Here is a 72,089-nt window from a genome sequence, read left to right on the forward strand (position 1 = left end):
AGGCTCCAAATCACTATGTAGCAGACAAATAACTATGTACAAGAATTGATCAACATAGTCTGTAAAATTAAACTCTGTGGAGTTTTTCCTAACCAGAGAGGTCCAAAGTATGATTGATTAAGCATTACCATGCTCATTCATCTTCTGCAAATTAAAGGGAAACATGTTCGCTTGATGATAAATAAACATGTAAACTAAGACAACAGAATATTTGAAAGCTCCCTTTGTAGGAAACTTCATGAATTGATCATTCATTGCATTTGCAATAAATTCACTGTAATTAAAAATAATTGGTTTCTCACCAGTGGTAAAAATTGACAAGAAGCCAACAATGGCCTGATCAACCCACTGATCAGAGTGATAACCAAGTAGGTATGAGATGATGTTGATTATTTGTTTGGTTACCTCAAGGAACATAGAAGATGAGTATGGAGGGTTTGTCTTAGGTAGTTGGGAGTCTTTTGGAAGAAAGATTTCAAATATCTTAGCTCTCTATGAGAGAGTCTACTAATAATGGCTTGGAAGACCCTGGAATTATTATTTGGAGCATTTGAGATCTGGTTTCGGCTGTGATGGTGATCAGAATTTCACCATTTCGACTCATAATTTCTCTTTGGGAGGACACATAGCTCAATTGACACTAGGAGACTAGCTCAACGAAATGATGGGTTTGTGGGAAGATGAATTAAGGGAGGGTAGACTCCCATAGATTCAATTCATCAATTTCATCTAAGAATTTCTACTTCAATCAACTGTGAAGTTCGAACAAGTCAAACTCACAGTTTATCTCAGTGATTTTATATTGTAAATCGACTAAGGGTAGATGATCCAGATCAATAGGAGGGGGTAACATGGGATTTTCCTCTGGTTTATTTCCCTTGTCCTTAGGCATTCTAATCTTAGGAGGAATTGTCAATATTTAAAGGAAAAAATAGAGGGACGATGACACTAAGATCACCAGGAACAAGAAGCTGACTGCAGAACGCTCGAGTGGGGTCTCTCATAGCGATTGGATCACTATCACCAAGTAATTTTCTAATTACTGTGACAACATGGAAGATTGAAAACATGAACAGGTCGTGTAAAACAACAAAAGAAAGGAATTTGCGGCTTAACAGTGCTTAATAAGGTAATTTTAAAGTTATCATTTCGTTTTTACCATTACCAGGAGCAGGTTCGTTGCAAAGGGAGCGTGAGATATTTAATTGGTGTAACAGTTTGATGACGTGGGCGAGGGAGTGCTTGATGGCATCCTTTGATTGGGATTGGGACGGATTCTTGAGACAGGTTAAACGGAAGGGAATGTTATGGGAGTGGGGTCTGCGAGGCTGAGTTGGTGGATGGTGAGTGGAGGGAAGGTCAGATGCGTTAGCAAGTGGTCATTGGCGCATAAGTATGTGGTCAACGTCGAATGACTTTTCACCGGGGGGGGGGCATGATGAGTGAAAGGAAAGGGGGGTGCGAAACAAGGTGAGGGTAACACGTAGCGGATCCTTTCGCTGCCCCCCCCCCGCCCACGGGTAAAGTGGGATGGAGCTCAGGGGAGGTTGAAAGCACTCCCCTATCGTTGATCCAAGCAGGGGAAACATCAACCTTTGATCCTTGTACGGTTTGATAATCACATGCCATCAACACTTTTTGTCGCATTCCAACTTTATTACAACTTTTGAAATGTTTATAAATAATATACGCTATTACAAATAATTAATCATGTTTAACCACATGATTAATTTATTTCAAATCAAATTAACTAATCTAAATCAAATTAACCAAATCTAGGGTGCATTTGACTTTGCAACCCTTTTATTCAATTTTCTAAGTTATTATTATTATTTTTCTTTTTCAGTTAACCACGATTAAATGGTGTGATTAACTACACTAATCTAACTCAATCACGATTAAACTGTTTGATTGATTTATTCATTTACCTAATTAAATTTATTTTCGGCCTAATCACATTTAAACAATGTGATTAGACTAACTATTTCTAATTCTCCTATTTACAATGTGGCATTTAAACAAGTTGCACACTTTATTTACAAAAATTACTGAAGTATGTTTTCATGCAATTTTGATTTTTCTTGGTGGCATTTAGACTTGCTCACCTAGGGGGGCATTTTCATATATTTTTCTCTCTCTCTCTCTTTTTTGTCCCCTAAAATTTATTTTTATTTTTCTTTATATATATATATATATATATATATATATATATATATATATATATATATATATATATATATATATAGATATATATATATTGCAAATAAATTTCAAACATGAAACATTATTTACATTTTTCAAATATAAATCATCAGGTAAAAACAACTCATCCTATGAAATATAGGACCCTAACAGTGGCTCCAACTGGGGATGGCATCCTCCCAGTGAGGTGCCAAAGAACACCGTAGACTAGTAGCCTGATTCCTTGGGCCTGTTTCAAAAATCTTCCAACTGAACTGTTATACCTGTGTATTATTCATACCTATGGTAACACACCATCAGAAGCTCAGGGCCTTCTTTGCGGGCTTCAACTTCTGCTGAGATTCACCTGCACTCTTGCAATATAAAAGTAAAATGATATTTTACAATGTTGATGAATGAATTGATCTAATTAGGTAGGAAATAATGCTTTAACTATCTTCCCTTAATTGGTCCACCTGGCGGACAGAAGGAATGCATTGTTACCTCTGAAAGCAACAATCTTAAAAGGTCCTTTCCATAAGTTGTCAAATTTACCATGTTTTCCTTTATCCTCATTTATGGAACCCCATTTGAAAACAAGATCATTGAGTTGAAAATCATCCACTTGTGTCCTTCTATATCTTGGATGACTTGAGTTTTATGATAGACTTCCTCCCTTGACTATTGTAACTGAATAGTCTGGTTTATCCTTCTTTGCATATCATTGGTCTCCACTTGTGTTTCCTGTAGAAGTTTGAGCACTGGAATTCCCAAAGAAGTTGGGAAAACTACATTTGTCCCATACACTATCTGGAATGGTGACATTCCAATGGACTTCTTGGTAGTAACTCGATCAACCCATAGTGCATTGATTAATTTTTTGTGCCATGACTTCTTGTTCTCCTGCAATAACTTCTTGATAATGTTAACCAAACTCTTGTTTGAGGACTCAGCTAACCCATTACCCTAGGGGTAATAAGCAGTAGAGTGCCCTAACTTAATCTGATATTTGTTACAAAAATCTATCATTTTCCTAGACTTGAAAGCAGCAACATTGTTAGTTATAATTTTATGGGGGTAGCCAAACCTAGATAGTATATTTCCTTCTAGAAATTGGATAATAATGGTATCAGTGGCTTGTCTAGTGGGAATGGCTTCTATCCATTTGGTAAAGTAGTTTGTTGCTGTCAAAATCCATTTGTGTTGGCCTGAGGAACTGGGGTGGATTTCACCAATGAAGTCTAAACCCCATTGTTGAAAAGGGAATTCTACTGAAATTGGTTTTAATGGTAAAGGTAGTAGCTTTCTTTTTCCTTCAAATATTTGGCACTGATGGAAGGAGGTGACATGTTTATGTACATCATAGAAAACAGCTAGCCAGTAAAACCCAGCTCTAAGGATTTTTTGGGTTGTAGATTTCCAATATAGATGGCCACCACAATCTCCTTAATGAAATTCCTTCAGGACCCTGTCCGATTCATCTTTCAACAAACACTTTAGTAACATCCCCACGACATCTTTCCAATACAAATTATTATCAAGAATGAAAAATTTCATATATTTGATTTTAAGAAACCTTGCTTTGGTTTTTGTTAAATTAGGAGGGGCATATAAGTTTTGTAAGACAAAAATTATGTCTACATACCATGGTGATGTGCTGAAAACTTCTGAGATCAGTGGAGTCACCTACTCTTCATGTTCATCTAATTCTGCAATAAAATTGATGTATAACACATTACAATTAGAATCTTCCATGAGTTTTTCTAACCCTTGACCCTTGATAAGATTTTTTGGTATGATTTCAATGTCATATTCCAGAATGATTGCAATCCATTTGCCCCTTCTTCCATTTGGATATGTTTGAGTGAGTATGTCCTTGACAACTGCGCTTGGGACAAAAGCAATAATATGTGAATGCATAATATAAACCCTGAAATCTTTAAGTGCTTTTACCAATGCAAATGCATGTTTTTCCATGATGTTGTATTTCAGCGATGCATCTCTTAATGCTCTGCTAAAAAAGGCAATTGGTTTTTCATGTCCTTCAACATTATTCTTCAACAACACAATCACTATTGTATGATCAGATACAAAAGAGAATATCATGAAATCTTTTGTAAAATGAAGACTTATTAGAATTGGTGCAGTAGTTAATGCCTTCTTGACCTTAGTGAAATAATCCTTTGCATCATTATGCCATTTGATTTTAGTATCCTTCTTTAACATGTCAATTATTTCTTTTAATATTTCAGCCAATTTTGGTATAAATCTCCGAAGGAAGCTTATTCTTCCAACAAAGGTTTGGACTTTTTTTTTTCCTATGGGGATATATTTTCAATATTGCTTCCAGTTTTCTAGGGTTAATTTTTATGAAATCCTTTGAGATGATGTGTCCTAGTAGTTTTCCCTCTTCTAAGCCAAATAGCGTTTTCTTAGGGTTAAGAGAGATACCAAATTTTCTACACTTTTCGAAAACTCTCCTTAAATGGAGCAAATTCTCCTCATCTGTCTTTGAGAAGACAATGATATCATCTAAATAAATGACTATAAACCTACCTAATTCATCTGCAAAGGCAATATCCATTGCTCTTTGGAATGTAGCACCAGCATTCATTAGACCAAAAGGCATTTTCACATACATGAAAGTGCCCCAGGGTGTTGTAAATGTTGTTTTCTCTTGGTCGTCTAGATGTACTAGAACCTGGTTGTAACCAGAAAATCCATCTAATAAGGAAATTCTTGCTGATCCAACTACCTTCTGCAGGATGTGGTCCATTTTGGGCAAAGGATAGTTGTCTTTCAGAGAAGCTTTATTGATATTTCTAAAATCAATACATAGTCTAATCTCCCCAGTCTTTTTTCTAGTAGGAACTAATTTTGATACCCATTTTGACTTTTTTCTCAACTAGGGGCAAAAGCATTGGGTTGATCCTTCTAAGTTTCTGTTTAAAAGGTTTATGGTCCTCTTTTATAGAAATTTTATGTTGTATAATGCTGGTGTCATAGGACTTTAAATCCTCATAACTTTAGGCAAATACATCTATGAATTATTTGAAAATCTCTATGTACTTTTGTTTTTTAGCAGAAGGCAAAGATTTGGACAATTTAACTATTTTAGGCTTTTCTTCGGTTCCTATGTTACATTCTTCCACATCGGCTCCAGTAGGTTCTATTTTAGGTTTTTTAGCCACATCATTAAAATCAAATAACTCTTCTAAGGGAACTAACCCTCTAGGCAAAACATTATCCTTCAATTGAAAAATTTCTAACTCTTCTTGATCTTTATCTAATTCATTCAATTCTACTTTATTCATCATCTTATCTACATTATTATCTACATCACAATCTATGTCTATATTGGCACACTCGAATTCATCCTTTGACTGCAATTTTTTTTCAATCTGTTCATCATTACCAAAGACTTGCCAGTACCTGATATTATCCGAGATAGCTGTTTGTTTTTAACTTCAACTATGTACTGGTGACTTGGCTGATAGGGCATTTTGAAAGTACTATGGCATTTTTCATTTTGCAAGTACCTCTTGGAACTACAAATAACTCATACTCAACAAAACGTTCAAGGAAATCTAGAACAACATTCCTATAAGCCCTTAACCTTGGATGTTTAGCTGAATATTCCCCTTTTATTTGTTTAATTATGAGTTCAGAATCTCCATGAACTAAAATTATTTTGGCACCTAATTTTTTCAAAAGCTGCAATCCTAGGATTAAGGCTTCATACTCAGCTATATTATTGCTACATTGAAAATTCAGTTTATATGAATGTCCTTCTGATTTTCTAGTTTGTGAATTGAAAACCCACACACTTGCTCCTGATCCTTCCTTGCTTACAACTCCATCAAAATCCATGTTCCATAAAGGCTCATTTTCTTCATCCAGTTTTACAATGTCTGTTTTGATTTCTTCCATCTCACACAAATCAATTTCTAGGTTAGGGATTTTTTCTTCTATACCTCCATCATTATACAAGATAAAAGAGTCTAGGTCTGAATGGACTAAATACAAGGGATGGTTGTTTGGTCTATCTTGACTGCTAACCATGTATTTCATTAGTGTTTCTCTGTAAAGTCTCCTAGGCTGACCAAAAACATGTATGGTAGCATAACTCATATCCATTTGTAGGGTGCCTTTCAGCTTCCCCCCCATGATCTAGAGAGTAGCATTCCATACTTTGGGGGTATGTCTGCCACTACGATATCCATAACTAGGCTTTTGGCAGGGATTTGAGCTAGGGTGACACAAAGGTCTTTGATGAGACCAAGGCATCTTACCTTGTTGGAATCAAATGAATACAAATATTTATATGGCCTAGTGATGTCAAGATTCAATTTCTCCATTATGGCTCGGGGCATTAAATTGTGTGAGGCACCAGAGTCGAGCATGGCATTGTGAAGGATTTTATCAAGGATATTGAGACTGACGTAGAAAGGGGGAACAATTCCATCTTGGGGTTTACCTTCTACCTCTGGAGAAAATAGCAATTCAGGCTTGTCATCAGCAAGGTTTACAGTATATGTTCCTTCTCCTACTTTTAAGGCTTTCATTACTTGTGTCCTGTATGCATTCTTATTCATCAGTTCAGTGAGGGGGATTGGAATTTTAACTTTAGGCAATTCATTTTCTATGCTGAAAAATGTTTGTGGTTTCTCTATTTCTTTGATGTTCTGATCCTGTTTTTTAAGGTTTTCTTTTTGAGCATCTTCTTTGGATTGACTGGAGGAAGGAACATCTTTAGTTTGACTAGAATAAAGGATATCAGTTTGAGTTTTCTTGGGTGGATTATCAGCAGTATTTTTGGAAGGAGTATAAGGGATTTTCTTCGGAGGAGTATCAATAGTTTTTCTACTCTTGAGGTTATATTGCCTATGCACTTCCATTATGGCATTCTAATAACCTTGTTTGTATTCTTCAGACTCTAATGGAATTGTTTCTGGTTGTGAAAGAAGAAATTGATCTTGCTCTTCTTTGGTCAAAAATATATGATCAATTTTTGTCTCCCCAAACAAATTAATTTGGTTTTCCTCTAAATATTCTTCTAGTTCCACTTCTTCTTCGACATATTTTTCCTGGAAAGGAGGCCTAAGTTGCTAATCATTAGGGCCCCTCTGTTCCGTTTATTTTATTAGAGGTGGATTTCTCCCGAGATTCCGGTTTCTATTTTGAGAATTTCCTTGGTTATCCCTAGGAGGGGTTCTATCAACCATTGTCATCCTCTCAATCATTCTTTCCACAGTTTTGACTAGGTTGTCTAGTTTTAAGTCTAATGAAGAGGAGGAAGGTTCCTCCTTGATGGTAACCCTTCTTTCAATTTTAAGCTTGGATTTTTTGGCTAATAAATTAGCCTCTACTTTGATAACGTTACTTTGCATTTCTTCAAGTGTGGTAGGGTCTCTTTCTCTTAATTGGTAGGCCATGTCAACATCAAATCCTTCAGGGAAATGAATGAGGGCTAACCCTAGTGGGGGATTTATAGCAGCTAGAATGGAATTATAGACTCGATTAAACCTATCACAGTATTCTTCAACAATTTCATTGGGCCCTCTTTTTAGATTTTTATATTCATTTAAAATCTGGAGGGGATTCTTTTTAGTTTCCCATCTATTGAGAAAAGATTGATGAAACACAGTAAGGTCATTTATGGTAGCTGTTGGTAAAGATTTAAACCATTTTCTTACCTCTCCATTAAGGCTTTGGGAAAAAATCCTCATCTTCACATCTTCTTCATCAACCTCCTAAAGGTCAAAGTAGTCATTCATTTTATCTACATGTTGTTGTGCAATGATGGACCCAGTGCCATCAAACTGAGGAATCCTACTTTGATAGTCTTGAGGCATGTTATGTAATTGGGCAGGTAAAACCAGGGGAGCATATCGAGCTGCCATGATTGGTATATGGGGATGAACAACAGATGAACCTATAAGAGGTGTATATGTGGAAGGGATTAAAACAATTTGAATTACGGTTTGTGACGTTGATGGGTAGTGGAAATTATTGAAGAGATGGAACTAGTGAAAACAAGATGTGAAGATTGTGTGATGGGAGAGGAAACAAAGAATGATAGAGATGAAAGTTCAACTGATTGCTGGATGTAAGCTTTATGGATAGCTTGGTCTAGGTCTGTCACTAGGTCTTCTAATTTTTCAAACTGCTAGAGAGCTTGTTTGTCAAAATCTTGGTCTACAGATTGATGTTCAGATATGTATGGTCTTAACACTGACTCATCAATGATAGTTTCAGTTGCAAAGATTTCAGATTTGGATCTAAATAAACTGAGTTCAAAGGGTAGATCAAATTGAATGTTTTATATGGTAAAAAAATTCTCTAGAAAAGAATTGGCTCTTGGCAGAGGACTGTTACTCCCTTGAATTTCAATCAATATTTTCTTCCTTATCAATTTCTCAGGATTATCTAGGATATTGGGAGGATTCATATCTGGATGAGCTCTGGTATGAATTCTTTTAGGAGCCAGATATATATAGTATTAAACACACAATTTCAAATATGCACAAATTTTACAACCTCAAAACATTTATTTCTGAAAAATAAATCTTAAATGTTGCTGAAATAAAGTTTTTGAACCAGGGAAATAAAATTTCAAACAAAGGTATGTTCGTTCTCTAGTATGGTCGTCAGGATGTTATCACTCCGTAATTTTTGAGGTTGTGGAAAAAATCACAGAGGTAACCACATAACCACTTTGGAAACTGGGAATCTAGCCCTTCCAGTTTCAGAGAGGGATCTCTCTTTATGATTTAGCTTTGTTTGACTGAAGGTATTAGGCTAGCTATTAAGTTCAGGTTTGGGTTTTTTGTGTTGTTGGGTTGAAACTGGGAAGAAAGGCCATTGGGAAAATGGAGTCACAAGTTTGAGGTGATCAAATACAGAGTTTATAGGCTAAACTTACAGGGCAGGTTAGGCAAATTCACTGGATCCTTTAAGATCTATGGTGTGAAGGAGAGGAAAAGATTTAGATATCCAATTAAAAAAACATAGCAGTTAAGAATTTTGATTTTAATCTTCAGTGGAAAACATAAAAAATATATTCTCAAGCCAGAGACAGAGTGTATTTTCAAATAAATTTTGCTCTTTATCTTCTTAGAATAGTTCAGATTTTAGAATCACATATGATAATAAAAAGAAAACAATTTGACAAAGAGAGATGCACCTCACCAATAAAAATGACACAAGAATCCTGTAATGATTGCATTGTATTACTAAAAATCTGATCAATGGTGGATCTATGAACTGATTTATAATACAAGTCATTTTCTTCAAAGCAAGTCCCAACCCTTCATACTTCGAATTATGAAGTACTTATATATCTTGATTCTAAAGATCAAGATAGGATACTAAAAATATCTAAAAATTGATTACAAAAGTAGTACAAAAAATTAGGAATTTTCGAAATACTAGCACTGCTGGCCCTATTGTTGAGGATGGTTGTTGATGACTGAGCCTCCAAATTTGCTGCGTTATTTGCCTTGCTGTCAAAGATAAAAATTACTCAAGTAATTCACACAACTTGTCCCATCTATCTTCACTTGGGATAGAAAATTTAACTAATTTTCTATAGGTCTCATCCACATCTGTGTACTTCTGGAAAGTTGGTTTGATGATGAACAAATTTCTGAGCTCATGACTAATGAACAAGTCGAAATCTAAGGCCTCTAGGAATTCTTTCCCTGTTATATGCCCCTTTATACCTACAAATATTGACTTGTCTTGGGAAATAGTGCATAGTTTCTCCTGGTACTCTGTCAAGCTCATGAGTTTATCTTCCCTACCAATCAATCTTGGTAGACCTTTCCTGTTTAGTACCTACATCTTCTTATGAAATCTTTGTATGTTGGTTTCTAAATTTTGACATTTATTGTCCAACTATAGCATAAGGTTTATTTTGGTGTGCATCCTCCTCACTTCTAGAATAGTCTTTGTCCTGTCTTGAATTCCTAGCTGCTCTAATTCTTCTCTATTTTTGGAATTCAAGAATTTGATAATTGTTGTTGCTTCCCCAGGTTTTTGTCCTAAGTCTATTTTGATTTTCCTTATTACCTCTTTAGACCTCTGTATTAATTCTTGTTTCTCAAAAATAATCTGTATGGAAGTCCATATTTCTATGATGGCTTCACTGATTTCTATCCATATGTTTTCTCTAGCTTGGGCTAGAGTTTGAGCCATAACTGATTCACTCTGCAATTGTTCAATTTTTAGATTAAGCTGATGGGTTTTCTGCAACTCTACCACATAAAAATTATCAATTTTTAATTTATGTTCTAACAGTGTCTTGAGCTGAGCTTTTAACTTAGCAATCTCTATTTCCTGAAGGGATATATTGTCCATGGCTTTAACAAGTTCACTTGCAGAATCTGATGTTTGTGCTAGTGCTGAAGTTGATGTAGATGCTCCTGGGGTTGTGGTCACTGAAATTGGGACTGTTGTAAGTGGAACTATGGCCAACTGTGATGCCTGCTCTTTTTCTTTGAGCAGTTTCTCTAGTTCTACTTCCATGTCCCGGATCTAGCTGTTTTGTTCAATCACTATTCAAAATATATCCTCTTTCTATTTTTCCATCTCTCAGACTTCCTTAGCCTGCAGATTTTTTGTGGTAGGCAATTTTAGTTTCTTCCTCAATGATGCGATGTCAACATCCTTTCTTTTCACAAGCTCTTTTTCCGCCTTTACATCTTTGGGATTATATCCCAGTTTGATCACCAAGTCTTCCAATGACTTGATCCTAGTATCCTTGGCTAAGGATGAAATCCTTTCCAACTTTAGTTGTGACTGTGTGTTGTTTAATGATACCTGCAATCTAGAAGCGGACATGGCAACATTAGTTAGTGTATAATACATCATTTCATTAGTTTGTTTGTGCATGTCCATTTGATCTATTGGACAAATTTGTTGTGTATCAAAACTAAACACAAGTTCTTTATAATCTTCTAGTGTATTTGGGGCTGGAACTTTAGCTTCAATGAATGTAATTTTTATTTTTCCCTTTTACGTGTCAAATGATGAAAGGAGCTTGTGCTGTGATGTAGCTGTCTGCTTCCAAAATTGTGTGTAGGTTGTGGCTTTCAGCATCTCATTCCTCTTTTTGATTTCCTTGTATTTAGCAAAAATATTAGGCTCAACATTGTCTTGAACTAAGTTGTTTGTGGTATTTCTAGAGGATCCATGGATGTTGATGAAGAGGGTGATCCTGTGAAGATGTCATCTTTCCTTGTACCTGCAAAAATGTCTTCTGATGTTGTTGAAACATGTTTACCTGTCATGACTATAGTAGTCTATCATTATTCATCCTACATAAAAATTGGTGGTGGATTCTTTTTGGGCTTCTTTGTATAGATTAAGAACTATTTAGCTTCAATTTCTGTCACTGGAGAAGAGTCTTCTTCTCTATGCCTTTTATCATGCCTTTTTTGAGGTGTAGGTGATCTGAATTTAAACAGGAACGGAACAAATTACAGATATAACCATAAATACATATATGCAGTAGAAATAACACTTCATTTCATTAATATCAAATATTGAAATATGCTTACAGACAGAATGGAAATAAGACTAGATCTGGCGATGGTAGCTTATCGCTAAGAAGAGATGTGGCAGATACATGCCTCTGAACTATGTTACAATGAGGCTCAAAGGCCTATTTATTGTTGAGAAACAATGGAAAACCCTAAACATCAAAAAACCTAACCCTAAGAGATGAAGTGCCAAACTATGGGCCCCATTTGGGTAAATGGGTACATCAACTTCCCGGGGTCGTAACTTGGCATATGATCTCTGTTTGATGTGCACAATACGTCTTTAGACAGATATATCTGAGGACTACAATTTTTTTTTTAGAAACATTGGCCCATGACCCTCGGCTTTCCCAAAAAACATCGTTTAGGGCCTCAAAACGGCTCCAGAAGTTTAGGACCCGAAAAACTACCAAAAATAGTAAATTGTGCTACAAATAAGGAAACTGAAAAACTGAAAGAAACAATGGTGGGGGTCCAAGTGGAATAGGTGGGTGGCCACAAATATCCACCTGGATCATTCCTCCCCCCTTAGGAAGTAATGGTACCGATTGCATTGAGTTCCTACATGAGATGAGGAAACTTCTGCTGAACTTGGTCCCTGGTGAGCCACTTGCCCTAGTGAAGGAGTTGGCATGCTTTGACAGCTCAGTATAGTTTGATCCTTTCTTATTGGGTGTTCTTGATATTCGTGTCCATATTCCAATCAGTTTTGGCTTGTTCCATGCAATCTGGATTTAACTTTATAGGTGTGAGTTGTTCTGCAATGTCTGATGTGTCTAGCAATGGTGGGAAGTATGGTCGAAGGCGGTCCACATTGAACACTGGGTGTAGGCCAAGGAATGGGGGAATGTTGAGCTCAAATGCATTGTCTCCCACAACCTTGGTAATGGTGTAAGGACCATATCAGAGTGGTTTGAGTTTCCAATAGGCTCTGGTAAGGCGTTCCTTTTGCAAATGCAACCAGACTTTGTCGCCCACCTAAAACTTGTGTGGCACCCGATGTTGATCATGTCACTTCTTGTACTTGGCATTTGATTTCTCCAGAATGTCGTGGACCTGCTGGCGGATATGTTGGATGTGCTCAATGAAGTTGTTTTCCTTATCAGTTTCAGACTGGACATGAGCCAAATCTTCCTGAGTAACTGCAAATGGCATGGCCACATCAATGGGACATAGTGGCTGGAATCCCAAGCCCACCTGAAAAGGGCTATGGCCAGTCGAGCTGTGGAGAGCCCGGTTATAGTTGTGTTGGACATAGGGGAGGTTCTCATCCCATGTGCGTGGATGCTTTGAGTTGTACATGTGCAGAATGTGTACGATCATCCTGTTGACGACCTATTTCTGGCCATCAGTTTGAGGATGGAAAGCTGTGGACTTAGTGAGCTTGGTGTCCAACATCGACCAGAGACTGGACCAAGATATACTGAGGAACCTACTGTCCTGATTTGAGATGATAGACTGTGGGATCCCAAAGTGTACCCACACTCGTTCAAAGAAGAGTTCAACAGTTGTTACCGGGAAAAGTGTCTATTTAGAACTGCTCTATCCCACTAAGGTGTGACAGCTGCCTTAGAAACAAACAGAGAAAAACTACTTTTGTATTTCCTTTATGAACTATAGATAGAGAGGAACAGAAAGAACCAACCTGTGTCTTGCGCTAATCCTTTGATCCAATCCCTCTCTTCTTTGACAGCTTCCAGCTACCTGCTCCCTTACTTGCCCAGCTTCACCGAGTACCTGTAAGATCACAGAAGAAGAACACTATACAAAGACATGGATCTATATTCATAAACAACTTAGGATCAGATTTAAGTTAACCATATAAATGTAACAAGCATCAATGATACAAAAGCATGGAGGAAAAACTCAAATACTTTTTATTGATAAACAAGAAAAGATCCAGGAGGAGTTACAACCGATGGTTCCTGACCCAGCATCAACCTCCCAGCAAAGAAGCCCCTCTTCACCTCCAACAAAGCATAGATCACCCAATAATTTGATGTTTGCCTCAAAACCAACAGCAATTCCTTACAATGTGCAAAATTCTAGCCTCTAACCTCTGGATCTCTGGGATGAGAGATCTATATATAGATATTTGCAGAGGTGTGAGTCAGCTCTGGGTTTTTGATTAGTGTCTTCTCTCTGATAGTTCTTGATGCCACTTGGAGATCTCATTGATCTCTTACTCATCCTTGGGCGATTTTGAGAGGCAAGTGTCCCAGGAGAAGTTTCTGGAAGATTCCATGATCATCCACCTCGCAAACTGTCTCCGCCACTTGTCTTTTCTCGTCCATCGCACCCTCACAGTGTATTTAGGTGCATTGCAATGCACTTCCCGTGTGTACAAGGTGCGATGCAGCGCACCCTGACCATGGAGCAAGTGCATTGATCCAGTTTTGACCAATTTTGAGTAGTTTTTCATGGAGAACTTCTGGGAGAAGCTGTAATTTGTTGACCTTGTTCCTTTAGGGGTTAGAACAACACTTTTAAGGACTTAGGAGCCCTTGGTTTATGGACATTTCATGCTTGGAGTTGTAAGGCACAAAAATGTCTATAACAGTTGCCCCCTAAAGTATGAGGTCGTTAACCTTTTGGTGTCGGGTGAAATGCTTTATTATGAGGATCCGAAGTTCTTTCAATGCTCGGAGGAGACCTGTAATAAGATACAATACAATACATTATCTTCATACTGTTTTTCATGATCTAGCTGAGGCGGGCATTCCCATGCTCAGCTTTATAAATTCATTTTCATGTACATAGGACAGACAATCGTCTGATTGTAGACTGATGATTCTGATAGAGCCATCATCCTTTTGGTAGGATGATTATCTGTGCTGCAATGCTGTACATTTAATGTCTTTATTTCCCTGGATATATATCACAGCCCGGATGGATGAAACTAGATCCGAGGTCTTCAATCTCGTCCGATCTTCACTCGAAGTACAAGTCGATCCATGTGAGAAATGTTCTGAAGTCGAACATGGAAAGACATCGCTTGATTACCAGTCAATGATGTAAACTGTTAACAAGCGCGAGAGGAATCACCGATAATGATAATGATCCTCAAGGTACTGCAGTACAATTCACATGGTGTGAATAAAGGACTTGGCGTCGAACACCACGCAAAATCTTTCGGTCGAAGGTCATTGATGTAAACCTGTCGCCAGAAGTGAGAAACTTGCCATTGAGGCATGCAAGCTTCAAAGTACTGAATGGGGTGTTCCTAGACCAACTTCTTGGATAATGAGCTGATGTCGACAAGAAGTGATCCGTCACAGGAGGGCCTTAATGAATCCCACATCAATGACACAGAACGGAGCAAATGATTTTGATGGAGGTGAAAACGATCTGATGATATATGGTTCAGGGTGGCGGTCATGAAAAAATGGAGTATAATGTATGGTAGTGGGTGGGACACAGGTGGCTTCTCTGGATGACTTCTCTTGAACATGTCGGCGACACTGATGTGATGGATTGGTAGCATTAACCCCAAATGTGGATGGTATGGTGTGACCATGGCGATGTGACCGGTGAATGAAACAACCCAACCCGACTCAGACACGGAGTGGAAGTGTCATGTTCAAGAGCGACTTGCTACCAATAAAGATTCTTTGAATTTTCTTCCCAATTTTTCCCCAGTCATTGCTGACCAGTACCTCTTTATTTTTGTCAAGCTTGAGGAGGATAACATATGCTTGTTCTATAATTTTCCCTTCGGGAAAACCCATCGCTATGTTTTAACGAGCCTAGCGATAGTGAAACTCGTTCTCGTCTAAAGACAAGTTTGTCGCTATTAATCTTTTTAACGAGTTTAATGACAAAGATAACTCGGTCCTTTTCAATTTTAGAGAGTCTGAAAAGGTACGTAAAGGTAACTCCAAAATTCCTTTTTTGTCATCTAATCCCTTAAGTCTGAAAAAGTATAAAACAATACAGAAGGGATGAATTTTCGATAGTTTTAACGAGCCGAACAAAACAAGCGCTCGATCTTTTTGTGCAATAATCCCTCAGGTCCAAAAAGATTAAAATCTAGATAAGGGATAGCACTTCCTGTCCCTTTAACGAGCTAGAAGGCCAAGGACTCGGCAATCTTTTCATATTTTACGAGTCAGTTTAAAAGAGCTTAAAGAAGACTCGTCTTTTGAGGAACGAGTGATAAAACGGGTAGCAGCTGATTCCAGGTAAGGTTTGGAATTTTCCAATCACGGCAGTGTCACAAGGATGGCTAGTGAAATCACTCTTCGCAGCTGTTCCTCAAAATGGGTAAACAATCAAGTGGAGGTGAATGATCGGCCAATGAAAAAGTGGAGGTGATGGTGCAAACACGACCAACGCTTTAATGGCTGAAGTACTTCATTCACGGTGGTTATTTACCGGGGAATGGGTTCATTTTTTAATGAGCTTAAACTTTGGAGGAACATGTGCTCATGACTTATGTTTATTTTTTAACGAGCTTGAACTATGTCCTAAAACTGCTCAAGGCGGGTTTATTTTTTAACGAGCTTGAACCTTGTAGTAACACTGCTCGTGATAAGTTTGCATGCCCCCAGCATAATAACGCAAATCTAGGTTCATGCCCCCCAAGCTTCATTGCATTCAACTCGGTGGTTGGAATGAAGGTTTACCTTTGAGATTTTGAAAGGTGATTTGTTTCATTTTTTAATGAGGTTGACACAGTAAAAGAACTATCCTCATGACTCCTTGTTTCATTTTTTAACGAGGTCGACACAAGATAGGAACTGTCCTCGGAATCCACAGTATTTGATGGATGATTAAGGTTGTTGGAATAATCTTCGTGGTAATCTGGAAGATGGGAGCGATGGTGGTAATCTTCCCATGGTGCCTCTCCTATCATCATTGATTGAATGATTCCTTCGTCTGTAGAATGTACATGCGACCAAGGATCTGAAGAGGTACCATATTCCTTAGACCTATCTATGCAAACACTCGATGAGCATTGATTTGGGTTTGACCCCAAGGCCAAGAAAATTGGTTGCTACAATATTTCTAAAATGGCAATGATCCATGCTGACAAAATGTTTAGGAATCTTCTGAATCCATTAGATATAGAAGATTTCATATTGCAGGTTTCCACTGTGGCCACTTCCGCCAGATTACTTGGAGGCAGTAGGGCAAAAGTACCCATTAAGGCAGGGTCTTTTAGGAGGCCTACTCCAATATTTTGAAGCGAATGATTGCTTCCATGGATCATTGGAATGCTTCCCGTAACTTGTGAACTGTTGGGGAGAAATGTTTGTTGGTCGACGATTTTAATTTCTCCTTGAAAGGGAAATGCAATCTTCCTGAAGTAGGTCGACACAACTGCGGCCATGGCATATATCCAGGGCCTTCCCAGTAGGATGTTGTAATCGAGGTTTTCATGGATAACCTCAACATCAATTTCTACTATTTTGCCCCCCAGTTCAACTTGCAAGTTACTTAAAATCTTGTATGGAGTGTATGATCGTCCATCAAATGCTTTTAACGTCGTTGACGATCTCTACAAGGGTGGTGACCCTAAATTTTTCCAGCAACTCATCGACATAATACATGTAGATGCCCCCTCATCAATAATTGTTCGATGAACAGTTTTGTTGAGGGCTTTCACTTGAATAAGGAAAGCTAGTTGAGCCGGTAATTGAGGGTCATATCCTTTATGATCAAAGGCCACAAGATTGGAATCCATTGGGTCAATCCCACCTATTGCTGATAATAAATCTTGCTTTTGGGAGGGGTAATTTTGCGGTACCTCAAGTGTCGACATAGCGGACGACGATTGGGCCAGGTCCTCTACTATATTATAATTTTGTGCTACTTTTGCACGAGGATTAAATGTCGATTTGTGTACTACTCCCTTTGGCGAATTTATCATTGGCTCAGGAATGATGGGTGGCACAACTTCGGTCAAAGTTGTTGTCGAACTACTAGGTTGTTCATTAGCCTTGTTATTCGACAGCTGTGGATTCCCGTAATCTTTATTCCTTGTCAAAGCATCATTTTGTTGCTCTGAGAGGCACTTGGGATCGGGAAGCATTTTGATTAGCAACCAGTTTGGTTCCCGGGTTTGGAAACGGATCAGTCAATACTGCTGAGGTTTTTGAACTCTTAAAGAGTTTCTTAACTTCAGCTTTATGTGGACAATCTCTCGTCCAATGATCCTCATCGCATATATGACACCCCGCAGGGGGTTTCCTTTGCCCAGAAGGGTTTGTAGAAGGTTTTTCAGGAGATGACTCATCCTGCTTCTTTTTTCTCCCTTTCTTTTTCTTCTTGCCCCCTGGTTGCTTCAGTTTTTTTCCCTTGTCGGTCGACACAGCATTTACTTCCGAGGCAAGAAGTTCCTCATTTTCATTTTGACTGGAAATCTTACGGGCCTTTTTAGATGTAGCCTTTGTCGATTTCGTGTCTGTTGCGCCAATCACGCCATCGCCGGCATGAGAGTCATTGTTTGATTTAGGAGGAGGAGGAACGGAAAATTCTGGTCTAGGAGCATCAGGTATTTTATCGTAGAGCGTGCCAGACTGAGTATAGATCAAGTCTAGATATTGTGCACGAGCAATAACTTTCTCTTCAGTGACGACCCCCCCTTTTGCCACATCTTCTGTGATGGAAGGTAGTAATGACTTGATAAACCATTCAGCTAAAAGTTGATCGGGAACATACGTTTTTACCATTCTACGACGACATCGCCACTCATGTATATGATCAGATATGTGAGTGGCCGTCGTCTATTTGAAATTGGTAAGGAGTTCCGTTCCCGTTTCGTACCTTATCGGTAATTGAAAATGGATTAAAAAGGTTGTGGCTAGGTTACTGAAGTTGTCAAACGAAGCCCTGGGTAATTCGATATACCATTTTGCTGCCGAACCAGTTAACGTCCTCTGAAAAAGGCGAAGTCTAATCGAATCATCATTTAAGGTGTTTGATGAACACCATAGATGAAAGGTCATCACATGATTCGATGGATCTTCACCCGGATTTCCATTAAATTTAGGAATATCTGACGGAAGTTTATGCGGAATCGCCGGCCACCAAGAGGCGTAAGCAATTGGATCATTCGTCAGCCGGTTTAGATCTGGTAATTCTAGAGTTGCTACAAAGGGCAACTGTTGATTCAGGTTAGGCGATGCATACCTAGGATAAGATGGAATCGCCTGAGCAGTGGTTCTTTGCATACCAGCATAATGTATTTGATGCTGGCAATGTTGATGGGCATAACCATTATAATATGGTTGTTGATAACCGCTTTGGGAATGCGGTTGCCCATTACTTACAAAGACTTGTTGCTCAGGTCCTTGATATGATTGCTGGAATGGCAGTTGTTGAGATTGAATTAGCCATGGTTGTTGGACCATTTGATGTTGCCCAATACTGTATGTTTGACCAAGATGAGGAGTCATAGTACTTATTTGATCCTGAGTCGCTCCAGATAAGGAGGCACTAACCTGAGTTTGTGATTGAGTCGTTGAGACAAGAGGCTGTTGTATTGCAACCTGAGAAACTTGGGGTTGACATACAACAGGTAGCGTTTGTACTTGTGACGTAGTCACCATAGCAGGTATAGTGGGAATATTCGACACAGGGTGGACTGGTTGCATTGCATATACAACCCTTGGTTGCTGCGGCAGTATTGGTACCCAACCGCTGGATGTAATTCCAGTTTGACCTGAACTTTGTTGTAAACTTCCATATGGTTGTTCTCCAGGAGGGAACAATGAAAAGGCATATTGCCCTCCATATGGTGGGAATCCAGTACTTAAAGGGTAGATTGGCCTCTGAAGACACATTAGATCAATTTTTTGAGTTTCAACATAAGAAATACCAGATGATAATCCGGATGAAGAAATAGGAACTGACCATGTCGTCGAAACAGTCCCTGATTGGACTCCGGCTTGTTGTTGATAACTTGCCGGGACAGATGGTATACCATCAAACATCGTTGGAGTAGCAGCAGGAGGCTCTGCCACTGCTGCGTCGGATGACACAATCCTGGATGTCGACGGTTGTTCAGACATATCTAGTCTATCCAAAAGATTTTCTAGTGATTCTACAAGAACTTGCGATGAAAAGAGACTAACTTCGAAGACCAACAAGGGAATGGTGATGATTATTCCGTTTAAAATAAATTTTAGACGCTTTGACACAACTTGTTTTTCCAGTTTTTAAGAGTCGAGAAAAAACAAAAGATGACTCTAGTCTCCTTCGATTTTTAATGAGCCTGAAGTGACAAGTGCTCAGATGGACCTTTTCCGTTAAAGAGTATGAAAAGGAACAAAAGGGATTGCTCTGGAGATCTAGGTAGAGGGAGTACCAAACCAATCGCAAAACTGCAGAATACGTTTTACGGTACGACAGTCAATCTTCCCGAATGTTGTGTTCAGTGCATTGCGATCGATAGGGCGGCAGACACGGCTTCCTATGGATAAAGGATTTAAGCCTATAGGGGTCTCCCAAAATATACTCGACGGTACGTGGGAGCACAAGTCCGTACTGGCACTTATCGTCTCAAAGTGGAGGAATCACCCAACCATCAGTGAGGACAACAGTTACCAGGCTTTACGACGTCGGAATACGTCTCTAGCCTAGACCTCTAAAGGTTGTGCGTTAAGTTCCAAAGCGTTGTTAGATTCATTGAATTTATTTTAAGTTGATCTTGCTTATGAAGTTTGCCTTTTGGGTTCACCACGAGATGTAGATGTAATTCCTAAAATGCAATCTAAAGATAATAAACAAACTTTTATCTCTTTTGTGCAATGAAAATCCTAGCTAGTAGAGGAAAAGAAAGACACAATCTTTTCACAAAGAGCAAAGAGCACATTGTAAATTCACTTTCCTAAATCAAGCCAAACAGACTGTCTATATGCAAATGCACATGCATGTATTTGTTTTCGACTTTCTTAATATTGATGCTAAAAAGAAAGTTGATGTACAAATCTGAATTTGCTTTCAAGCGACAAACACAAACAAGCTTCTTTTCGAAATCAAAAGATAGAGACGATTACGACACCTTGCAATTTTGAAATGAACACTTGTACTTGACACTAGAAAATCACAAATTCAGACCAAAGGCAATAGTAAAAGTATAATCGACCATCAACAACAATCAAACTTTCTCCTATGATCGAAATCGACACTTGCAACAGATCCAAATCAAAGGACAACAGTACGACTATTCTACTTTTGCAATGGAAAACTGTAAACGACTCAACAAACACACAAAAACATCTACAGTTCTTTTGTACAAAGGAGGCAGAATAATAGCAAGGAAAAGGGGTTTTAAACAGACATATACTGATCACAGGCAGCAAAATTCAGAGATAGAACTGGAGAAAATGAAGCACAAAAACCTCAGCTGCACAGGGCTAGTCTGATCAGCGCACCTGTAACACAGATAAACTGCACTGCAGCGCAGGTTGCCCTTTCGGGAAGTGCGCTGAAATTCAGGATTTTGGGTCACAGTTTGCAGTTTAGTCTTTGGTTTTTGGCCGAGTAAAAGCAATCAGTAATGCACAATCAGGGGTAGATCTAAGGAGGGTCTAAGAGCTATCACAAGGGAAATTAGATAGTTTGTGAATCAGCTGTTCAAATCATAAACAAATCCAGTGAATGGATGGAAGCAGCAGATGTCTACTTTGCTTTTGTTATGGCAAACACAATTCGAATGCTACTTATAAGTTTATGAAACAAACAACAAAGAGATACATAAACAAACTAATTAGACAATCGTCCCCAGTTGAGTCGCCATTTTGTTACTGGGAAAAGTGTCTATTTAGAACTGCTCTATCCCACTAAGGTGTGACAGCTGTCTTAGAAACAAACAGAGAAAAACTACTTTTGTATTTCCTTTATGAACTATAGATAGAGAGGAACAGAAAGAACCAACATGTGTCTTGCGCTAATCCTTTGATCCAATCCCTCTCTTCTTTGACAGCTTCCAGCTATCTGCTCCCTTACTTGCCCAGCTTCACCAAGTACCTGTAAGATCACAGAAGAAGAACACTATACAAAGACATGGATCTATGTTCATAAACAACTTAGGATCAAATTTAAGTTAACCATACAAATGTAACAAGCATCAATGATACAAAAGCATGGAGGAAAAACTCAAATAGTTTTTATTGATAAACAAGAAAAGATCCAGGAGGAGTTACAACCAATGGTTCCTGACCCAGCATCAACCTCCCAGCAAAGAAGCCCCTCTTCACCTCCAACAAAGCATAGATCACCCAATACTCTGATGTTTGTCTCAAAACCAACAGCAATTCCTTACAATGTGCAAAATTCCAGCCTCTAACCTCTGGATCTCTGGGATGAGAGATCTATATATAGATATTTGCAGAGGTGTGAGTCAGCTCTGGGTTTTTGATTAGTGTCTTCTCTCTGATAGTTCTTGATGCCACTTGGAGATCTCATTGATCTCTTACTCATCCTTGGGCGATTTTGAGAGGCAAGTGTCCCAGGAGAAGTTTCTGGAAGATTCCATGATCATCCACCTCACAAACTGTCTCCGCCACTTGTCTTTTCCCGTCCATCACACCCTCACAGTGTATTTAGGTGCATTGCAACGCACTTCCCGTGTGTACAAGGTGCGATGCAGCGCACCCTGGCCATGGAGCAAGTGCATTGATCCAGTTTTGACCAATTTTGAGTAGTTTTTCATGGAGAACTTCTGGGAGAAGTTGTAATCTGTTGACCTTGTTCCTTTAGGGGTTAGAACAACACTTTTAAGGACTTAGGAGCCCTTGGTTTATGGACATTTCATTCTTGGAGTTGTAAGGCAAAAAAATGTCTATAACAGCAGTGGCTTCTGCTGTGATATTCTTCCTGCAAGCCACCATAATGGCCATCTTTGAGAATCTGTCGATGACCACAAAAACACAGTCGTTGCCATGCTTAGTAGAAGGAAGGCCCGACATGTAATCCATCAATATGGATTCCCAAGTTTGACAAGGGGTAGGCAGTGAAGTATAGAGGCCTTGCTTCTTGATGGTTGGTTTGGCAATGGCACAAGCAGTGTAGGATCTGATGTACTTCTCGACATCCTATTGAAGATTCGACCAATAGAAATACTTTTGTAGTACTGCCACCATTTTCTCGACCCCGAAATGCCCAGCGGCCCGACTGTAGCGTGCTTCCCAAATCATCTTGGCACGTTCGCTTGATGGAACACAAAGGTGTCCCATGTGGCATAATAGGGCATCCTGGAGGTGAAAATATGTAACTTGTTGACCCTCCAAGAGCATCTGGTATGTGTGGTAGAATTTTAGGTTGATTTTGTAGAGAAGTGGCCAATCAGAAATCTCATGCCCACAAGATTTGAGCATGGTGGTTAACGCCATGATCGGTGGTCAACTGAGGCAATCTGTAACATTATTGGTGCTCCATTCCTATACTTGACATGCAAATGGAATTGTTGCAGGTATGTGGACCACTTCTGATGGCTATCATTCTGCAACTTCCCTTGCATCTGTACGAAATGCAGGGCATGGTGGTATGTGTGGATGACTATTTCCTTCCCCAAAATGTAATGCTTCCATTTTTGGCAAGCCTGTACAATGGAATACATCTCTTTGTCATAAGTGGGATACTTACGGACTGTGTCTGAAAGTGTCTCACTATGATATGCCATTGGATACCCCTATTGAGTAAGGATTTCCCTAGTAGCATAGTCAGAGACATCTGTCTCAATCTCAAATGGTTGTTGCAAGTCTAATAATGTGAGCACTGGTGCAAAGAAGAAGCGATGTTTCAATTCTGTGAATGCCTTCTGTTGAGATTCAGACCAAAATAATTTTGCTTTCACTCCTCCCTTGGTGACTTGACTCAAGGGCCAAGTGATATGAGAGAATACTAACATGAACCTGTAGTATAAATTGGTAAGAGCCAAAAAGTTACGGAGCTCTGTAAGAGTGGTTGGAGTTGGCCAATCCTGAATGACTTGGATCTTGGCTGGATCCACATGCACCCCCCGTTCATCAATAATGTATCCCAGACACTAGACCTGGGTCACGCGAAGATCCCATCCTTGGTGAAGCCACTCGATGGTGTACGATTGTGGATGTGATGTGGTTGGTAAGCCCAACCGCTTCACGATCTATGCTGAAATGAGGTTCTTTTAGCTCCCGCTATCAATAATGAACTGTAGCAGGGAACCCTTTACCCACATCTCGGAGTGGAAGAGGCACCCCTCCTCCTCTGGATCTTCGGGTTCCTCCTTCTAGATCTTCGTGGTGGCAACGGTGGCATTGGGCTTTGTATCGATAATCTTCTTCCCTTTGTCATTCCCCTTGTTGGTTTCTGACTCAGATTCAGAACATGCATCTGATTTTGAAGCCTTTAGCTCGACCACCAGTGACTGCTTGGCTCGACACTCACTTGTGTTGTGAGTGGAGCTCTTATGGAACTCACACCACTTTCCTGTGTCCTTCTTCAGCTTTGTGGTGTTGTTCTTTGTTTACGGCTTTGGCGGGTTGTCATGGGCCACCCCACCTTGGCTTTGTCCTTTGTTTTGTAGTTTGGTGGCACCTTTCCCTTGCTTCGGATTCGCAAATCCAAAGTGTCGCTTCTTCTATTTAAACTTTTGTTTGATCTTGATGGCATATCGGTATGTCGTGCCGAGCGAGGAGATGTCCAGGAACTCCATCTCGTCCTGGATGTGCCTGTGTAGGCAGCTGCGGTACTTGAGAACCAAATGCTTCTTAGAATCCTTGATACCCAACTTCGTGCAAAGGGTATGAAAACAATTGGTAAACTCCGACATATCTTGGTCCCTTCCCCATCGCAGCATTGTCCACTTGACGTATTTATCCTCATAGCTCCCAACAGGGTACTATTGCTCATTAATGGCATCTCATAATGAGTTCCAAGTGGGTGTGGCTGAAAATAGTGAGTTCGTACTTTCATCCTTCTGCTCACAGTAGGTTTCCCACTAGTCCTTGACATGGCAAGTTGCTTTGAGAAGTGCAAAAGTGATCTTTTCTCGGCTGGAAAAATCATGAATGGAAAAATATCTTTCTAGCAGATTTAACCATTTATCTACAATGTCTGCATCTATTTGACCCTCAAATATGGGAATTTCAAATTTAACTTGTACCTTAAAGGGTGTGGCACTTCCAAAGTAGCTGCCGGAAGTAGATGTGTCACCCTTGGGTAGTCGTTGAAGGATTTGGGCAAAGTTGTCCATCATCGCGTTTCTTTGCCGCTCAAGGGCTTCTTCGAGCAAGACTTTGAAGGATCTCCTGCCCGCTTGTCTTTATCTTCATCTACCATGGGAGGCCGTCGGGATTTGCGAGGCTGGTCTTGCAAAGATTTGACCATTTCAAGCCCTAGCTCCTTATATCTCGACCTCATTGGGGACATGCAAAGAAAAACAGAGAAAGAGCAGACCACTCTGAAAACTCGCGGCCCAATTTTTTTTTTTTACTTCGAATTTTCTTCTTCGCTTACTGTTCTTCGCTTTGATCACCTTTGCTCCGATACCATGTAGAATTTCCCACTGTATATCACCTGATAATGCAATATACTAAAGCAAAATACTTGATCTACTTCTACAAACAAACTTGCGGAAGCTTAATCGATTTTAAGCAAGATCAATTAGAACACATATAACCTAGAATGAGAAATCAATCACACATGAACACAGAAGAATACTCTGGGGAAAGCCTCAGCTAAAAACCCCGGTCTCTGTATTATCATACTAGTGGAAATATGTCTAGATTACACAAATCTTTAGCTCACAAGCTATCCAGCTCTCAGTACAATCCCTCAATGCTATTCATAGACAGAATAGACACAACATATGCCTTCCTTCAGTCCTCCAAGCCTCCTATTTCCTTGTGCAGTTTCTCCTGGGTCCTCTGGCTGCCACCTATGTGAATTCACCTCTCACACAACTCACCGAACTCTAAAATAACTGCGCAATCCTGAAGGAGATAATTCCTTCTGCATGGATGAGTTTCCTTTATAGGAAAATTCCTCCAACTGACAGTACAATGTCCCTATCTTTAATCTCAATTGGCTCTTTCTCTGAACTAACATGCATGGGTAATTTATGAGTGAATATTCAATTATCTGGAGAACACTAGTTGCATGCATGCATACATTAACTGACTGAACTCACAATTATTTCCTCCAACTGTTTGGAACTAATTTAACTGGACTTAACTCAATTAACTGAGCTAACTAATTACAACTCAAATACAACTCATCCTTATCTCCTTAATTAAGGGATAACTTCCTCAATCAAAGGGATAACTGTTGCATGTCTTCACAAAGACTTCATGTTTGATTTTCTCTAACTAATTAACTCAAGATGAATTAATTAATTATTTTTCAAACAGCTGTTGAGACCAAATTTGAATTTTAATTCAGGGACTAATTAAAATTGGAATCTATCCCGAAATGCTATTTATAGCAATGCTATTTTTAGCATTTCTTTTTTTTGTTATTTCCAACAGAGTTGGAGTATATCCTGAAATTCTATTTATAGCAATGCTATTTTTAGCATTTCTTGTTGCCATTTTCAACACTTGGCATATGATATCCATTTGATGTGCACAATACCTCGTTAGAAAGATCTATCCAAGGACTACAACTTTTGAGTGAGAAACATTGGTCTACAACCTATGTTGCTCCCAGTTTTCCCAAAAAAAACGTCGTTTAGGGCCTCAAAACGGCTTCGGAAGTTCAGGGTCCGAAAAACTGCCAAAAATAGTAAATTTTGCTACAAATAAGGAAACTGAAAAACTGAAAGAAACAATGGTGGGGGTCCAAGTGGAATAGGCGGGTGGCCACCAATATCCACCTAGATCAATAGGAGTCTAAGAGGCTATTGTTGATATAACTTGTTCTTCGGCCTCTTGTAGTGTGTTCTCCTCCCACTGGTCTCGGTCCATGTATTACTTGATCTCTGGCGGAGGAGTATGTGTGTAGGGAGTAGTCTTTTTCCCCACCTGCAACTTTGAAATCATACCAAAAGGGTCATAAGACCAAGTAAAGCTCAATTTGAAATTTAATTGCTTCAACAACAAATCCACTTCTTTACCAATTGTTCTGGTATTGCATACAAAAGGTCCAACCTGTGCTTTGATTTTAAATTGTGCCTTCTTCTTAGCTGCCACAAAATGTAGGTCATCCATATGTATCATTTGTCTGATGTACTCTAATGAGAACAATCTCATGGGAACAAATTTTGGTAGCTTATAGGGTGGCAATTCACACCCATAGACTCTGATCTCGGTGTAGTTCTGGTATAAATACCAGTAACCTCTCTTCACCAGGTCACTAAGATGATTTTTTTTTTGAATATCTGCTCCTATCCTAGGCTCCAAATCACTATGTAGCAGACAAATAACTGTGTACAAGAACTGATCAACATAGTCTGTGAAAGTAAACTCTGTGGAGTTTTTCCTAACCAGAGAGGTCCAATGTATGACTGATTGAGCATTACCCTACTCATCCATCTTCTGCAAAGTAAAGGGAAACCTATCTGCTTGATGATAAATAAACATGTAAACTAAGACAATAGAATATTTGAAAGCTCCCTCTGTAGGAAACTTCATGAATTGATCATGCATTGCATATGCAATAAATTCATTGTAATTAAAAATAATTGGTTTCTCACCAGTGGTAAAAATTGACAAGAATCCAACAATGGCTTCATCAACCCATTGATCGATGTGATAACCAAGTAGGTATGAAATGATAATGATTATTTGTTTGGTTGCCTTAGGGAACATATAAGATGAGTATGGAGGGTTTTCTTTAGTTAATTAGGCATCTTCTGGAAGAAATATCTTAAATATCTTAGATCTCTATAGGAAGGTTAAATTCTTATAGAGATTCGTGAGAGAGTCTACTGATAGTGGCTTGGAAGACTTTGAAATTATTATTTGGAGCATTTGAAATATGGCTTCAGTTGTGATGATGATCATAATTTCACCATTTCGACACATAGTTACTCTTTGGGAGTGTACATAATTCAATTGACACCAGGGGACTAGCTAAGGTAAATGATGGGTTTGTGGGAACATGAATTGGAGGGAGGGTAGACTCCCATAGATTCAATTCACCACTTTGATCTAAGAATTTATGCTTCAACCAACTGTGAAGTTCGAACAAATCAAACTCATAGTTTGTTTCAGCGATTATATATTGTAAATCGACTAAGGGTAGATGATCCAGATAAATAGGAGGGGGTAACATGGGATTATCCTCTAGTTTCTTTCCCTTGTCATTAGGCATTCTACTCTTAGGAGGCATCATCAAAATTTAAAGGAAAAAATAGAGGTACGATGACACTAGGATTAACTAGAACATGACGCTGACTACATAATGATGGAGTGGGGTCTCTGATAGCGATTGGATCATTATCGACGGGCAATTTTCTTGTTACTACGACAACGTGGAAGATTGACAACATGAACAGGTCGTGCAAAACAACGAAAGAAAGGAATTTGTGGCTTAACAGTGCTTAATAAGGTAATTTTAAAGTTACCATTTTGTTTTTACAGTTAACGGGAGCGGGTCCATTACAAAGGGAGCATGAGAGATTTAATTGGTGTAACGATTTGCTAACATGGGCAAGGGAGTTCCTGATGGCAGCCTTTGATTGGGAGTGGGACGGATTGTCGGGACAGATTAAATGGAATGGAAGATTGTGGGAGTGGGGTCCGCGAGGTTGAGTTGGAAGACGGTGAGTGGAGGGAAGGTCAGATGGGGTGGCGAGTGGTCATTGGCATTGAAGTATGTGGTTAACGTCGAACGACTTTCAGGTGGGGGGGGGGGCATGATGAGTGAAAGACAAGGAGGGTGCGAAACAAGGTGAGGGTGACATGTAGCGGATCTTTTCGGACACCTCCCCCCCACCCCATGGGTAAAGTGGGATGGGGGGGGGGGCATGATGAGTGAAAGATAAGGGGGGTGCGAAACAAGGTGAGGGTAACATGTAGCGGATCTTTTCGGACACCCCCCCACCCCGTGGGTAAAGTGGGATGCGGGGAAAGCACTCCCCGTTGTTGATCCAAGCCGGGGAAACGTCAACCGTTGATCCTTGCATGGTTTGATAATCACATGCCATCAACACTTTTTGTCGCATTCAACCTTTATTACAACTTTTGAAATGTTTATAAATAATACACGCTATTACAAATAATTAATCATGTTTAAGCTCATGATTAATTTATTTCAAACCAAATTAATAAAATCTAGGGTGCATTTGATTTTGCAAGCCCCTTTAATTTATTTTTCTAAGGTTTTTTGATTATTTTTCTTTTTTCAGTTAACCACGATTAAATGGTGTGATTAACTACACTAATCTAGCTCAATCATGATTAAACTATGTGATTGATTTATTCACTCACCTAATTAAATTTATTTTCAGCCTAATCACATTTAAACAGTGTGATTAGACTAACTATTTCTAATTCTCCTATTTACAATGTGGCATTTAAACAAGTTGCACACTTTATTTACAAAAATTCCTGAAGTATGCTTTCATGCAATTTTGATTTTTCTTGGTGGCATTTAGACTTTCTCACCTAGGGGGACATTTTCATATATTTTTCTCTTTTTGTTTTTCTTTTCTTTTCTTTCATTTCTTTCTTTATTCTATTTTTTTTGTCCCCTACAATTTATTTTTCTTTTCCCCTCTCTCTCTCGCTATATATATATATATATATATATATATATATATATAGATATATATATATATATATATATATATTTTCTTTTGGAAATATATTTCAGACATGAAATATTATTTACATTTTTCAAACATAATCATAAAGTAAAAACAACTCGTTCTATGAAATATAGGACCCTAACAATTGTAAATAGTCCTAGACTTGAAGGAGAATTCTCTTTTTTGGTAGGATAAGATAGTATAATAAATAAATAAATAAAATAGTAAAGAGAAAAATAAGTCCTATTGTGAAAACTAATTTACTAGCAAAATTAGACATGAGATTTTCTTGAAAACCGGGCATCTGGTAGGAAAAGTTCGCAATAACATCTGTAAGTTTATGTTGGTTCAAATATTGTATGATTCAAAATTATTCATGTTTTGTACTCGCGTCGGCAGATGTGAGATTCCTTAAGGTCCGCCTTCTGACAAGTCTCATCCCATTGACTCCAACACATCATTTGGGATCAGGGATAAATATTTCCATAAGTACCTTGAGGCTTGAATTCATTAATGGTAGGTTCACTCGTTGATGATAATGGAAATACATCAAGGTTCCCTGATTGTCAGATCTTGTAGATGATTCAATGACAACTCATTCATTTGTACCTGTCAAGATTTGCTTAGGTACCTTGGTGCTCATTAACATTAATGGTGAGTCGTCTTCTGTTGGTTAACAACATACATCAATGGACGGTAATCCAATCCTACAAATAATAAGGCTAAGCTAATTAATTTTGTTTTATTTAAATTTGATTATCATCTCTTTTTTTAAATATCATATTTTTTATGATAATAGAAAATTTAATATTATTGTTATTAAAAATAATTTTAAAAGATGATAGTTAAGCCAAAAACATTCTAAATTTCTAAACTTCTAAGCATTTTTATATAATTTTACATAATTGTTTTTATAACTAAAAATTTGATTATAGAACGAAATTGCATATTATTTTAGTTTAATTTTTTTTGTTTTTAATATTAAGATATGCTAGAAAATAGAGAGATCGTAGAGAGATTGATTGCACACACAAAAATCAAACTTAGATATTTTTATTGATCACAAAGGTTACATATATATAGGACATAAATTACTGACTTTGACACATCTAGATCAAGACTACAACTCATACATTCGAAACAACAACTTCTACACTGACTCATTGTAACTTCTAATGACAATTACACATGACATGGAAGCATTACTTCCAACACCCTCCCGTAATGCTTATGTGGAAAACATTAAAAACACATATTGCAACAATAAATAAATCTTTGTCAAATTTGTTTGATATGGTCATCACTAGCACTCATATCCATTCTGAAATCTTTCGGTTTCCGATCTTTTCTTCACCACACTTTTGAGCTTCCTACTTGATCCATTTAAGACATAATCGCTTCTAACGATTGTTGACGTACTTTGCAGAATTGACGCTTCCCAACCTCCCAGAGCACAATAGGTCAGTGTCGATACCAAACTATCCCATGGAACTGCAATCGTCTGTGAATCCACGACCCTCCACAACCTTCATTAGTTATCTAGAATAACATTCTGGATACAAAATATCTTCAACAGACAATTCTACAACTTGACCTTGTATAAAATACCCTGTACTGATGCTCCTAGAGCACAACGGGTCACACCCAATTGACCTTATTAAGAATTACTTGTGACTAATGCTCCCATAGCACAACAGGTCACATTAGTCTATTAAATGATTGGCCTGTTCTTTGTGGTTATGCATAATTTTATTTATTTATTTATTTGAAGTATAATACAACTTCACAATAACATATCAATAATAATGTGCGCTAACAAATATAGAAAATCTACCCATCAACAATAACAAGTGGATTAAAATTTTGGTAATTGGATTGATCTTCGAAACTGGTTGCCTGCCCGTTAAAGAAACAACTCTAGGTCATTTGGATTTGAGCAAGGACTCCTTACCAAATTTGGAATGAACTCCATTGCTTCCAACCGATCCACCTGCGGTAATGATGTTGTTCTGCACAAATAGGGCTTTGATCTTCACATCAGCAATGGACAACCATAGTCGAAGTTGACCTTTTCCACTCTGGAGGTTTTCCTCTTCAGATGCTTAAGCTCCCCCATAGATTGGTGAATCTGGTCCGGAAATTCTACATACAATCTTAGAGCGTCGATTTTCCTTTTACTCATCATACTTCTGGTTTTCAAGCCCGCGGCCCAAACAGACAGATTGTGGGCATTAACCAAGCTCACTTGTACGACAACATTCACAATATCGCTCTGCTTGGACTTCAGAGTCACATATTCCGCCATGTGTGTGTTTTGATAAGCGAGATTCACTACTTTCGTTGTCGTCATTGAACCCAAAATCGTAGCCATTACAATAACAGAAAGAATAGTAGTCGATGGACCCTGGCGATTTGATCTCAAGGCGCATGCATAAAAAACAACGACTCGAAATAACTCTCCCAAAGGAGCATATAACCATAAATTAATGGATTAAATAATTGTAAGAGAAATCAAGTTGTCCTGGTCCACCCTTTTGCCAACACTACCTTGGAAAACATGTAGAGATGACACTGCTAACCTTTGATGTCGATATTTCCTTATTAAGGCATTGATTTGTTGCAGAATGCGAATTCTATGGAAGGGTGATTGCATGCCTTTAAGCTATCATTGAATACTGAGAATGTGCACTCCCAACACAACGTTTAAAACAACACGAAGCTATGCCTCTCACCAAATCTCTACGATAGACTCCGCTACGATTTACAAAACTATAAAAAAACAAACACACACAATACTCAAATCTAGACAGTGGGATAAGTCTACACACAAAACACAACAATATTTTCTATAATTTTTCACACACACATCTATGCTACAACTGCTCTAATTATAGAGCAATACAATTCAAAGTTCTCTCACATCTTCCTGGCCCTCCCTTGAGGGAGTCGAGTCAGTACTAGCTTTGATACCATGCTAGAAAATAGAGAGAGCTCAAAGAGAGATTGATTGCACACAACAAATCACACATGTATTTTTATTGATTACAAAGGTTACATATATATAGGACATAAATCACTGACTTCGACACATCTAGATCAAGACTACAACTCATACATTGGAAATAACAACTTCTTGACTGACTCCTCATAACTCTTAATGACAACTACACATGACATGAAAGCATTACTTCCAACAAGATATAATTTTTATTAATATTGAAAACTAAATATTTTATTAATAAAAAATTATGATTTATTATAATATAAACAATTCACACCGCATCAAAGTAGTTCTTGAAAGTGAGGGAGATCAATAGGGCTGGCACATTAAGGTTTGGAGAAATGCCATTCTAAAATGAATTGATAGAAAAAGAATCCACATTTTTTTAAGGATGTCTAGCAGAAAGCTCCTAGGGTTCTCCACATGTCTCTTTGAACTTAGTGAATTAAGTGTATATGTGGACCATTGGAAAGTCTCGAATGAAATATGCAAACTTTCATTTCTAGGCACGACACAAAGCTTCTAGAGCTTCAACCCACACATTGAATACAAACTCCTTGCTGAATTAGGGGAATTTTGAGGTCTAAAATGGGCCTCCAAAGGAAATTTTAAAATAATAGTGGAAATAATAAATAAGATTAGATTACATCATTAAATTTTACAGGGAAAAATAAAAATAAAAAAATTAAACTCATATTTTCAACTTATATCCCTATGGGTTTACTCAAATTTCAAGCGAAAACACTCGTTGGATGCAGAATTTGATTCCCTGTCCAAGGAGTACCCATGTTGCATAGTTTCGATGGACCCTGCTACACAAAAAATAAGAAATACATGAAAAACGTGATTGCAATCACATTTTTCCATGTATTTCTCATTTTTCGTATAGTTGGATCTATCGAAAGTATGCAACATGAGTACTCCTTGGATGAGGAATTAAATTTTGCAACCAACGAGTACTCCCGCTCGAAATTTGAGTAAAACTTTAGGGATGTAAGTAGAAAATACGAGTTGAAAAGTAGTTTTATTATTTTATTTTTTTTAATCTTTATACTTTTTTACTTCAAAAATGGTAAATCATGCCCCATGGTTGACATCATTATCTTGAATGCTATTGGTTCTTATAAAGTTTATTTTGGCTGTACATTTTTCTTAGGAGGTCAATTTTAGACCTCAAAATTCCCCTTATTGACATGCAAATTCATGTCAAACCTAAAATAAAATACTACAAACTACGGAAATTTAATTATAGTGACTAAAAAAGTTAATGGTCGTTACGCGAGAGTGATTACAAAAATAAAAACCAACGTAAATGAACCAATACGAATTTAAATAAATAAAATTAAAATACTTAACTTTTTTTTTCATTTTATAATATTAACCTTAAGCATTGTAATTTGAGTTTTGGTCAAACAGAAAATTAGAATTAGTTAAGGTCAACTCACTTATAAATACGTTATACCCGCTAACAACAAGAATATTAATAACAGAATAAGAAATAGTTTTTAATCATATAAAATATTCAATTTACTTTTATTTTATAAATTTAAATTTGTATAGTGTATAAGTTTTATTACTCAATTTTTTACCATGTATACATATATTTATTTTTTAAATGCTATTTTTAATTTTATACTAATATATTACAAAATAGTTTGTTTACTTGGAAATTATATATATATATATATATATATATATATAGAATTGAAATTTATTGACATTTAAAAATTTTGAACTTTATATAAAGTATAACTATATAAAGTTCAACAAAATCATTAGTATTGAAAGCTAGTTGCTTAATGATACGAGAAAGCATATAAAGATTAAAAGTTATAAAAAAAACAAATTCAAATCCAGATTGCCTTGAAGATGGACTGGTATCATTATGAGAATTCAATCCTTATCCTAAAGACCACCTTATACATTGCTTCAAACTTGGCTTCCATCAGCCTAGCCAAAACTTTCTTGTTGTTGGATTCATTTTTCTTCCAGAACTTGAGCTACAAAGGCTTTTTTCTAGAACTTGAGCTACAAAGGCAAAGGCTTTAGTTGGCCCATACAACTTAGTTGATTTGAAATTTTTTGTTTCTGGAAAAGCTAAAAATGAAAAAGCCAACCATAATATCATTGTTCAATTTGTTATTAGTCCCTGCCCTTTTGGGGCAGTAGGACTATTGTAATTGATTTTTAGCGTTTTTATTAATAAGCACAGAAACCAAGAAACAAACGAAACTCATTAACCTAAGTTTCAAGTTTATATTCAATAAATTACTTTTTTTTAACCAATAAGAAATTTCTAGCCGCTATTTCGACCACTAAGAATTTTAGAGATCTTATTTGGCCTCATATCGAGGCCATGATCTGGGCAAACTTAGGATAAATCTTCATTTAACTTATGGATTCAATGAATTTCTGAAAATGGAAACTAATACTAGCATTAATTAATAAACATTAAATATTTGTTATGTGGGTACTTGGTAATGTTTACTTAGTTAATATATCACACGACACACCACCACATCAGGTGCACAGATGGTTGTGTGCATGTATTGGTGTGGTGTCAACCTAACCTCTATCAAAGAGATGAAATCTCGGTGGGCGCAACTATGATCTCCTTATGTTTCTTCTCCTCCGGACCTCTGTTAGAGAGTTGAAATCACACACAACTGAAATTTCCAGTAATTAACCAGAGCTCTATCATCAACCAGACCTCTGTCAGAGAGCTGAAATCACGCACAACTGAAATCTCCCAGTGTGCGTGACTGTGATCAATTAGTGGGAAAGATGTTGGGTATTTTTAATGGAGAAAATACCAAAAACCAAACAAATAAACACCACACAGAGGCAATGCTCTGTTTCACTGTTCCAGGATCTTTTGCACAGGGAAGCTCTTAAAAACAAATTAACTCAGAACACAGCATTACACAGTCACAAAACATTTCTATTGATTAAAATATAAAGCCTGATACAAACTTCATCCTCTTTCACTCAGAGGGATTTACCAAAATTACTTTCACCCATCAAAAACAAAAACACTGTCTTTTCTCTCCACCTGAGAGTTCACTGTGCTGGGTTTACTGCTGTAAAACCCCTTTTACATTCACTGCTGTGAAAAACATTTTACATATACTGCTGTAAAATAAATTTACATATATTCACCATTTACACTGCTGTGTAGTGCATTTCTTCATCCGCTTCTCCTTATTTTCTCTATTTGTTGTCTCGAGCTCACACATTGCACTGCTCTGCATTCATCCTTGCAAAAACAAATCAACACATAAAAAAAACATCTGCCGCTTCCCTATTCTTTTCTTCATGCACTGCTGTGCATTTTCTTGGCTTTTTGCTCCTCCTTCGTTTTACAATATTTTCTACTGCATAAAAAATTACACTGGGCAACTCATAACAAAAAACTGGCATATGCGTTCTTCTTTTTCACCATGCACTACAATGCATTTTACAACTTACCATATATTTAACCTACGCTGCCCCCTCTTCTCTTTAACACACAACGTGTATATTTCTTTTAATGTAATTCACATGTGAAGACAAAAATAGTCAACACACGAAAGCTGCCCATACTTCCGCTATATGAAAACATTAAAATTAAAGATTGCGCCTAACATCTACGTACAGACATTAAATTCCATTCGCGGCGGTCAACAGAGAAAACCAAACACTCCACGTAAAATTAATTCGTTGCAGGCCCGTATGCAGCTTCAGAGATCGACGGCTGACAACACGCAACCAGATCGGACGACTGTGATGAATATCGGAAGCCACTTTAATGCTGAGCTTTAGCACCCGAGAAAATTACGTTGGCTGATGTCAGGTGAGAAACACGTGGCGCCACCATATTCCATCGGGTTCGTTTGCCGGATTATTCCTTTGCCGGAAAGCTGGTCCGAGAAGTTCCAGGCGGGTATGCTGAACGGTTTCTGGCGATGTTGCTGCTGCGTTGAAATTACAATTTCAACACTCCCCTTTAATTTCAATTGTTGGGCATTCAATCTTACCCAAACACTTCCTCACATAGAGGGATTCACTAACTGCTGTTACAAGAATATCTTCCTCACATAGAGGGATTCACCAACTGCTTCTGATGCAGTTCCACAACCAATTAAAATTGTCTTCCTCTTAATAGAGGGATTTACCTCAGACTGTGCTTAAGAGCACCTTCCTCATGACAGAGGGATTCACCATGTGACTGTGCTTAAGAGCACCTTCCTCATGACAGAGGGGTTCACCATTACAATGTGCTAAAGAGCACCTTCCTCTTGACAGAGGGATTCACCTGTGACTATGCTGAAAAGCATCATCCTCTTGATAGAGGGATTTACCACACTATGTTGAAAAGCATCTTCCTCTTGACTGAGGGATTCACCATGACACTATGCTGAAAAGCACCTTCCTCTTGACAGAGGGATTCACCAAGAACTTCACTTCCTCTCACGGAGGGATTACTCCCAAACACTGCTTTAGATGCAGTTTCAAATCAAAACATTCATTGCACTGTTGTGCATACTCATTACATTGTTCTTTTATGCTGCTGCATATTCTCTGCTGCACTGTTGTGCCATCTTCTTTACTGTGTCTACCTCACACTGCTGTGTCTACACTTGCACTGCTTGTGCACTTTTCAAAGACAAAATACTCTGTCTTTTCTGGAACAATTACACTGTCCCAACTTACAAATTTACACTGCTGTGTGTAAATATTTCTTACACTCACTGCTGTTGCATATATTGCATTTCAATTCAATGAACAACAAATTCATTACATTTACCTTTACTGCTGTAAGGAAAATTTCTTTTGCATGTGCTGCTGTTCAAAACTTCTTGCTGCTGCATTTTTCACATTTGCATTGCTGTGTGCTTCTCCTTCTTGCCATCATGCTGCTGTCCATAACTTCTTGCTGCTGCATTTTTCATATTCACTGCTGTCCATACCCATAACCATAGACTGTCATCCCTGGGTTTTTATTTGCTGTTGCGTTGCCTCTGCAATTTGCACTGTGGCTGCCTTTTGTTTCATCATACTGCTGTATGCCCATACTCTTGGCACTTCATTCTCCACACAAAAAAAATAACACGGGCTGTTACTTTTTACACCCTTGCTTCACACAATCTTCAGTTTCATTTTTTTAATTACACAATGCACTGCTGTGCAATTTCTTTCATTTTTCTGCTGCCACACATTATCATTCACCCATGTGCATTAAAAATCTGTTGTCCCTGTTTTTCTTTATGCGTTTCTTTGCATGCTACATTGCATAAAAAAAAACATTACATTTTTCACTGCTGTGTGAAAAATTTCATTGCATTCTCAGCCACTGGGCATTTACGCTCTGTTGCGTTTTGCCTTCTTCTCATTTTCTTCTCACTGCTTTGCATTTTCATTCCCAATACAAAACATTTCCATCTGCTGTGTATTATACTCACTCTGCTGTGAGTATATTCTTTCACATTACATAGAAGGAAACTACCTTCCATTGCTATCCATTTCAATGCATGTGCACCACAAAAAAAAATTCAAACTACTGTTCACTCTAATCCATGTGCTCCAAAAAAAATTTCCAAACTGCTGTTTTATGTTCTATCTTCCCACTGTTGTGAGGGTCTCCATGCTTTGCATTTTTCTCTTATCTCGCTGCTGCTCTTTACATTTCAGCGCTGCCATCTTTTCTTCTTTATGCATTTTTGTGCATATTGCATAAACACAAAGCAAAAACATTGTTGATTTCATCACTGCTGCATATTACCTTTTAGAGGGATTAACAAAGATTTCATTTGCAACTGCTGCGCTGCAATACATCCTCCATCAACAAATGACTGTTAATACAGTTCAGCAAACAAACAAAAATTCAAGCTCCCCTTTAGTGTATGCTTGTCTTCTTTTGGCAGACTCTTCTCAAAAGAAACTTAGATCGGCTGGAGAGCTCAAGAGACTTTCTGACTGTATTTCCTTCCTTCTCCATACTTGTGTAACTTTCTTCTTTTGCATGGGTCTAGCTTGCATAGGAGCCCATGTTAAGTTACAATCACGTGCCATATGCCCAATGTTATGACACTTGAAGCATTCAACTTTATTCATGAATAAGAATTCATGATTTCTTCTTGTGAAATTATTTCTTGGAGATTGTCGGGGACCACAACATCTATCTCCATGAAATGCTCTACAGTCTTTTGCCATATGACCAAAGTTTGAACAAGCATAACAATAACCAAAAAATGAACTTTGGTACCTGGGACATGGAGGTTTTCTTGATGTACTTCTGAAGCCTTGCTGCCTTGAGATCCTTTGATGATCACCATTGCCTCTTGCCTTCTTGCCATCAGCTACATTTCTTCTTGGAGCTGGTTTTCTACTTGGAGCAGGATCTCTTCTATTGCAGCCTTCATTTTTCTCCTTGCCTTTGCTAGAACTAGGAGCTTCACAACTTCTTTCTGGCTTCTTCACATCTCCTTTGCTTAAAGCATCTTCATCCTTGTTTGAGGATTCACCTACATACCCAAGTCCTGATTTATCAAATGGAGATCTGTGATAGCTGAGCATATCATCCAAATCTTGAGAGCTCTTCATGATCTTGTTCATCCCTTCAACCTTCTTCCTGAGGAGGACAATCTCTTCTTCCAACTTTTCACATACATTATTTTTCTTTGCTAGTTGTCCCTCAGTTTCTTCCTTGCTACGAGTAGCTTCAGCTGCTACTATTTTGAGGGAGATAATATCAGACTTCATTTTGGAGATTTCTGATTGACTGCTCTCCATTTTCTTTTCAGCTCCTTGTGCCTGCTTCCTGGCTTCTTGTAGATCAGACTTAAGGGAGGTGACCTCTACCTTGTACTGTCCAATCTCTTCTGCAAGTTTGTTCACAATCTTGTGCCTTTGTTCAAGTTGACTTGACAAGGCGTCTTCCTGCTTTTTTGCTCTGTTCAACTGATTTGTCATAGACATGACTTCTTCATGATGCTTCCTCTTGCATTGATCCAGCTCCATCTTGAGCTTGGCAAGCTCTTCATCCCTTTCTTTTACTTGAAGCTTGACGAGGTCAAGCTTTTCATTCTCAGCTTCTATGATGGGTTCTTCTTGACTCATTGTCATGGTCAGTGCTCCCTTTGCATGAAGATCATGCAGTCTGTCCCAAATATCCTTTGCTGATGTATATTTTCCTAGATTCTTCTTCACAGAATCAGGCAGTCCATCCAAGATTAGTTTTGCTGCTTGTGCATCATACTCCATGGATTCTTTATCCATCTTGCTATCATCAATCACTGACTCCCAGACTTCAATCCCCTCAGACATTAGGAAAGCCCTCATCATTATTTCCCATACATCAAAGTTTCTATCAAACTTTGGGGTTTCAAATAGAATGTATTCTAATGGATTGCCTTCTAGTTTAGTAGAGGGGGGGGGACACATTTTTAACAGGCTTAGAGGCTTTCTTCTTTGACCTTGCCATTCTTATCTAGGCTTCAAATACTTGACTGTGTTTTTTTTAAAATCACTGACTGTTCCTTTAACAGTAACAGAAAGGAAAGCTTTGAAAAATACCTTAACTCTTTTGGCTGAGTCTTCACACTGCTGGAGAAGCTTGACTGCTGCAACAACACCTTCCTTCAGCTTCTTTGAGTCTTCAAAGAGCCTGGACTAGCTCCGATACCACTGTTGGGTATTTTTTCAATGGGTAAAATACCAAAAACCAAACAAATAAACACCACACAGAGGCAATGCTCTGTTTCACTATTCCAGGATCTTTTGCACAGGGAAGCTCTTAAAAACAAATTAACTCAGAACACAGCATTACACAGTCACAAAACATTTCTATTGATTAAAATATAAAGCCTGATACAAACTTCATCCTCTTTCACTCAGAGGGATTTACCAAAATTACTTTCACCCATCAAAAACAAAAACATTGTCTTTTCTCTCCACCTGAGAGTTCACTGTGCTGGGTTTACTGCTGTAAAACCCCTTTTACATTCACTGCTGTGAAAAACATTTTACATATACTGCTGTAAAATAAATTTACATATATTCACCATTTACACTGCTGTGTAGTGCATTTCTTCATCCGCTTCTCCTTATTTTCTCTATTCGCTGTCTCGAGCTCACACATTGCACTGCTCTGCATTCATCCTTGCAAAAACAAATCAACACATAAAAAAAACATCTGCCGCTTCCCTATTCTTTTCTTCATGCACTGTTGTGCATTTTCTTGGCTTTTTGCTCCTCCTTCGTTTTACAATATTTTCTACTGCATAAAAAATTACACTGGGCAACTCAAAAACTGGCATATGCGTTCTTCTTTTTCACCATGCACTACAATGCACTTTACAACTTACCATATATTTAACCTATGTTGCCCCCTCTTCTCTTTAACACACAACGTGTATATTTCTTTTAATGTAATTCACATGTGAAGACAAAAATAGTCAACACACGAAAGCTGCCCATACTTCCGCTATATGAAAACATTAAAATTAAAGATTGCGCCTAACATCTACGTACAGACATTAAATTCCATTCGCGGCAGTCAACAGAGAAAACCAAACACTCCACGTAAAATTAATTCGCTGCAGGCCCGTATGCAGCTTCAGAGATCGACGACTGACAACACGCAACCAGATCAGACGACTGTGATGAATATCGGAAGCCACTTTAATGCTGAGCTTTAGCACCCGAGAAAATTACGTTGGCTGATGTCAGGTGAGAAACACGTGGCACCACCATATTCCATCGGGTTCGTTTTCCGGATTATTCCTTCGCCAGAAAGCTGGTCCGAGAAGTTCCAAGCGGGTATGCTGAACGGTTTCTGGCGATGTTGCCGCTGCGTTGAAATTACGATTTCAACAAAAGATGGATGGGATTACAAGGAGGGAAGAATCTCTCCCGGTGTGCATGACTGTGATCAATTAGTGCGGAAGATGGATGGGATTACAAGGAGGGACGAATCTCTCGCAAGTGCAAAATTAGATGACCGCCCTTTCTGAAAAGATTCAAGAGCTTATTTCACCTGCAATAGCCCTCATGCTCATCTCGTTTATTCAGGTAGAACTTGCTTCTTTATTCAAGCTTAGCCAGGCTCGCCCATTCAGGTAGAGCTTGCTTCTTCATTCAATCTTAGCATAATCATTTTATATAGATATTAATTATCTTTTGAAGAAATGCATTCATCAACAAAGTCTCCTACTTCCTTTTAGTATATGAGAAACTTTTGACAACCTAAAAGACACACAGATTAGCATAACAATTAATATAAGCTTGGATGTGTTGCTTAATGGCCTTTCTCACTTTTAGTGGGTTTGCTTACTTATAACTTATATATGCTGATTACGATGGGCTAGCTGCTAATAACTATGGTCATGTTATAATTAGTATGCAGGTGTAGGCTATTATTCGTCGGTTTGCTTAGCAGATCTCTTTGGTGTGGGAGATGGATTCAATCTGCTCTTGATTGGCCTCTACTGATGCATGAACTACGCTCGGTGTATGCTTGAAATTCATGGAAGTTGGCTTATATAAGAAGCGATCTCATACCTTATTTATGGTGGTGTGAAGAAGGTGAAAATCCTTCCGCATCGAAACCGGTCCTTTATATCCGTAAACAGGTAACCTGCGCCTGCCTTACCTACTACTGATGAAGCTATGGGGTCCACTACGGGCCTATTCTACTCAAATGCACATGAATTTCCCACAGTTCAAAGCTTACTACACTCCACTACAACGACTATGTGGAATTTCCAATGCTTTACAACTAATTGTAAAGGCCAAACTGAAGGTCGATTTTCTACATTTGGGCTACTTTCTTCGCGTGCAATACCCTAATTTACTACTGGAATTTGAAATTCCCTTACTACTTACTGCGGCAGTTTAGCGATTGCACACCACGTGCAATACCCTAATTTACTACTGGAATGTGAAATTCCCTTACTGACCTTGCTTGCTACTGGAATGGGTTGGATGGTCTTGCTTTCCAAGGGTGTTGGTCCTGTCCAAGCGTAGTTGGGTAGGTGAACCCTGTAAATGGTAGCAAATATATAGGTTTTTTCTTGCTTGTTCGTCAAGCTTTCGTGCAAGCATCTATGCTATAGCAGCATCAAAATCGCTCTGTTTATTTTCGTCTCTCCCAGTATTGCTCACACCACTTTGTATTCCCCATTGTCGAAAACTAAAATAAAAAAATCTAACAAATAACTGCAATTAAGTTTTCTATCATAAAGTTCGCTCGTTGTCACTAAGACTTACACAGCACGCCCTTACACTCTCTGTCACTAAGACTTACCAAGAATTACGCAACAAGAACCACGTTGTCTCACGCCCTTACTCTCACAAGTGGCACACATGCATAAAGATGGAAGCTGACCTACAGTTAACAAATGGAGATGGGAAATGTGTTCTTGTGTTGGTGGGGCAATGTTTCCAACGTTGTCAGGGATGTTTCCAGATTTGAATTAAAGCGATATTATAAAATTTTGAATTAAAGCGATATTATAAAAAATTATGAAATTAAAGCGATTTACTTTAAATTTGTATGCATATATACTTTCAGAAGGCATAGACGGCTTCCTGTAGTGTAATTCATCTGGAGGAAGCCCCTGCCCTTGTATGCAGTTGGTAAGTCCCACTTGGAACAATATTAACAACACCAGGTAGCTTTGAAAGAGAATCCACTTGCTCTGGAGTGAGTTTTGTAGAAAATCCATTCACAGTGTGCTTGTAGCTATACAGGATAGCTTTTCTAGCTTCTTATTTATTGCCGAGAACAACAACGAGAGTCTTTACGTGGATAGCATCGGGATCATCCTCGCCTACTGCCCTGTCCATGTACACAATTTGCACGCTGCCCTTATCGGTCTCCTTCGTTTGTTCTTCTTTGTGTCGGACGTTCGCCATGACAGTGGCAGTGAAGGTTCAAGTGACAATGAAGTGTTGCAGTTACGGGAGGATGGATATCATGATGCAAGTCATAACCCCTTACCTTCATTATGGGTAGGTAGGGGGGAGCATCAGTGACAAAATAATAAGCCTTACCTTAACATACAGTCAGTCTGTAATGAACAACATAAGCACCATTAACCTTTACACTTAGCCAGAAGGTTTACCTACAACTAATCACAACCTTTTTTCAACAGCAGGAACTCCGAAACTTCTCCGCAACAACTCTGAGACTATCGCCGACCCCCGCCCTTATAGTTTAGAGATCAAGATCGAGATAAAGACCCAACTTACCTTAGTACGGTTCCATTTATTCCGGCCCCCCACTACTACTTACTTTGAGGCAGTCAAGCGCATCTTACATTACTTAAAAGTAGGGGTATGGTCTTCGTTTTCGACCAAAGAGAGATCTGGGTCTCAATCGCTCAATCGGGTCTCCGGTCAAAGCAAGTCGTTAGGCGGGATAAGATGCAGCAAGTCATAAATACAGGAAGTGAATAAGGATATAGAATTGGTGTTTTATCTATCATGATGAATCTCAAGGAAAGAATCAATCTAATACCAAGACCGGAAAAGACGAGAAATAAGTGCAAAGAACGGCTTCAAAAGGCCTTTGCGTGTGTTCTAAGGTCACTTAATGTGTAATGCAATAATGAGCGCGTAAGCCAACGGGTTCGAAAAATAGTATGATATGGAGGAAGATAACCCAGATGCGGCAGGGGCGAATTGAATGGAGACTATTAGTTACTGAATAAGCTTAATCTGTGGAAACCTGTAATCTAACTAGTCATCCCATATTATAGAAATGTAGTCTTCTATTGTTAAATTGTGAACATTTTGTTTTCCTTTTTTCAATCTTTCAACTTTTTGAGTCGTAGCTTAGTTTGTCACTGTATGAACTCCAAAAGTGCAGACTCTTCATTGACCTATTATTACTTTTAGCATTCAAACCCACATTTTATCAATTTTAGTGAATATTTGAAAAATTCATATTTTTCTTCATAATTGATTATAACTTGGAAATTTTGAGACAGCACTGGATTGAAGGATCTCAACTGCAGAAGTCAATGGAAACTTTGCACAGTCACGCAGGTGCAGCTGGCATATTAAATCCTGGTTTCTAATCAACATATCTTTGTATATTAGATTGTTGTTTCTGAAACATTTTAAAGATCGTTTCAAGTTCTAAGTATTTGACATAAAAGATATTGTTACTGTCTTATCTAGCATATTTATTCAATAATGTACTTTCCATATGCATTTGTATTCTAGGGGCGTTCATATCCTTGTATAAAATGGACTGTCATTACTGCATTGGATCGATTTGCAAAATTTCGAGCTTTCCATTGCCTTTCTTTTTGAACAAATATTTACGATTCTTTTGACTTCGTTGTTTCTACGCCTTGATTTTTCTTTTTGCTACACTCAAACTTGAAAACTTCTCTTGTGATTGGCAGGGATGTATTGAGACTTACCTAAACATATCTTTTTCAAAGAAGCTGGAGACCCCACTTATCAGGTGATCCTAACGACACTTGTTGTAATCAGGTCAAATACAGGCAACAATGTAGTTTATGAAATTGGGAGCAAAACCAAACACCTACTACACCAAAGAAGATGCCAGGTAACCCTACCTAAAAGCTCTATATATTTTGTCCTTTCTCAGAGATTAGTCGTAGAGCCATTTCAAACAGGTTTCTCTCATGTATCCAATTACAATAAACTAGCTAAAGCAGATTGACTTGAACAAAAAGATTCTTGGAGCACCCGTAGAAGGCCACTGATATCTGTAGGATATTTCTCAAACTTGACTTCAACCTTAATCAAAACTATGCCAATTTGGAAAAAATACCTGATACACAACCTGTCACCTATTACGAAATGGCGAAATGGCCCTCGGTGAACTATTAATTATTGAAATAACATAAGAGTTAGGAATATCTGTGCTTCACATGATTCTAGATACTGGGTTAACATGTTATCATTTTGTATCTATTAGTGTTGCTTTTACCCTGGATTCTCTTTTATCTGATTCATCAACATTAAGATGGTTAAAAGAAAACCGTTTGTTGTTTTTTTTTTAATTTATATTGGAGGCGTTTTTAGTAAGTTTATTGGTGTAGATTAGTGTGTTTCAGATAGGGGATCTGTACCAGTAATCTGTTAATATTGAACAAACGAAATACCCAAGACATTGATGACAACTAATTAAGCAAACCCTTAAACTAATACTATTGTTATATCTATCTATGATATTTAACCAAAATATAATAAATGATTATGACGCTCCCTGAAAAACTGACAGAATTTAGGTTCTACTTCGTTATTGCATGGCAGTATTTGAGGTCCACCTGAAAGGTCTGGTAATTGATGTTGATGTTGAGTTTTGTCTTTTGTGAAACAGGTCAGTCTCTACAGAAGTATCTAGTGATTTCATTATACAAGTAAATGGTGTGAAGTATCTTTTACACAAGGTAAGCACATCATCTTTCACTTCACTCTATATTTTTTGCTAGTTCTGTAATTGGCATGATTGTAGCTATTTGTAAAACTTACAAATTGCAACTTATCTGACGCAAAATGTCGCGTTTATGTTTACAGTTTCCTCTACTTTCAAAGTGCGGCCTATTACAGAGGTTAGCTGCAGAGGCTTGTGATTTCGAGAATGATATAATTAAGCTCCACGATTTTCCTCTTGCCTTGGTCTGAAGATCTTGGAATTGTCAACCGATGCATTGACGCAATTGCCCTCTAGTTTAATAAAGGAGTTGCTCATGTAAGATGGTTGGTTCGTGAAAAAAATAGGTAGTTCAACATTCAAAGTACCAGGTTCATGGTCTCCTGCTATCAACTTGGACCATGGTGAGAACTGTAGAGACTTTCTATCTTGAGAAACTGTCTTTTTCACAGCCTCTGGAATGGGTTCTACTTACTCCACTGTTAGTGGTGCTTCCATTGGTTTAATTGGCGCAGCACAACTAGCATGAACCTGCAAGTATAAAAGCTAAAAGCTAGCTAGCTAGTATTGTTTTTTCTTGCTATACTACTTGTGCCAAATACAGCTAGCTGCTCCTTCAACCAAGTTGTCCTTAGTCTTCTCCTTAAAGCAGGGACTAGCTGCCCTGCAACCCATCTTGTTTAAACAAAAATCTCCATTTTTTTTTTATAAACCATGTTCTCCATTACTTCACATAAATCTCCATTCTTTTTTATAGACCATGTTCTCCATTACTTCTACCTCCTCTTAGTTATTACTAAAACATCCTTAATGATTAAAATGATAAGTAGGCAATTCATTTTTTTAATAGCAACACATTTTTATTAAATAAATTTAAATGCCTCACTATAAACGTATGCTTCACTTTTTCCATATAGACCGATATTTACAGTTTTAAAACCATATCACCTTATTGGCCTTGGAATGTATATGCTTTGCAACCCTTCCCGCATAAGATGCATTCTTAGTGTTGCACAAAATATTGTCACCATGACATTCTGCAAGTGGTGTGAGTCTATCACCACTCATACTTTCCTCCTTCGCAAGTCTTAAACCTCAGTTCTTCATGTCAAGCCTTGAAAATAATAGAAAGCCCTTAAAAGTCTCTAAAACTCTGGTTCCGCACTTTCTCTTAGCATTACCTACGATCCCGCACCTACTAGTCATGTCCCCTATGTAACTGACCACTCTGTCTCTGTGTAATGGGTGCGGACCCCTGTAAAAGTCAAAAGGTGCAAGTACAGTCTTAAAAACTCACTTTGAGTCATTTATGGAAACTTCTAGAAGGAATCTTGAGGTGACAAATTCGCTCCTTTAAGGTTCATGCATCCCATACCTTAAGGAGCTAACCCCTTGATGTGAGGAGCTTATCCCTTTGAAGAAGGACTCTATCCCTTCATAGGTGGACCTGTAACCTCCTTCCTTTGCACTATAAAATGAAGCATTGGGCTGGTTACTGGGGAGGTGTAAAAGCTGAAGATTTTTTGAGGTGAAATGCTGCTGGAATTTAGTCTTCCTAATTGAGCTTTTGATCTCATTTGGAAGAGTGTGAGGCTTGTCAAAGTAGAGGAGATTCCTGTTTCGAACCCTGGGAGGAGCTTGTACAACATCAAGGCACCAAAGGTTGTAAAGTTCTTCTATTTTTAAAGTTAATACAATCAAGTTTATTTTTCTCAATAAGTTGTGTTTTATGGTTTATTTCATGGATTCCTTGATCACCATGGTGAATATGATTTATTATATTGGCTATGTAGGTGTTATTTGATGTGTGCTTATTTTTGATTGCAGGTTCTCAAAAGGAAAATCTTTTGGACGGTCGAAGCGTGGCTGCCACAAACTAGCGTTGGACTTAAGGTAGGGTCTAAAACACCTCTTAGTTTTTATTAATGAATCACAATATATTTAGAGAAAGGTAGATTTGCTTGTCTTGCTTGTTGCTAGATATCTGTTGATACTAGGGAGATTGGTCTTGTCCGCAAGAACGATTTATCCGGCCGACAAATTGGCGACTCCGCTGGGGACTTGAATTTGGTTTTTTGCTTTTCCTTTTTCTTTGACTTGAGAAACTTATCCCTGTTTCTAGTTTTTGCTTAATGTGTGTGGGATTGGGTAGTTTTTAGGATCTGGATTCTTTTTGTTTTTTTTTGAAGTTTACAGGGAACCGCACTTTCTTTTTACAAACAATGTGGACCTCTCCGCATCTTTCCTTTAGTACACAGAGCGGTACCACATCTGGTTCTACTGGAAGCCTGCGGACCCTGTTAAAATTTTTGAAAAACCTAAATTGTTTTCGTCCAGTTAAGTTAACTTTTTATTTTCGGCTTTTAGTGTCTACCCAGATCTGCATGTGTTCTGTCAAGAATCTCTTGTGAGTGAGTTCCATTGGCATTTTTGTTTTAGGTGATTTTCTAGAAGTTTTGCATGCCTGGATTGATTTTCGCTTGGTCTTTGTAGTGACTCAGAGATTAGAAGCCTAAGAAACCTTAGATTACCCTGGTCTTTTTGGTCTTCTTGATGAGTCTGACTGATTTGTGAAATCTGCCCTTGCTGAGAAATAGATTTCATTTTCTCTTTGCAAAGCTTTGAACGAACTTGCTTGTAAGTTTTGAATTTCATTTTTATAAAAGAAAACATAGTTGGGTGTTTTTTGATTGATTTGTTATTCTGAACGAATTAATCCTTAGTTTACTAAATAACTAAGTAAAACGTCCTCAAAAAGATTTAAAGCTTTTATTTCAATTAGGTTTTTAGAAGTTTTTAGATCTCAAGATTGATTTTTATAGTTTTGAGTGTTTTCTAGAAATTATAGAATCTCTTTTGAAAGAAATTGTTTTCTGTAGTTTTTGAGTGTTGAAAAAGAAAGGGATTTTTCGTGAGCATAATTAGTAGTCTCGTTTTGAGTTTATTGAAAAAGACAAAAAAGATTTTCTTTTCATTTACATGTTGAAAGAAAGATTTGTTTTTCAAAGAATTGCATTCTCAACTCTTTCTTTTAGCTAGAAATTCATTGAAGAAAAAGAATTGTTTATCATCTTAGGTGCATTTTTTAGTGTTTTTGGAGTCGAGTCTTCACACCATCAAAGTTTCATCTCCATTCCTATTGACTTAAGAAACAACCCATAAAAATAACGCTTAAATTAAAATTGATCTAGCAATATTTTTATTTCTAGGGCTCTTATCACCAATATAGCTTAGGCTAGTATCTTGGAGTAGGGAGTAATTAACTCTCCAAGATAGTTAAAACAAACAAGTAGCTATATCTTGTGGTAGGAAATAAATCCAATTGTAATCGATATAATCTAGGAAGCTCCTCTTAAAGGAGTCAATCACGAGATCATGTCCGAACCTTTGAGACAATCAAGTCTGTCTCATTAGGAAAGATAGAAGATTTGCGCGTATTAAAAACGGTAAACCTCAAATTTGTTGAAAATGAAACAAGATGATGGAGCTTAGTGTAAAGAAGTCGCCTTAACTAAGTGGGCCCGTAGGCTATTTTTGGCGCAAAGTCTATTTTTAGACATATGGATCATGGTCTATGAGTTGCAGGACGCTATTTGTGGATGATTGGTCATGTTGGTAAAAATAGATGGACTTCTATTTTTAGACATATGGGCAGAGTCTATTTTTAGACTGCCAGGCTAAAAATAGAACAGTCAAATATTATTAGCTCTTAATAATATTTGGACTATAAACATTATCTTATCCTCTTGGAGCACTTCAGTTCGAGCTACGGATGTGGCACATGCAACTGCCAAAAGAAAATACGCTTTTCTAATGGGTCAATTGAGCTATTGCATGATGGACTTCAGTTAGAACTCAAGTGATTGAGTTTGGTGGAGTTGATTGAGGAGTTGATGGAGTTGTGTTCAGTTTTACTTAGTTGAACTAGTTGTATTTAGTCTAACTGCAAATACACTAGGGATGAGTGATGTGAATTAATTATTAATTAATTCACTAATTATTAACTCATAAAGCAACTAAAGAATACATCAGTTAACTTAGTGTATGGACAGTTCAGTGGAGACAGGTGTTAGAGGTGGAGACTACTATCAGTTGTGACTATAGTTGTGCATGAGATTTGCACAATCAATGATTGAGATTGCCAATGAGGATTACGCAATACATGCCAAGGAAAACTAGCTTGGATCATTCCTATTCTTACATTGGATTGCGTAGTAGAGGCAGGCAGACAGCGGAGGAGATTTGGACCTGTGACTTGATTCAGATCTGAGCTAGTTTGTGTGTAACAGGTGGAGATAGTACTGAGTACTTGTGAGGAGTATTGTACTATGTATTGTTACATGTTCTCTATCATTATAATATATAGATAGTGTGGGGTTTTCAGCTGTATGCTTTCCCCATTACATACTGTGTTAATGTGCGCATGCGATTGATGTTTCATTGTTTTTAATTCCGCAAAATTGATGATCAACGTAGAGGAGGTTATGTATTATGCATGCATTCCGCAAATAGTGTATAATCAGGATAATCTCTGTGAATAAGTGTTATATTATTCAAAATTTCTACAAGATTAACCATTGTTGAGGATCCTGGGGTCACTTGTTGGTAAACCTCGGATTGATCATGTCGAGGAGCCTTCAAGGGGATTGAGCTTTGTTACTCTGCCCTTGCGCGTAGATCAGATTATAGACTGTTCCCCCAGTTGTATTTGTTATTGTTGGTATCCTTAGTGACCATAATCTTAAGATTCTTTCCTAAGGTGACGGTGAAGGATGAGTCTCACTATACCTAGAGCAGACGTCGACTAGACTCACTTGGACTCTCTGGGGGGTTCTCTTCACTCGAGATGGTTTTGTGAAGAAACTTGTGCCAGTCTGTTTCATTAAGCAGGTTGTCGGGGTAATTGTTCCAACCGCCCTTTCTGTATTGAATTCTGCGACGTTGGATTTCATCACCAACTAGTGTTTTTGGTACGGAAAGTTACTGTTTGTGTGTGGTTTGAACTCTTAGATTTTTTAGGCGTATGATGCAATTGTTTGGTCTTTAGAGACTTTAGGTGGTTTTATTGATATTTTCTTTATTTGCGTGTGAAGTAATTAAAATATTTAATCATGGCTGAATTACCGAGGCAATCCCGTAGACTTCAGGGACAACCTCCCGAGTATACACCATGCCATCTTGAAGGGCTACGAGCTCTTGTATCACCTAGTGACAGTAGAGTTGGGTCACCGGAAGCTGGAGAGTCTTCTTTAATTATTCATCCTGATTATCAAGTTCAAGCAACATAGTATATTTCTGAACCAATTTCATTTTCCGAAGTTACTGGTAGTTTTTCTTCTACTAGTGAATTAGCTGAAGAACCTGAAATTTCTGAGCTTGCGGCTACTCCATCTTCAGGATTTGCTTCTCCAACTTCTAGTGGTCCTGGTTCACCCAAGGTAGGAAGGATCATTACCCAAAATATTCCTTCTGGACTCATTTCTATTGAAGAACTTGTTAGTCCGGAAGAAGATATAACTCTCCCTGAAAATCAACCAACTTTAGAACTTAGGGAGCGTGAATCAATTTTCTACAGTCCATTTAGGAGTGATGCTTGGTACGTCTCATTGACCAACTTTTTAGAAAATTCGGGTCTTAGTTTTTCACCACCTCGAATTCCTTTTCATCCAACACCTAGAGGTTATTATCCTCCATTGAATATGTCGAGACAGTCATCCATGTTTTCCCAATCACCGGAAACATTTTTATATGGCGGTCCTTCTGTTCCTTCGGGGTATCAGTCACTCACTAGTACTTTTTCAGGAGCATCTCCTCAACCCATTGAACATGGGATATCAACTGGTAATAACGAAACTCAACCATTGAGCGTAGAAGAAATTATTATGATGTCCGGTACTATTCCAAATCCGCAACCTCAAGGTAGTCAGTTACCACCTAGGGGGCAACCTCAAGGCACTCAATTACCGCCAGGAGGGAAACCTCAAGGTAGTCAGTTATCGCCTAGGGGGCAACCTCAAGGTATTCAATTACCGCCTGGGGGGCAACCTCAAGGACAGTACATACCTCAAGGTCAACCCCAGACGCAATACATACCTCAAGGTCAACCCCAGTATCAATATATACCTCAAGGTCAACCCCAGTTTCAGTATGTGCCTCAAGGTTATCAACCTCAAGGTCAGTACCCAACTCAAGGTTTCCAACCACCTTCTAGTCAATCATTTGTACAAGGAACTAGAAATGTACCATTTAATTATCAACCCTATGCTCAACCCAGTTATGGCCTTTCATATGCTCAACCTTCTATGGGTCCATACCCCGGAATGAACATGGTGTGGGATCCATCTCAAACTCAACAGATTTTGCAACCTAATGTGCAGTTGTCATCTCAATCTGGACAACCTTTGGTTTCTTGTTCAACCCAGCAACCTATCCAGCCTACTATTCAAACTTCTACACCTAGTGTAGCTCATTAGTCTGGGCCTAGTTCGCCTCGAACTCCGCCTCAAATGACTATTGCAACTACTGCAGCTTCTGTTCAATCTACCCCATCTACTTCCGGAGTATCGACAACTCCGGTTTCTACTGTTCCTGCATCAACTCCTCAAGCCTCTTTACCTCAATCGGGACCTACAATTCAGACTTCGGTTCAGATGCCTGTAGGACAACCTGGTCCAAGTACGGTTGTCACAAGTCAACCGCAATTCACTTATCAACCGTACCAGGGACAGTACCAATTCGGTCCTGTTGTGCAAAGCCCAGTTTACCAGTATCAACCGTACCCTGGATATACTTATCAGCAACCTCAACAACCCCAGTTTGGTCCGGTTAATCCTAGTTTTTCGGGAGGATATAATATTCCAAATGCAATTCCAATTCCAAGTTATCTTGGATATCCTCCTCCTGGGGCTGGTCTTATGACCCAAGGTTTTCGCGACCCTAACCGTCAGTTACCGTTTATTGCAACTTTGGACTTGCCTGATTTGTCGCGCCTTACGAATGATCCGATTAATTATCTTCCGTTTTGGTTGCCAATGCCGAATAAGTTGCCCAGTGATATCCCAAAGTTTGAAGGTAAATCAGGAGAGGATCCGTCAAACCATGTGATGACTTATCACCTCTGGTGTGCATCTAATTCCATTATCGATGATTCAATTCGCTTACGTCTTTTTCAACGCACTCTGATTGGTCTTGCGGCCAAGTGGTACATTAAGTTACCGCGAGCTTCTTTTCATAATTTTAGTCAGTTAGCCACTTATTTCTTAACTCATTTTAAGTTTCCTGTCAGATATGACAATGGCATAAAATTATTAACTTCATTAAAACAGTCAACGTCCACATCTATTTCAGATAATATTCATGAATGGCGACGTAGACGACGTTTAGTGAAAGTTTTTATTCCAGAGCAAATTTTAGCAGAATGGTTCGTTAAATCATTATTACCTAAAATCACTGAGGATGTAGCTAAGGCAGGAGTTGTTATTGAAGAGCAAGTAATTGCTCAAGCTCAGTACCTTGACCTCGTTTATACGCAGTTGGGTACTTTACACGAAAAAATCCCCGACCTTCCGAAACAAAATCAAATAACTGCAGCTCCTTCAGGGTCTCATGTCGCTGATGGTATGATTGGTTCAGTTAGTACCAAAAGCAAGAAGAAATCTTCAAAGAATTCTTCTCCTATTATAACTTTACCAGATTCCCCGACAGGAGACTCTTCCACTGAAATTCCTGCCGATATTCATGTCGTAGAATCATCCGCAGCCAAATCAAAATATGGTGGTAAAAAGAAGGGGAAGAAGAAAAATAAACAAAACTCAAAAGAGAAATCAGATAAAACTGAATCTACTGATGAGAAACGTAAACCTCGCTATCCTTGTCTCATTTGTGATGAGGAGCATTTTACAAGAGATTGCCCACATCGAGCTGAGGTTGTGAAAATCGTCAAAGGTTCTCAAACGCCTGTTGTCTTGAAGGATCCTTTTCCTAGTCAAGATAGTAAGATGATTGGTTCTTCCTCAAATGCCTCAGAAGAACCAATAATGATGATGTCTCATGTCAGGATTGCGATGTGATCGCAATATTATGGTAGTAAAAGTATTGTTGGTGGTAAGGAAGCAGAATCTTCTAATTCAAACCCATCAACTTCAACTCCTTCTAGTTCTGATCCGCTACAGATCGAGAAACCTAACCCAGACTTAGTAATCAAACCGCCTGCTAAAGGTATACTTCGGAAGTCATCTTTCAATCCACATGCGAGAGCTGCTCAGAATTATAACATTGTTGAAGACTTAGCTATTTCCCCTTCAGCAATGTCAGCTTTGGAAGTGTTGCAGTCATGTCCAACACTAGGAGCTGTTGATATTCAGGATTCGAACCTTATAATCTTCGATTTAGGGAATAGTACACCTCGCCTACCTCATCAAATGGCTTTCCAGATTCCAATGTTAGTCAAAAACAGACCTTGCTTTAGGACTATAATTGATGAGGGAGCTTCTACGTGTATTATGTCGATCTAGTGTTGGAGATCGCTTAGTTCTCCTACACTCAATCAATCCCCGATGATTCTAAAGGCTTTTGATGGCCGTGGGTTCCATCCTTTTGGCATTCTACAGGATATACCTATAGGGGTTGAAGGCAAAACTGTTAATCTAGATGTGGAAGTGGTTGATGCCCCTCTAGATTACAACCTTCTCTTAGGTCGCAGCTGGTCTTATGCTATGACTGTTGTTGTTTCATCGGTCTTTCAACTTATCAAGTTTCCTCATAATGGAAAGATTGTTACAATAGACTGGCTAACTTATTTTTCATCCGACCCAGCCTCTTCTAAAAGTATTCAACATGTCGGTAAAACAACTATCCCTTACAAGGATGTTGGGGTAGGATTGATTAAAGATTCTGGTTTACTAGGAACTTTTTCCTTTCCTCCTCCTAACGTATCGCCTTCTACTGCAACTATTCATATGATTTCATCGAACACTATTGTTTTTTATGATCCTTGGATTGTATCTTCCAAGTCTGAGGTGGATTCATTTGGTGATGTGATGCCTTTGAGTCCCTATGAAATTGCATATCAGGCTGTACAGTCGTTTTCTGACCCTTGTTCAACCGAAATCGATCTAATGAATGTGGTCCGTGGAGAATCACTTTCAATATCAACCTCAGCTTCAACAACTTTTTCTAAGCTTGCAAATTGCCTCCTCCGACTCTTTGCCAACTCCAAAGTTTGCAAGGGAAAGCAAACTTTTTACGTTGTTTCATTCCTAACTACCCTGAGATAACAAAGGGTTTTACCAGGTTGTTGAAACATAATACTCCATTCTTTTGGGATGAGATAGTTGACAAATCTTTTGATGCACTTAAACACGCGTTGACCCATGCACCGTTATTGCATCCTCCCAACTACAACCAGGATTACTTCTTGTACCTCGTCGCTTCTCATTCCACCATTGGGATGGTTTTAGTTCAGGAAGATGAATTCAATAGTGAATATGTGATTTACTATCTTAGTCGAACTCTGAATCCGACTGAGCTTAAATATTCGCATGTGGAGAAATTGGCCTTGGCAGCTGTTCAAGTTGTCCAAAGATTTCGTCATTACATCTTACTACACAAAACTACCGTAATTTCTGATTGTAACCCTATGATCTATATTTTGACCAAACAATTGCTAGGGGGAAAGTATTCCAAATGGATAGTTATCCTACAGGAATTTGACTTGGAATTTGAAAAATCCAAGGCAAAGAAATCTTTGGTTTTTGCGGAATTGATGTGTGATTTCCCGTGTGCTAATACTGAAACTGTGGCGGAAGAGCCCATTGCGGACGAATCCTTGTTTATTATCAGTACTCTTGATCCATGGTATGGATATATCATTGTTTATCTCCAAACCCAACCTTTTCAACCTGAAATTTCACAATCTTAGCAACGGAAAATACGTTTCCAATCCCAACAATACAATATTATCAGTGATACAGTCTATCATCGTGGGGCGGATTCTGTTTTCCGACGTTTTCTAACTCATGAAGAAGCTGAAAAGGTTCTTAATGACTATCACTCTGGAGCATGTGGCAGTCATATGTCTGAGTATGCCACAACCCAAAAGATTTTGCGCGCTGGTTATTTATGGCCGTCTTTATTTAAATATTGTATCTATGCAGTCCGAAAATGCCACAATTGTCAAAATTTTTATCGTAAGATGCGTGCTCCACCTGCTCCTCTCCACCTTATAATTGTCGTCGGTCCTTTTGAAAAGTGGAGTATCGACTTTATTACATGTAACCCTCACTCGGCCGGGGGGCATGCGTATATCATCCTTGCGGTAGATTATTTTACTAAGTGGGCTGAGGCGATGCCTACATTTTCGGCAGATGGCAAAACTACTGCAATTTTCGTTTTCAATCATATAATTACTAGATTCGGTGTTCCTCAAGTGATTATTACTGATCATGGGAGTCATTTTCGAAACATCATGATGACTGAACTAACAGATCAACTTGGCCTGCATCACGATAGTTCTACTCCATATTACCCACATGCTAATGGTCTGGTTGAAGCTATCAACAAAGTTCTAGTCACTATGATCCAACGAATCATTGGTATTCATAGGTCGAATTGGCATAACATGTTATTTTCAGCACTTTGGGCGTATCGAACCTCAGTAAAAACATCAACTAATTTCACTCCTTTTCAACTAGTTTATGGTTTGGAAGCTGTGTTACCCATTGAATGCGAAATTCCGTCATTGCAAATAGCCATAGAATTACTCCCAGCCACTTCCAAAGAGGAGAAACGTTTGTTGTACTTAGCTCAGTTAGATGAGAATCGATGTGACGTTGCATTAGCAATCGAAACTCATGCCAAACAAATAAAAGCTCAGTACGATCGAAATGTTACACCTCGTAATTTTTCGGAAGGAGACCTAGTCTTACTATACAATCAAGCAAACGATAAGCTAGGGGCTGGAAAATTTGTACCTATGTGGCATGGTCCTTATGTTTTTAAGTGAAAGCTGGCAAAAGGGGCCTATGAATTGGTAGATTTTGACGATGTCTCTTTGGGTAAACCCAGAAATGGTCTTTATCTGAAGAGATATTATGCTTAAATCTGGGTGTGGAGATTTTTGTTAGATTAGTTTCTTTCTAGCTGGTGTGTTTTAGATTAGAAAAGTGTGCCTAGTTTAGAGAGTGTTTTTATCATTATTCCTGCTTATCTTGATTTTACTCTTGATATGGCAGATGTCAATGTCTCTTCAAACATACATTGGTTTCGCTGATGGTGCTTGTCGTAATACATGGAACATTTCTTCCGTAGCTTGGATTATCTATTCACCCTCTGATGAGTTGGTATCTATGCATGGGGTAAGCCTCGGTCAAACAACGAACAACATTGCAGTGTATAGTGCTGTAATTGAGTTATTATCTGAATCTATTTCATTTGGGATTCAGAGTTTGATTGTTAGGTTAGATTCTAAACTCGTTGTATTGCAGATTAATAGAGTTTGTGCCATTAGAAATCCAATGTTATTAAGATAATTTTTGAGAGTTCGTCTCTTGGAATTTGATTTTGACTACATTGAATATCAGCGTATTCCAAGATATTTAAATACATTAGTAGATGCAATTGCTTCTCGAATGTTAAATAGACATTTGCAATAATCAAACAGTAAATTTAAAAACATTCCATAACATGTTATACAAGATAGCCAGTAATAGTGATATAGCATAGCATAGAAGTGTGTCAAATATACATCGTCTTCGATCATAGGTTGAAAAACACCTTATGATCGGCAAAAATGATAGTACAAAAAGCAAAAATGTCGTATGAGTCTACAAAGGCGATCATCCTATCACTGGTGATGATCACAATAAGAAACCACTGCTCGGGCCACCCTACAAAGGAACCTCCTGAAAGGTCCTGGGACCCCAATCACATAGCGCTGTAACCTAAGTGGAATATCATCTATGCTAGTCTCTAGAATATCTGCTGTCAAACGCTCTAGATGGTTTTCCAATTCGGTCAGGGTCTCTATAGATTCGTCCCGTGGGGCCGGTACTACTGCAGCTAGGTGTCTCCTCTCATAGGGCCGGAGAGCGGCTGGTCGCCGTGGACCCACATCTGCATTTGAAACTTTTATTATCAGTTTTGGATGATTTAAAAACAAAACAAAAAAATTAGTTAAAACTTAGAAAATGTTGAGAATGATTTTACCTGAATCATCCCACTGCTCTCCTAGTGGAAGAGTCATGTCTGGGTCACCACGATAATCCATCCCAGCATATGGAAAATCCTGAATCACGAAAATTTGGTTCTCCAACCAACGAAAATACTCAGGCGGAAATCGAACAACCTCTGAACCCTCCTCAGGATGACGGGCCATAACTACAACCCAACGCATTAACTTAGGCTCTCGGGAAGTCCAACCTCAACGGAGAGCTGCTGTGGGACCAACATCGGGACCCTCTCTAGACCAAAGCTCACAACTAGGAAACCATATCCAAAGTTTTTTAGTTGTCCGTTCTTTTCTCTAGTTAGTTGGCCTTTTACATTCGCCAACATAGCTTCGCACCAATTGAAGATGGTACCTCGATAAGAATCCACTGCCATTCGCATTTGGGATCTAGTAGCTACATGTAGTATTGCGCTTCCGCAGAGTCTGGTGACAGTGAATGCAATCACTTTAAGTTCAGGACGAGAGATAGTTTTGATATCGATCCCTTTGTCCTTTGTTTGGTCATTACAAAACTCTAGTCGAAGACTATCGACAGACTAGCCACCTGGCCTAGTCCCGAAAAGAGATAATTGTTCACCTCTCTTGGGCAAACCAGTCAAGAAATAAATGTCCTCTAGCTCGATTTCGAGCCGGTGGCCACCAATAATGAAACACTGGTCCTGTACGTTCCACCTGTCTACCAGCCATTGCAAAAAGTCTACTTGGGCCCTCATGCTGGGTATGGCCCAGAATTTAAATAGTCTGCATGCTCTCAATGCATCCAATGAGGGTTGATGATTTATTGTGGCAAGGTCCACATCTTCATGCTCGCGTTCCCTCCAAATAAGCATTTTGTATGTCCTACATTGCAAAAAAAAAGACGTATTAGAACATTTTAGTTCGAAAATTTTTGGGCGGAAATGGAGAAATTTGAAGTTTTAAAACCTATTTCGCGGGGTCCGCACCCGCTAGTTAGGGACAGTGCGTAGGTCTGCACTCTTCCCAAGAAGCAGGTGCGGAACCCTGACTCTTTCCTTTGTAGAAAAAATTCGGGGTCCACAGGTTTTGCATGTTGCACCTGCGGACCCCTGCGAGCGGTTTTCTAAACTAATTTTTCCCTAAAAAATCAAAATGGAAGCCTAAAAACGAAATGCAAACGGTTGAAATGCAAGATAAGGATGATGTGGATTACCTGGAGCTGACGGTTTTTGATTCCAAAAGGACGGATTTTCCGCAATCTTCACAGGAATTTTCTTACCCAAAAGCTCTCTCTTCTCACTCTGAAATCAAACGGTAAAAATGAATTTACAAAAGCCCTTTTTATAAGCTTTTTTGAATAAATGAATTTTTAATTTGTTTATTTTTCACTTTAAAAAGGTAACTTTTTGATGCATTTTTATTTATCTTAAACAGGTATGAGTAATGTTTTTAGTTTTTGTGCAAAATATTGGATTTTTCAGGAGAAATTAATCATTTTCAACAAAAAACATTGGAGTCCTCTTTAAGCTCTTTTCTGACTCGTAAAATATGAAAAGATTGTCGAGTTTTTCTTTTTAAGCTCGTTAAAGTGGAATTAAAAGGACAGTCCACTTATAGCACTTTTCTGACCGTATAAACATGAAAATATCGTAGGGCTTTTGTCGTTTCAAGTTTGATATTGGTTACAAAACGACGTGTCTTTGATCGCTTTTTTACTTTTTTCATATCAGGGACACTAATTATGAAAAGTACTCCTTGATCGTAATGGTCAAGCGGTTCTCTCAAGTATTATTTTATACTTTTTCGGACTTAGGGGAGACAAATTTACGAAAAAGGACATCCATGGAGTTTTCTTAAGTTTTTCTTCTGACTCCCTAAAATTGAAAAACGTCGAGTTTCTCCTATACTGGACTCGTTAAAATTTAACAATAAAGGACCTATTCAATTTTAAACAGGAACGAACCACTCCTTCTTAGGGTTCGAATTTTAAACTAAGTTGGACTCATCCTAAAGATGAGCTTATAACCAAGAAAATGTTATCTTCCTCAAGCTTGTCAAAAATAAAGAGGTACTTGCCAGAAATGGTGGGGAAAAAGAGAGAAAAATGAACATGTTTGTTATACTTTGTGTTTTAGAAAATCATTTAACCACTCTTGAACACGACACTTTTTGTTCACCTGGGTTGGGAAATCCTTTGCCTAACAGTTAATCAAACCATATTGAAAGTCTTCAGCCGGTTTCTGGGTATTAGCTTTGGGTCAATTGTCACCAAACCATCTGCAGTGTCGTTATGTGTTCAAGAGGTCAGTTCAAATAAACCATTCATCTGCAAAATATCTGTCATCCATCTTGACCATCCCTGAGTTAGTCCTTTCCAAATATATTTCTTCAAACTTGATCTATGATTTCGTGTTGTGGGCTTGCCTACGACGGATCACTTTCTATCGACTTTAGCTCATTATCTAGAAAGATGATCTAGAAATCGTCAGTACCTTGGAATCTGCATGCCTCAATGGCAGGTTTCTCGCCTTCGACGACAGGTTACATCATTGACCTTCGATCAAAGGATTCTATGACATGTTTGACATCAGCTCATCTATTCACATTTCATGGATTGTACTGAGTACTTTGAGAGCCATTGACATTACTAGTGGTTTCTCTCACACTTGTTAACAGTTCACATCATTGACTGGTAATCAAGTGGTTTCTACCATGTTCAACTTCGACACATTCATTCACATGGATAGAATCGTACTAGTTCGGGAAGTAGAAATCAAGACCCTGGATCTAGTTTCCACCATCCAGGCTGCGAGGAATTTTGTTATTCATTATACAGTGGACTATTCATAAACAGATGGTTGCGCCCATACTGTGTCTACATATGTCTATACTTGTGATGTATTACAAAATCATTCCTGTATCAGAGCAGTTTAGTTAGTTTTCTAGTCAGTTTTGATCTGAGTATGGGAATGCCTACCTCAGCGATGATATGTTCACATATATATATTTTGTATTGAATGCTTTTACAGGTTCCAACCAGGGTGTCCACAGGATGATCCTTGAAATGATAAAGTACTTCACTCTTCTTAGATGACAAATACTATCCTCATCTAGTACAGACTTCGCACTTTAGGGGGAAATCTGTTGCACAAAATATTGTCACCATGAAATTCTACAATCGGTGTGAGTCTATCACCACTCATACTTTCCTCCTTCGCAAGTCTTAAACCTCAGTTCTTCATGTCAAGCCTTGAAAATAAGAGAAAACCCTTAAAAGTCTCTAAAACTTTGGTTCCGCAATTTCTCTTAGCATTACCTGCGGTCCCGCACCTACTAGTCATGTCCCCTACGTACCTGACCGCTCTGTCTCTATGTAATGGGTGCGGACCCCTGTAAAAGTCAAAAGGCACAAGTACATTCTTAAAACTCACTTTGAGTCATTTCTGGATACTTCTAGAAGGAATCTTGAGGTGGCAAGTTCTCTCCTTTAAGGTTCATGCATCCCATACCTTAAGGAGCTAACCCCTTGATGTGAGGAGCTTATCCCTTTGAAGGAGGACTCTATCCCTTCATAGGTGGACCTGTAACCTCCTTCCTTTGCACTATAAAATGAAGCATTGGGCTGGTTACTTGGGAGGTTGAAAGCTGAAGATTTTTGAGGTGAAATGCTACTGGAACTTAGTCTTCCTAATTGAGCTTTTGTGAGGAAAGATTACATACCTTGTTGATCTCATTTGGAAGAGTGTGAGGCTTGTCAAAGTAGAGGAGATTCCTGTTTCGAACCCTGGGAGGAGCTTGTACAACATCAAGGCACCAAAGGTTGTAAAGTTCTTCTATTTTTAAAGTTAATAGAATCAAGTTTATTTTTTTCAATAAGCTGTGTTTTATGGTTTATTTCATGGATTCCTTGATCACCATGATGAATATGATTTATTATATTGGCTATGCAAGTATTTTTTGATGTGTGCTTGTTTGTGATTATAGGTTCTCAAAAGGAAACTCTTTCGGACGGTCGAAGCGTGGCTGCCACAAACTAGCGTTGGACTTAAGGTAGGGTCTAAAACACCTCTTACTTTTTATTAATGAATCGCAATATATTTAGAGAAAGGTAGATTTGATTGTCCTACTTGTTGCTAGATATTTGTTGATACTAGGGAGATCGGTCTTGTCCGCAAGAACGATTTATCCGGTCGACACTTAGAGAACATAAACATTCAATTCAAGACTTAGATTTAGTATAGGTTGAGCATTAACCAAAGCCTTTAATTTTTCTTTCATATACATATAAAAGAAATCATTTTTTCTCTCTGATCAAATGGAAAAGAAGTTAGCCTATAGTTATAATTATTTAAAAGTATTTTTTAGATTTAAAGTCATTATAATCATAATAATTAAGGTATCAAAGCTCGTTATGTTATTAATGGAGATTTGAAATTGACTAAGGCGGATAATAATTGTTACACCTAACCACCCAAGATAGTTCCAATTAAAAATAGAAATTCGATATATGTCTATGTTAAAAATGTAATTTTATTAGCTTAAAAATTCAATTTTTTTTTTATGATGATGATAATGATGATGATGACAATGATTAACATCCATTAGAATCGGTTATGGTCTATCCAATCTTATAAATGTAAGAGATTACTAGGAATTCTTTAGAATTTTATTTTTATTCTAAAAAACCATTAAGAGAAATGTCCTAAGAGCACTATAGTTTTGTTGAGTTAAATGGTTCAGAATGTTAGCAGTGTGACATATATTTTGAAATTTATATCTAATCTGTGTATAAGTTGAACAATCTAAGAAAAATGCTTTTAATCTTCAACTCTCTTAGAATGACAAAGGTGAAAAACTCTTTCATCCCATGATGCTTTGAGAATTAACCAACACCCAATTTCATTGTAGAGCTAATGAGAATTTGTTTTTATTTTAGCAATGCTTATTTTCTTCTTTACACTAATCAAGATAGAGAGATACTTTTGATTTTTGAGATTTGGACTGATCATCTCCTTATAATATCTTACTTTCCTTTTTCCCTCTAACTTTTTATCACCACAAGTTTTATCGTTAAATTTTGTCATAATAATTTTTAAATATTTTTCTTTTTCTGCGAAATGATCTCTTCCTTTTATTCCCTAGTGGTCTAGCCAAGACTAGGTATCCTTATGCCATCCCAACTTTAGTTGAATGTGGTTTTGGCTAGTGTTAGAAGCAATTTTATGAAAACTCTTGTCTTCCATGTTGTTTAATCTCTTCTTATACATAAGACCCCTAGTCATAGCTATACTTTCAAAGGGGGAAACGCTTTATTCGATGAGGAGGATAAGGGAAGGTGTATTTCCTTTAATCTTAATATTATAGGTTGTAAACCACTTTTGGATGTGTTTTATTGTCCTCCACGACTCTATGGAGATATTGCATCCCCATACCTCACATTTGTATAAAATAATAAGGGCGAGGTGAGTATCAAAGAGAAGTTTTTTTAATTTGATATGCAAAGATTTGTTGACTTACCATTGTTTTAAAGTCTGCCATAAACTTTTCATTGTCCATTTATTATTTTCTCAAATCTATAACTCTAGTTGAGCTTGTGATGGATATTGATTCCAAGATATTTGTATGATGGAACTTTCTCCAAGTTGTTTTTGTCATATATGAAGTATCATATGTGATCTTTCTAAATTTAATTATCATAATTTTCGGTATTTCACTATATGGTAGGTGTGGGCACTTAATGGTTATAGTGGTAGTATGTCACATGAATATAAGCTCATTTAATTGGGGATTCCTCTAATTAAAAAAAAAAAAAACAAAACAAAACAAAAAAACAAAAAACAAAAACAAAACAAAAAACCAAAAAAAAAAAACTTATAAACAATGGAAAACCTATTAAAAACTTATACATATTATATTTTTTTTTAGGATTTAATATTTGATATTTAATTTTTAAGATTATATTAAAAAATGGGAAAACCTACCCCGGATGCGGGTGTTAGTACGTCTGGCAGTGAGGAGCCACATGCCAAACATGTGACGCCTCGAGATCAACCGGGGAATTCAATGCCTCTCGCCGCCGAGGAATTAAGAGCTGAGACGCGAGAACAGGGCATTCAATGCAGCATAAGGTGAATTGGGGAGGTTGCAGAGCGCAGTTATGGAGGACAGATCTCGAGAGAATGTTGAGAGGTTTAAGACGGGTGAAGGAATGTTGCAGGTCTATGCTCAGAGCGAGGATCACGCAGTTCAGGTTTTTGTTGGCAATCTCTTCTTTCAGGCTACAGCTCTTGCTGTTACAGCCAGCATTCAAGAGGCCAAGGGAAGTCTCGAGCGCGAATACTCTGTTGGTTGTTGTTTCTGTGATACTGAGCTTTGTCCCAGATCTGTTGAGAGAGGACTTAACTCTGTGGGGAGGCGACTCAAGCCGGGAAAGCCTTCAATTTCCGCTTTGCTTCACGCCACCGGCGTCACTGCAAAGATGGTTAGACCCAGGCAAAGGTTACTCAGTCGACGGGGATCCGCTCGAGGAGGTTCTTCATGCCATCCCGTTGCGGAATCCCACCACCACTGCTGTTGTTGTTACTGCCACAGAAGGGCAGGGGCTACTCCCATCCAGGCAAGTCAATTCATGGACACGGGCAATCCCAATGCTGGACCACACCCTCTTCCGGCGTTTGGATCTGCCATCTTCACCCTCGGCAACTCGAGGGACAATTCCCGCATCAATGCACACATCTCGGTCTTATTCATTGAGGACTCTCCGGAAGGTGAAGGCGGTTCGGGCAGCAAGGGGGCGCTCCCAGATGAATAACCGGAAATTGTCGAGGAAGAGCCAGCGGGGGTACCTGAGCAGACTCCCATCCGACCTCAGGAGTAGGAGGCGTCGACCTCCAAGAAGGACGCAGTGGAAGAGTGGGACGGCTTCCCAGAACATCACAGGTGGTGTAGAATTCTCGAGGAGAAGCCAGAGGAATAGATTCCAGCGGCACACTCCGTCGTCCTCCACTTTTGTTCAGGTCTGGTATAAGTCATACGTTTTTGTCTGCGTCTGGTATAGGTCATATGTCTCTGTCTGTGTCTCTCTAGTTCATATATATGTCTATGTTTGCTATAGTTCTGCTAGTAGGACTCGTAAGGGAGCTGTCATAGGTCTTCTGTCGCCCCTGCGAGGGATGAATTTTTGCTCTGAAGCCCCTGCGAGGGATGTTTTTGTATGGTCTGAAAACAATGTTGTGTTATGTCACGATGTGGAAGCGGTTCTGTATGGAAATGCTGCCCCTGCGAGGGCTAATACTGAGTTGCGAGCTGCTAACCCAAAGAGCCACAGTCGGCCTTGGGCAACCTGACTCTTTGATTGTAATGTTTTCCTGTACATAATATAATAGAATAGCATAGATTTACCGAGACAAAAAAATGGGAAAACCTATTAAAAACTTATACATATTATATTTTTTTGAGGACTTAATATTTGATATTTAATTTTTAAGATTATATTAAAAATGATAATGGTGAATAATTTTTTTAAAACAATGGGAAAACATATCATAACTCAGTTGTCAAACCAATAGTGAAGACAACAATCATTGGTTGTTATTCACAAATCTAGATTGACTCATCATTGTTATTCAAGGAAAACCATGCCACCAAGGGTAAGTTTTCGCTCCTACCATATGCCTCTGACTCTTAAGCCATAATAGTGAATATAAATAATCACAATTTTATAAAAATTTAATGATAAAACATTTTTATAATATTATGGAGAAATCTTACCTCTCATTATTTAACATCTTGAAATATACTTGTGTGTTTTTCTAGTTTTTTTTCATTTGCAAATCTTTACACTTAGTGAAATAATGTCGTCGTGATAAGATTATATTGAAACTGGCTAGCATATGTCTTATCCATCAAACATAGAAGCTAAATCCTTTTATGAATTAGGGTTATCTAAATAATGTAATTGCTTCAACCTTGCTAAAGAGTTACCTCTATGAATACCTTGGATAATAATGTTTGGTTTAGTTTGCAATGCCAAAGTTAAATGATCATCTTCTACCTCAAAGGGTGGGACCATGATCATTTTTTCATGTATTGAGCTTAGAGTGATAGTTTGGAAAGAGATGTTAAAGCTGTATCCCTACCTTTGGGTTTGGCAATTTTCCCTTTTTACAAATTTTAACCCGAAGAAATGCATTTTTCAAATAATCTATTCTTTAACATACTCATATGTGAATGCCATATTTTCCAATTAAACTTTGGAAATATGAAAATTGTTTTTGTAAAACTTTACATAAATGTCAACACTCAAACATCTCCCCATAACATTATGAAAACTAAACTTCATTGATGTGAGCGCTCAAACCTCTCCCCAAAACATTATCAATACTATTTGGCATCGACAAACGCTAGCTACAAACTACATCTCTCTTCTAAAATCTAACCTTTTTCAATGGTCAAGATGGTTGAAAGACACAATAAACTTTGACTGACTAATTTATTGCTGCACCAAAGCCAAATTGACAATGCATGATAGTGACATCCATTAATTACAACCTACATCTTTGATTCCTCTCCACTTTCCATGTATTATGGCATGATTGGGGCCATTTAATTTGGTTAGCACATACCTTCGACGCTGACTCGTGACGAACAAATATGAATAATTGTATCTTACATTAAGGAATATATCCTTATCATGCATTGAATATATTTGAAGGCCCAACCAATAAGCTTGTGTTCTACGACTTCATCATGGATTCTCAACATCTATTTGATTTGTCTCGTAGTGGATGTCAACTCCATTACAAGTATTTATATGGTAAAACAGATGGTCACAATCTAATCTCTATGATTGCCATATACACCACAACAAATGTATCACTTTGCTAGGCTATTATTATATAATTAATATAATATAAAAACTAGATAAAGTAGACTAGCAGAATTTAAACATTAATGGAATATTTTAGTTCTTAAGGAGTGAAATAATATGATAGTTTAGTTTTTAATCAGTGAACTATAATTAAAAGGTTTTGTTTTTTTTTGGTATATCGAATATCTTTCGTGAACCGGAATTAAAATGTAATTAAAAGGGTGTTTTTTTCGTCATAATGTTGGGTAGGAATGATGTATATATTTCAATTAATAATAAAAATGGATGATGTATATATTGCAATTAATAATAGAAATGATAATGTTCTAATTCTTATTTTAAATTTATTAGATTCATGGTGAGTATGTTTTTTTATTGGTGTGGTTATTTATAATTTTAGGTAGATATGAGTGTTTTTTTACATTTAAAGTATTGGAAAATTCTCAAATAATGTGATTGAAGCTTATGTACTCATTCAAGCTTTCAAATTCATTGTGCATATCAAAATTCATATTAAAATTCTGAAGTTGGTTTTGTTAGCGAATTCTATTGTAATCATTGGCACATTGGGCTAAATCATACCTCCCAAGAATATCACTTGCAATCAATACTATAGAGAATCAAATACAAGAAAAACAACTTCCATCAATATTCAACTTCTATATTCTAAGGCATTAGAACAAAGAAGTTGAATATCTAGTAAATGTGGCAATCCTAAAAAACATGGGGATAATACTAATTAATTCTAATGAAGATGATCAACCAATACCATAATCTCTCTATGTCAAGTCATAGCAAAATGAACACGATTCACATTATGTACAATAAGGTGACAAATTCTATGGTATGTGATGGAAACAAGTCTATAAGAGCTCTCCACCACCTTCCCACACTCACTCTCCCATCTTCTTTGCATTATCATTATCTGTCCATATGTCTGCAGGATTTATCTAAGATTTCCCTCATGAATGCTTTAACCACACTTCACATGGACATGTAGTGACACCCATTTTGTCTAGGGCATTGGCAATGTGAGGCCTAATGCATCTTGCTTTCCCTAATCTCCTCCTTTATCTGTTTGGCCTATAGCTTCACCAACCCCTTTGGGCACAAATCCACCGATTCAAATTCACCCACTCCAATTTTTGCAAGCCTCTCAATAATTTAGTTGAAGGAAAAAAAGGGGTACTTGGTTCATTAGAGCATGGTCCATTTTCGGTTGGGATCTGCATCAATTGACCATAATTCATAAATAATTGCACCCTCAACAAATGTATTATTTAGAACTTTGATGAACTAGATAGGCCCTAAGAGTCTATGAAGTGAGGATAAGAAAATTGTGGCACAAATTGGGCTAGATCAACATCAATATCGTTCCCATGTAGCCTCCAACACTCATCACAAACAAATACGTCATGAGTGTGGTGATACTATAGACCAACTACATCTTGAATCTTGAAGCATAAATGTGCAATATTGAACAATAATTGACTCAACAATCATATCTAAAGCAAGCTATCTTGGGATCAGACTCTCTATCTCTCTATTCCAATAATAATTTCAAGGTGATTCACTCTCATATTATTAGTGACTAGCCTTGACCACTCTTTGGAGACAACATCACAAGATCAAAGGAAAAACTAGGTCCTAGGCCAAGGTTCAAAGGAACAACCAATGAAGGAAGAGGTATTTAATGGTTTACTTTAACTCAATTTTTCTATTTGAATGTATTACAAAATTTGTTGTATTTTGGGACTTTTATGTAAGCTCTACACTTATTAGTTTTTTGGAAACAATATGCTATGGATTTCCTTCTTCTGACATCAGTAGGCAACTATTTTAAATATGAATACCATATTTCACATGGCATGAACCCTGCCAAATGTACTTCAGCAATAAAACCTATTGCATTTTTTACTTTAATACAAATTTGCTTAGTCATAGTTTAAAATAAAAAGGATGTTATTCTAATATATAACGTCTTTTACACTTTTGAGATATGTTATTTTTATGCATTTGTAGGCCGAATGACCTCTTCCACTATGCCCAAAGTGTTAATTTCATCTAGAAACACTCTTTGTTTCACTTGAAAAGTCTGTATCTCAGGAAAACATAAACCTTTTCAAGCTAAATGAAAAGCATTTATGTTTTCTTGGGATGCGACCTGTTTTGTTAAATCTAGAGGTATACCGTCTGAATATGACAATATTGATTTCACACACACACACACACACTTCATATTTCAATTTTGTGTTTTTTATTGCCAACTTGCTAATATTTTTGGTCTAGGTATGCCCTTTGCCATGTGCTCTATGCGATCTCGACAAATCAGAAAGAAAGTGGAAAGTGTTTTCTTTACTACAAATTACTTATGTTTCTTGTCACACGCTCTATGCAATTTCGACACATCATAAACAAAGAGAGAAAATTTGTGTTTTTTGGATAAACTAATCGATTTATAACCCTACCATTGTTCATATTTAGAAATTTCATTTGTAAAATTTCTCTTGTTTTTGCATGCAATCATGTTGAATTTTTGGTAGGAAAAAATAAGGGTTTTTAGGGTAAACACACACTATGAGACAAAGAGTAACAAAGAAAAAGAAAATGAAAGAAGCCTCCCCTCCTCCTTCATTAAAAAACATATATATTTTAAAGTAGTACAGATGGTTGAAAGTTAATTTGTCTATTAAAAAGTCTCGAGTTCAAGTCTCTATTTTTTTAAGTTACTTTTTGAAAAAATCGTATAACTTCCAGTTATCTCATAACTTTATTGTAAAGTGTATTTCACTTAAGTTATAAAAGTGAATTAATATAAAGTAGTTTTAATATTCTTGTTTAGTTAATTTTTGCTATCAACTTTACTTTATAAAGTAACTTCATTGTAAGAGTGATTTTCACTTATTTTATAAAAGTGGGTCACTTCATAAGCAACCTATTGTAAAAATGAGCTTATAGGTAAAGTGAGAGAATGAATAGAATACATTTTTTAACTCAACAATCTCATTGTTCACCCGTCTACATGTGGGTCAACTTCTACACACCACATGGCACTTTGTTCACCTTTTATGCCTTTTTTATAGAGGGCATAATTTTCACATTCAAAGTTCATTTTTAGTGACCGTTTTTTTTAAACAACCTATTTTTCGAGGGCTTTCCACCAAGATAGTTAGTTTCAATTTTTGAATCTATATTATGTACATATTTTAATATGGCTACTCCAAGTGAACTTTAGTTGTTATTGTTAACTACTTTTCATGAAACCCCATATGGATGATGTATTAAGAAATAGAGTATTGTATCATATTAGCTTGAGAAAAGGAAAATACCTCACTAATCCAACATGAAATCGAAATCGAAATGGGATAATAACAATGATGAAGCACATACATTAATTGGAATTCCTATTTTTGCTAATTTAAGGTTTCATCTTCAAGGAATCGATGACCCAGATGATGCTTGGAATAAGTTGAATAAAGTATTTGGCCAAAGGAATATTATTGAAGCCCATAAACTTGAAAACCAATTAATATATTTAAATCCCAATGATTTCCCTTACATTGAATATTATTTATGTAAGTTAAAAAAACTTATACTTTTACTTCTAGATTGTATAATTGATGTGAAGGATGCCTAATGCATATATGTTATTATTGTTAAGCTTGATACTACATATTCTATTTCTCTATCTAGCTTTTATGACACTATAAAAGCTCTAAGGGATACATATCAAGGTCCCACTCTTGAATATTTTTATAATTCTCTAATTAGATAGCAAGATTAGCTCTCGCATCTTAGAGTGATCAACATTGTAGGTAGATCTAACAAATCCTTAGTGGCCTATTAGAAATAGAAAACCAAGCATTCCAAGAAGCAACATCCTCGCAACAACATGCAAAATTGTAAGTTTTAACCCTTTACATTTAATTACTGCAAATGGATTCTTAATGAAAACTTGAAAGATGCAATAGCACACACACAAATTAATACATATATTTTATCCTAGAAAACCAAACTGGGAAATCCAGAAACAATTTTTCTATATATTCACATGTAAAATATTACAATACAATATGTATATCCTACGACATCCATAAATTGTAAATCCATTTACCCTAGATTATAATACAATCATAGTTACTTAAATATAATTACAAAGCGATGTGTTGAATCACCATGCACCACAAAATTGTTAAAAGTGAAAATTGTGTGATGAAAACTATAAAAAAAAATGGACACAAAAAACTACCCATTTTTTTCAAGGGCACTACTCTTGAACCCCTCAAATATGGATAACTTCAACCCCCCTACAACCCCGCCAAATAGGAGGGCTATTTCTTCCACTATGACACTCCCAGTGTACTCAATGCAATGTACAATGCATGGAGGTAGTTGTGAAAGGAATGTAACACATACCCCACAAAAACAAGGTTCCAAACCTTTTCCACCAACTTCTACTTCCAATGGTGACAAAGGATCAAAATCAAAGAATAAGAAAATTGTCAAATGTTACAACTTTTGTGGGGAAGATAGTCATTTGGAGTCTAAATGTTTTTAAAAAATGGAGGCCTTAGAAGAAGTAATGAAGAAGCACAACATCAATATTCATGAATATTCTTCTAACACTTCTTCTCATATACATCCATTTTCTACTTCTTTGAGTGGTTTATTGATTTTGAAACATCTTATTATATGGCTAAGGAAAAAAGCCATTTTTGTTTCTCTTAATAATTATAACATCGAATAAACATTTGATTGTGATGAAAGATATCTTAGTGTTGTAGGGTTTGTAATAGTTTAGGAAAATAATGACTATTTTATTGACGCATTATGTGTTCAAAGTATTTATTGCAACCTTCTATTAGCATATCAAATCACTCATCAAGTGAAAGTAAAACTATGGAGTATTCACCTCACCAAGTTGTAATCAAGGACTTAAAATATCCAAAGCATTTCCTTGGCACTGGAATTATTAATAATATTACCAAGTTATACAAGTTTGAAAACTTTTGAGTCGTCGTTTTTTCCATTAATTTTTATTTCTTACATCCATGACTTGGACAAACTTTGGCATGAGTGATTTGGTCATTTAAACTATTTCTCATTGTAACAACCATTTAATTTAAATATGATGATCAATATTCATTTTGTTTCTTACAGAGATGGTGTTTGTGCCAACTTTGTTCTTGATAAACATCATCAAGGCATTTTTTACAAATGTGCCTCTTGGCAT

The 72,089-nt window shown here is 37.7% G+C and overlaps 1 pseudogene; it reads right to left on the bottom strand.

Annotated features, from left to right (window-relative positions):
- Window positions 1-42,929: 42,929 nt before the first annotated feature.
- Window positions 42,930-43,305, bottom strand: LOC149145973 (subtilisin-like protease SBT3.6; annotated as a pseudogene).
- Between the last annotated feature and the right edge of the window lie 28,784 nt (window positions 43,306-72,089).

This window comes from Pinus tabuliformis, chromosome X (assembly GCF_031772625.1).
Source record: "Pinus tabuliformis cultivar Carrire ecotype Pingquan chromosome X, CPIR1, whole genome shotgun sequence".
NCBI classification, from domain to species: domain Eukaryota; kingdom Viridiplantae; phylum Streptophyta; class Pinopsida; order Pinales; family Pinaceae; genus Pinus; species Pinus tabuliformis.